The sequence below is a fragment of the Amyelois transitella genome, chromosome 26 (genome assembly GCF_032362555.1).
Source record: "Amyelois transitella isolate CPQ chromosome 26, ilAmyTran1.1, whole genome shotgun sequence".
Taxonomy (NCBI): domain Eukaryota; kingdom Metazoa; phylum Arthropoda; class Insecta; order Lepidoptera; family Pyralidae; genus Amyelois; species Amyelois transitella.
This window is the reverse complement of record NC_083529.1, coordinates 1,119,721-1,191,809: the sequence shown is the minus strand read 5'-3', so window position 1 is coordinate 1,191,809 and position 72,089 is coordinate 1,119,721. Positions and strand designations below refer to the sequence as shown.

At 36.4% G+C, this 72,089-nt stretch overlaps 4 protein-coding genes and 2 non-coding genes across 7 annotated transcripts in view; 3 read left to right on the top strand and 3 right to left on the bottom strand.

Moving 5' to 3' along the window:
* LOC106137047 (facilitated trehalose transporter Tret1-like) overlaps window positions 1–11,170 on the bottom strand; it is an 86,795-nt gene extending 75,625 nt beyond the window's left edge. The window contains exon 1 of the mRNA XM_060951833.1: window positions 10,936–11,170. The gene's annotated coding sequence lies outside the window, so the exon portion shown is untranslated. The remainder of the gene's footprint in view (window positions 1–10,935) is intronic.
* Window positions 11,171–22,414: 11,244 nt separating this feature from the next.
* On the top strand, window positions 22,415–22,486 carry Trnag-ucc (transfer RNA glycine (anticodon UCC)). The gene has a single exon. It is a non-coding gene; the product is annotated as a tRNA-Gly (tRNA).
* A 17,583-nt stretch (window positions 22,487–40,069) lies between these two features.
* LOC132903418 (uncharacterized) lies at window positions 40,070–46,904 on the bottom strand. The gene is made up of 8 exons (XM_060951714.1): window positions 46,808–46,904; window positions 46,264–46,362; window positions 45,186–45,277; window positions 44,044–44,164; window positions 42,966–43,109; window positions 42,510–42,688; window positions 41,001–41,102; window positions 40,070–40,207 (listed from the first exon to the last, which is right to left on the bottom strand). The coding sequence occupies exons 1-8, from the start codon at window positions 46,902–46,904 to the stop codon at window positions 40,070–40,072; spliced, it is 972 nt and encodes a 323-aa protein (XP_060807697.1).
* A 7,964-nt stretch (window positions 46,905–54,868) lies between these two features.
* Window positions 54,869–54,952, top strand: Trnal-cag (transfer RNA leucine (anticodon CAG)). Its single transcript has one exon. It is a non-coding gene; the product is annotated as a tRNA-Leu (tRNA).
* Window positions 54,875–59,702, top strand: LOC106137048 (chymotrypsin-1-like). Its single transcript, XM_060951713.1, has 6 exons — window positions 54,875–54,905; window positions 55,387–55,573; window positions 56,235–56,481; window positions 57,474–57,620; window positions 59,023–59,121; window positions 59,536–59,702. The coding sequence occupies exons 1-6, from the start codon at window positions 54,875–54,877 to the stop codon at window positions 59,650–59,652; spliced, it is 828 nt and encodes a 275-aa protein (XP_060807696.1). The 3' UTR covers window positions 59,653–59,702.
* Window positions 59,703–60,409: 707 nt separating this feature from the next.
* LOC106137055 (vanin-like protein 3) lies at window positions 60,410–71,056 on the bottom strand. Of its 2 annotated transcripts, none has more exons than XM_013337804.2 (9): window positions 70,901–71,056; window positions 68,936–69,022; window positions 67,987–68,046; window positions 67,463–67,605; window positions 66,083–66,276; window positions 64,457–64,585; window positions 62,626–62,790; window positions 62,051–62,189; window positions 60,410–61,360 (listed from the first exon to the last, which is right to left on the bottom strand). In XM_013337804.2, the coding sequence occupies exons 1-9, from the start codon at window positions 70,958–70,960 to the stop codon at window positions 60,988–60,990; spliced, it is 1,350 nt and encodes a 449-aa protein (XP_013193258.1). In that variant the 5' UTR covers window positions 70,961–71,056; the 3' UTR covers window positions 60,410–60,987. The 2 variants fall into 2 exon arrangements, with proteins under 2 accessions (XP_013193258.1, XP_060807886.1); XM_060951903.1 differs by lacking the exon at window positions 60,410–61,360 and adding an exon at window positions 61,502–61,664.
* Between the last annotated feature and the right edge of the window lie 1,033 nt (window positions 71,057–72,089).

Below are 72,089 nucleotides of genomic sequence, written 5' to 3'. Positions count from 1 at the left end.
CAGGGTCAGATCAGCCCAGTTAATTTCTGCCTACCACTCCGGGAAAGAGGCATGATTTTAGAAACGTATGTATTTCTCCTAACAAAATAATAACACTTCCTTAACACATAATTTAAACATAGACCATTTTTCGAGGAAGGCTTTAGGCTATATAACATCACGCTGCAACTATAAGGAGCGAAGAAATAATGGAAAATGTGGAAAAAAACGGGGAAAATTATTAATGCTTGAGGGCTTCAATGATGCCCAAAATAACTATTCCACGCGGACGAAGTTGCGGGCACAGCTAGTTTTAAACAAATCGATTGTGATCGATTGCTAAATCGATAAGATCGAGTATGGAATGTATAATTCTGGAATACAATAGTCTGGTATGTTGTGCTTACTTCGTAATCGACTACAGGTCCGAATACTTCGAAAGTCTTAAGCCACAATTCCATAGCTAAAGTTTATTGTAGCATTCATAAAAAAAAGGCGATTAGAATTTACGTCCGTCTGTATGTTTGTACTCACATCACGAATTAATTGACAGGTTTTTTGTGAAATTTGAATTGAATTTGAAGAAATTTGAAAACTATTACTCTGATTTGAATATGTTTTTCTCAGATATGTTAGACTTGATTTGAAAACTGGGTATATCCCTTGCAGGGTTGATAGAGCCAACAGTCTTGAAAAGACTGAAAAGCCACGTTCAAGCTCAGTATGGCTTTCGAGTCACAGGTTTAGTGACAGGTTGCCCATCGCCTACAAGAGGAATTCCAAGTTATACGCTTATCTTTTAGTCGCCTTTTACGACATCATTGCGTAAGATATGGAGTGGTCATATTATAAAGAACCACACGGCACACAAGAGGGACGTAGAGAAGAAGAATAATACACCTTTCACCCCGTAAAGTCCACATAATTGCGTGTACAGTAATGGATTTGCCCCTTGTTTGGTTAGAAAGAGAGTGTTAAATGCATTGACAGTCTTTCAAACTGGTTTCCACTGTAAATATATCAAAAGTTGGTTCTTGGTTAAACTAGGGCTGTCAAAATAGAGCTAACAATATGTAGGTATATACAAAATGTATGCACACTTTTAGTTTAGTTGCTTATTTCTTGAAGAAAAGTCTTTTCGAAAGCTATGAAATGAAGCGTTGCTTCCCCGTTTACATACAGTACCTGGGTGACCGAGCGGTGCTCGGTGTGTGTGTATAATCTTTAAATTAAATATAACATTGCTTGTTTAATAGCATAGGATTACTTTCTATAGAAAATTAATGGTAACTAGACTTACATACATAACCAATCTTCTTACAGTCATCGTTTCCACATTAACTAAACAGTAATATCCTTTTATGAATCGAGAAATGATTATGTATTGATGGTTTTGCAAATTAATTAGAAATTACAAATTATAATCTCAATCACGTGTTTTTGATATTTTACGATTTAATTAATATTTTTTCGATAAAATTCCTTTGTGATTGATTACTTTGTATTTCTATTGAAAGACTTGACATGTACCCGAGTTTCGCTTGCGTGGGCATTAAAAAAAATGCCTATTTTATTGCTATAAACAATTTCTAATAATATAATTTCTTTGTGCCGTGTGGTTCCCGGCACCAATACAAAAAAGAATAGAACCACTCCATCTCTTTCCCATGGATGTCGTAAAAGGCAACTAAGGGATAGGCTTAAAAACTTGGCATTCTTTTTTAGGCGATGGATTAGCAACCTGTCACAATAGGATTGTCAATTCTATCACTAAGCCAAATAGCTGAACGTGGCCATTTAGTCTTTTCAAGACTGTTGGCTCTGTCTACCCCGCAAGGGATATAGACGTGACCAAATGTATGTATGTAATTTGTTTTTATTTTTAATAATCTGTTTAATATTCAAATACATTTTTATTTAATATTTTGGGACTTTAATGGACATTATTACTAGGTTGCTATTTTTGACAACCCTGTGACTATTGGTCACTTGTTAAACTAGTCTAACTGTACTTAAGTAACGAACAGACACACATACTAATATATTTTAATAGTAAAAACCAACTTAGTTCTGTGTAGAACACATTTTTAAACTTATTTATGGTTACCATAAATAGTAGAGGAGAAAGTATCCTTAGTACATGGAAATATGGAACTAACACAGCTTTATCCCTTACGGGGTAGACAGAGTCAATTTTTATGTTTAGCTTAATTATGGAATTGAAATGTAGATAATCTGTTATAGGTTGCTAGCCCATAGCCTGATAGAATAATACATATATATATATATACATACAATAAATCACGCCTTTTACCCGGAGGGGTAGGTAGAGACCACATCTTTTCACTTGCCACGATCTCTGCATACTTCCTTCGCTTCATACTCAATTATAACTATCTATTGACAGACAGACTAACATTGAACATTCATACGACGGTCAAATATTTATTTGACCTGAACAACAATTTATAAAAAGGTCAGCGGAACCTCTTACATCTAAACTTCAGCAGAATTCACATTCGCACATATTATGTGTAATTAGTGTTAAACCTTCGGAATACTTGTGTTACTTGGAGGTCAATTTAATTACAAAACATCGCCATTTTGGGTCACCTATATGATTACAATACTTTGAAATAGGATCAGACCTTCAAATTCAAAATCGCATTCACAATTTTTATCTATACTAATATTATAAAGCTAAAGAGTTTCGTTTGTTTGAACGCGCTAATCTCAGGAACTACTGGTTCGAATTGAAAAAATCTTTTTCTGTTGAATTTCAATTTGAATTTTGACGGCCTCTGTGGCTCAGCGGTAGAACGCTTGTCTGTGACACCGGAGTCCGGAGGTCCCGGGTTCGAATCTCGGCCAGAGCAAGTTGAGAAACGAACTTCCTCCGATTGGCCTGGGTTTTGGATGTTTATCTATATAAGTATTAGTAGTATAAATATAGTATCGTTGAGTTAGTATCTCGTAACACAAGTTTCGAACTTACTTCGAGGCTAACTCAATCAGTGTAATTTGTCCCGTATATATATTTATATTTAATTTCATTTATCGAGGAAGGCTTTAGGCTACAATTTTTAGGAGCGAATAAATAATGGAAAATGTGAAAAAAAAACGGGGAAAATTATTTATAATTGAGGGCTTCAATGATGCCCAAAATAAATATTCCACGCGGACGAAGTCGCGGGAACAGCTAGTTAATCTATATGGGACATTACGAATATTATCTACTTAATAATTGTCATTCATTCATTCAATCACGTCTATATAGGTAGACAGAGCCAGCAGTCTTGAAAGACTGACAGGCCACGTTCAGCTGTTAGGCTTAATGATAGAATTGAGATTCAAATAGTGACAGGTTGCTAGCCTTTGAGATTATTTTTTCTTATTAAGAAGAATACAAAGATGTGGAAATTATTGTACCCGCCTTCGAAAAAAGGTGGTTCTCAGTTTGAACTGTTATTTATGTATGTTTATCCGCGATTATATCGCGTTTCGCTGAGCCGGTTTAGATGCGGTTTTCAGAAAAGTATTCGTTACATTAAAGACAAGGTTTTGGAAAATTTTAACCGACTTCAAAAATGGACGATATCGATTGGAAGCGGTTCTTTTTATACAATAATTGTATGTATGTATGCCTCCTCTCGATTTCTAACATTCATACACACATAATTGGAGTTGTTTATATTTTCTTTTCCTTTTCTCAAATATTTCTGTTGTTAGCCGTGCGGCCGCGTGATTTCGAAAACAGTTACTACACAGTTTACAAACCGCATTTTTATGTGTTTGCATTAATGCTGCGCCGTGTGGTTCCGGACACTAATAGAAAAAAAATAAAATAAGATCAGTAAGTACATTTCTTTTCCATGGATTTCGTAAAAGGCGACTAAGGGATAATTAACTGGGGATTCTTTTTTAGGCGATGGGCTAGCAACCAGTCACTATTTGAATCTCAATTCTGATTTTATGTATGTAAGTATGTATTCTATCGTTAAGCCAAACAGATGAATGTGGCCAATCAGTCTTTTCAAACTGTTGGCTCTGTCTACCCCGCAAGGGATATAGACGTGATTATATGTACCTATGTATGCATTAATGTTGTCGCAGTCTCAAATCTTGCGGAGTTACTGCTTTTGTTCCCTACGAGTATTATTTTAAAATTGCGATGCCCAACATGGTTCTTATTGTACCTATTCATAAGCAATAACTGTTATTCAACTAATGTACTTTATGATAATGCAATAAGGATTTTGAATTTGGGTCTTAGTCGCACCCTACGAATCTACGTCATCATCATCTACAGAACGTTTGCGGACCTTATAATGTATTCTATCAGTTTTCAGAACATAAACCTTCTTTCTTCGGAGAGAAGTTTGGGACTCCCTTTTCAAATGGAATCCTGTATTGGATTAGTCAGATTTTTACACCAAGATACACACATCTGACCTCGTGCTTTTTTTTGACCTTTGCAGGGGAACCTAACCCGTATTGAATAATAGTAAATACCGCACCGACATGCTAAACCGATAACAAAGTATACTCCATCAATTCTCGCCTTAGAATTACTAAACAAATTGCGATAAGAAACCAGCTCATAAATAAAGATATTGAATCGACAGCGTCGGAAGTCGTTACGGTTGTTTATCTTGATACCTCGCGGCCGTGTGGTTCCCGGCACTTATATAAAACTAGCGACCCGCCCCGGCTTCGCACGGGTGCAAAATTCGGAAAAAATTATACATAAAAACCTTCCTCTTGAATCACTCTACCTGTTACAAAAAACCGCATAAAAATCCGTTGCGTAATTTTAAAGATTTAAGCATACAGACAAACAGACTCAAATAGCGACTTTGGTTTATACTATGTAGTGAAGTATAGGACCTCTCCAACTCTTTCCAATGTATATCGCGAAAGAATAATTCTGACCTACCATTTCTTTATTTTTATTCCTATGGTTTTAATAAGGAGGTCCTAGGTTCGAATCCCGGCCAGGGCATGATGAGGAAAAGAACTTTTTCTGATTAGCCTGGGTCTTGTGTGTTTATTTATATAAATATTTATTATAAAATATAGTATAGTTTAGTTAGTATCTCGTAACACAAGTCTTCGAACTTACTTCGAGGCTAACACAATCTGTGTAATTTGTCCCGTATATATTTATTTATTTATTAAAATATTTTTAAACGATTTTGCATTATCTTATAATTTTCCTAAGACACCCATTCATTTAATTTCTTCCGTATCACTTAACATCCATTGTCCAAGGCTCGAACCCGGGGCATCGAAGTCAACTTTGCCACTACGCCAATGCGGTCTGAGTCAACGTTCAAAATCAGGAGGAAATGACCCACTGAAATGCGCCCCGAATTTCGGCTCAATCAAATTCAATCACCGTTTCGTCATCATTACTTCATTTCAATTCAATCATACGGTGAATTATACAATCATTACTACATACCGTCATACTACATGCCGTGTGGTTCCCGGCACCAATACAAAAAAGAATAGGACCACTCCATCTCTTTCCCATGGATGTCGTAAAGGGCGACTAAGGGATAGGCTTATAAAATTGCGATCCTTTTTTTTAGGCGATGGGCGAGCAACCTTTCACTATTTGGATCTCAATTCAATCATTAAGCCGAGCAGCTGAACGTGGCCATTTAATCTTTTCGGGACTATTGGCTCTGTCTACTCCATAAGGGATATGGACGTGACTATATGTATGTATGTATTTATTACTACATACATGCACGTCTTTATCCGTTACGGTGTAGACAAAGCCAATAAACATGAGATTCCAACGCTACGTTTTACTTAGCTTAGTTATGATGGCTTAATGATAGAATTAAGATTCAAATAGCGACAGGTTGGTCTAGGTTTTTGCCTGAAATAAAAATCTCGAGTCTACAATGCCTTTTTCTTGATTAACTATTTCAACCAGCGCAGATAGAGAACCCGCGGTCAAACACTAAGTTTATTTTCACTATAAGACAGAAAGTATATTTAGGCGATGGGCTAGCAACCTGTCACTATTTGAATCTCAATTCTATCATTAAGCTAAACAGCTGAACGTGGCCTATCAGTCTTTTCAAGACTGTTGGCTCTGTCTACCCCGCAAGGGATATAAACGTGATTACATGTATGTATCTACTAATATTATAAAAGTAAAGAGTTTGTTTGTTTGTTGTCTTGCGTTGAATAGACCATTTATCGAGGAAGGCTTTAGGCTTTATAACATCACGCTGCAACTATTAGGAGCGAAGAAATAATGGAAAATGTGATAAAACGGTTATTCATTCTTGAGGGCTTCAATGATGTCCAAAATAACTATTCCACGCGGACGAAGTCAGTTAGTGGGCACAGCTCGTTTACTAAATAAAAAACCAACCTTGCTATTTGCACTAAACAAAACGAATTAGTTTATTGGACTGGTTTGAGATATTCCTTTGAAATAAAAATGTTTCTATTTTTAAGCATAGAAGTCTGAATATATTAACTGGACATTGACTGACTAACTAACATATTAACGCACAGGTTAAGATTTGAAAGGCATGTATGATCCTTATGCGGTTTAGTGTGCATCAAGACATGCCGTGTGGTTCCCGGCACCAACATAAAAAAGAATAAGACCACTCCATCTCATTTCCCATCGATGTCGTAAAAGCGACTAAGGGATGGGCTTATAAACTTGGGATTCTTGTTTTAGGCGAAGGGCTAGCAACCTGTCACTATTTGAATCTCAATTCTATCATAAAGCCAAACAGCTGAACGTGGCCATTCAGTCTTTTCAAGACTGTTGGCTCTGTCTACCCCGCAAGGGATATAGACGTGACCATATGTATGTATGTATGTATGGTCCTTACGTGGTATAGTGTGCACTAAGATATGATCTCCCGTAATTCCCGTGGGAAGAGAAAAACAACGAAATTTCCCGCTTCACGTAGGCGTATCAAAATAAGCAGACCAACTGTCTGCTTAAGGAAGTCTAGTCGGAATATTTTGAAAGTATGTATTGACATAAGATCTTGCGCAGGTTACATCATTCAAGGCTATAAATATATTTCAAGGTTTGATTCTAGGAATCTTTATATATACATGACGTAATACATAGACATAGATAGGGTAGACAGAGCCAACAATCTGGAAGAGACTGATAGGCCACGATCAGCTGTTTGTCTTAATGATATAATTAAGATTTAAATAGTGACAGGTGGCGCCTATAGGAAGAATCTAAAGTTTATAAGCCTATCCCTTAGTCGTCTTTTACAACATCCATGGGAAAGAGATGGAGTGGTCCCATATTTTTTTGTATTGGTGCCGGGAACCACAAGTAATGATATACAACTCTATTTATTAGCCAGAGCGGTTTCCCCGCAGTTCTTATCAACGGCGACACGTTCTTAGAATCACAGTTATCTTTAAATGACCTCGGTAATATTTGTGAACAAATATTGGCAGGAATAAATATAGGTACATACTCGTATGTGAAGATCGTGAGAAACTGCGAATTGAACGTTGGATGTTGTATGAAAATTATAGAAATAATAAATTCGAAATCAAATATCGTACCTAACCTATTCTGCGAATGGGTAAAAAACCAGCCAGGCGCGAGTCGGCCTCGCGCACGAAGGGTTCTGTACCATTATTTAAAAAAAAAAAGGTTTTGCAAACAAAGTTTGTAGCGTCTACCTGTTACCGTCATTAATTTGAGCAAAAATAAATACACATTTATTGTATCGGGACGACCCTAAATATTTTTTTTTTTATTATTTTTATTATTCGTTTTTAAAGCGGCAACGGATACATAATTTGTGAAACGTTCAGCTTTATAGCTATCACGGTTTATGAGATACAGCCAGGTGACAGATAGACAGACAGCGGAGGCTCAGTAATAGGGTCCCATTTTACCTGTTAGGTACGGAACCCTTAAAAGTGGCTCGACTCACTCTACAGCTTTATAAGACTCGACAAAGCGCATAATTACGACAGATTAAAAAAAATGTCTGAGAATCATGTCGAGTATAAACTGCATGAAGAAAGAGTCAGTGACAGTAGTAAGTAAGTATATTATTCGTAATTATCTTATAAATAAAATTCTCGTGTCACAATGTTCGTTCCCGTACTCCTCCGGAACGGCTTGACCGATTCTCATGAAGTTTTGTGAGCATATTGAGTAAGTCTGAGAATCGGCCAACATCGTATGATGAAAACTTTAAGGTTGGACAACCCTACTCACTAAGGGGTATCCCTTAGTGAGTAGGGCTGTCCCACATTAAATATATTTTTTTAACTCGAAATTACTTAAAAAATATTTATATGGCCAAACAACGTTTGCCGGGACAGCTAGTTAATAATTTTAAAGTAAAGAATCACAAATAATGATTAATGATGAAATTGTAATTACAATTATCAAGTCCTACTTATCGGCTTTTTCTTGGCTCTGTCTACCCCGCAAGGTATATAGACGTGACTATATGATTGAATGAATGAATAGTCCTACTTAGTAGATCATTGGCTTCGGCAAATTCTCAAATAGTTGGCAGTATAACCATCAATTAAGAACAATTTTGTAGACGTCACTAATCAACTAATCTTTACAGTTGACGCTTGGACGCTCCACATTGTTACTAGGTTAGCTTCTGTATTGTACTTATCATAAAGATATTGTTAACCAAATATTTGCAAAAAGTAATTCAAATTAAAAAAAAAAGTTATTCATAATTAAGTGACATTTTAAACAACACACAATAATTGTCAAATCTTTTGGTGTCACAACATTGGTTGACGTCAAATAAATTACTTAAATCAAAGTTTACTGCCGCTTCCAAAGCTTCTTGTGCACTGACGTGCAGTAAGCGGTAACATACTGCACTGCAGCATTTTCCTCAATAACGACAACTTCAATCAACTAATCTTTACAGTTGATGCTTGGATGCTCCATATTATTTTTTTTAAGTCAGCTTCTGTATTGTATATGTACATACCATAAAAGATATTGTTAACAAAATATTTGCAAAAATTATGTACAAGAAAAAGGATATTCATATAGTTGTAAAAGATCTTTCATCGCAGGTACCTAATTGTAAGAAAGTTTCAGTCAAATAGTGAGGTCTTAAAACAGGTAGAAATAATTAGATCGTTAAACAGGTAGCCGTGTGGTTCCCGCAACCAATACAAAAAAGAATACGACCCCTCCATCTCTTTCCCATGGATGTCGTAAAAGGCAACTAAGGGATAGGCTTACAAACTTGGGATTCTTTTTTAGGCGATGGCCTAGCAACCTATCACTATTTGAATCTCAATTCTATCATTAAGCTAAATAGCTGAACGTGGCCCTTCAGTCTTTTCAAGACTGTCTCAGGCTCTGTCTACCCCGCAAAGAATATAGACGTGAACTGAACTGAACTTCTAAACATATACTTACTTTCCTACTTTAGATAAACAAATATTAATATTCACAGGGTACCTAAAGAAGATAAATATTTATCTAAATAAGCTTACAGAATTTTGATAAAAAGTAAATTAATTTAAAATCAATAAACTATAGAGCAATTAATTCTTATTGATACCTATATATATCAAATAATACGGTATAAAATTAAGATAAATAACTGATAAATTTTAAGTTTGTTGATATCGAAGTAATAAACATGATGTGTCAAAGCGTTTATAATACAATTTATCATAATCAAAGTATAATGGAAGATTATATTGATTAGACAAAAGTACTTAGTTCTTCATATCTAAAAACTATAGAAAAACAGCGAAATTGGCAATTCAAACTTTGAATTCCTTCCATGGCAGTGATACTTTGAATTTCAAAGTATCATTAGCATGGAAGATTATATTGATTAGACAATAAGTACTTAGTTCTTCGTATCTTAAAAAAAACAGCGATGTTGGCAATTTTCTTGAAGAAACAAACAATGGTAAGATAGTTGTTATGTCACAACTTAAAAATCTTTTAAAAGAAATTTCTTGTAAGCAATAATAAACCGAAAACGCGGAGCTTGCATGAAGAGAGTTACGAATGTGGATGAAGCGAAGGAAGTATGCAGAGATCGTGGCAAGTGTAAAGATGTAGTCTCTGTCTACCCCTCCGGGATAAGGGCGTAACTTGATGTATGTATGTTGTGCAATAATCTTCCCCTTTGAATTACTATTTTTTTTTTATTTTATAACAAATTTCTATCCGCAATTCCGACAGCTTAATACGTAAAATTTTATGAAAACAAATTTAATGTAAAATCACTTTTAAGTTATAGCAAAGTCCAGTAATACATGTGTGGCTATCAACTCATGTCAATTAATTAAGAGACAAAAATAATTACAAGTAAGATTTTATCAAACTTTCTTTTCGTTATCCAAATTGAACACATTTTTCTTACGAGATTCTTGGGCATGGTAAATTAAACAAATTTACTTTGTTATATCAGATATAAACCACAGAACGGTAAATATTAATGAAGGTATTTTATATAAATCAAGTTGAATTTCCAAACTTTCAAATATACTTATTATATCACCAAGGTGTTTTGATACGCTAATTACGGTCACCGTTAGTTATCTCAACGTTATCTTAAATTATAACAACAACGTAAGCATCAACATATTTAGGCGTAGAAATCTCCCAAAACTCATTAATCTTTTATAGTTTTAGGAAATTGTTAAACTAATCATGAATCCGATTATTTCGCTATCGCAAAAATCCGTTGCGATAACCGATGTAAACAGTTTTGAAGTTCAAGTACTTATGTTTTACTATCCTGCGCTATAAACTGAACATTTCAAGCTAACTCGTAAAATATTTAATGCTGTTTCTTGTTACTCCTTTAATTATAACATACACTAGACGCATAAAACGAAAGATGAAAGTGTTGATACAAGATGTTTAAAAAAAAGACGAACAGAACACAACAATGGTGCCATTCAAGTGTTTCAAACACTCACCATGCAACACAGCATCACAAATGGACCACACAATTCACTTATCACGTATCACTATTTTGTAAAAAAAAATAAAATATTCACACTGGTCCTAGAACACACCCTTGCGTAACCCCGGGGTTTATTTTTTATTTTCGTATTTCGTTCGGCGCGTGCGTCGAGATCGGCGTGCGCGTGGCTCTCAATAGCAACCGCTTTCAAGTCTGAATGCCGACTGAATGCGCCCGCGCCGGTGTTTGAATTGAACCGACTGTTCTGCCCTCTCTGTTTACTATACGCCATGTGCAGCATTATCAAAGGCTTCCGTCAAGTCTGTACCTTATCACAACGGATTAAAGTTCAGTTTAGATCAGCACAATAATTTAATGAACCCTTATCTGTGTAAGTCGGACACATGTATTTGTCATTCATATGAATGGAGTATAAACTGTACGCATAGAGCTTTCGTTGGACTCCTCTTTATTATAGCTTTAATTAATGTTTTCAACTGCACGATATGTTAGCGTAAGTCCTTGTGGGTTTATGTTCCTTTATGATTCATGGTCTGTATGAGACCACATGTTATTTTTTTCCGTCATATCTCCTACATCTTACGTCGCCTTCTTAGAACTGTGTAAGATTAGTCGTCCATTTGTTTTTAGGCGCATTATTTTTACTTGGAAGTTCAATTCCGGTGGCATTGTTCCAGCTAATATTACAACGAACTCCCGATACAAATGACTCTATATTTTATTTTTGTCTTGTTAGATTGTAAAATGGATCGATATATCATATGGTCTCGTTGTTATATTTATTCACATAATGCAGTTGCAGTTTATTTATTTATTATCCAAAAAATAAATTAGAATACCAATAAACACTAATTTATACAATGAAAATGCATAATGGTCAGAGCATAAAGCTCACTGATATTTTTAATAGGTAACGTTAATTTTGTCTGTTAATATTAGGATCATAACAAAAAACTATTACTTACATTTCTATTAATAATGTTACGATTCCCTAATTCTCAATAATACTATGAACAAAATAGATCATGACTAAACAAATCACAAGCAAAGCCATTTTGAATTCTGCCTCACAAAATTAGAGTCCAAACTCTAAAAGGGCAAATTACAAATAGTAAAGAATGCACTTTAATTCAATACTTATTATGCTTACTGCATTTCAAACATCATTATGAACATTGTAAAAACCATCTAATTTACATCATGTCAAAACAGATTTTGCTGTAACATTAACAGAAACGTTACCCTCTTTTTAAAGTTTGATTTGATCATACTTGTCATTCATTGTTGGGTCATGAATAGAAAAAAATCGGTACTGAATAATAGCATGTAATTGGTATAATTCTACTGTGAGCCGCTCTTAACACAATTGCTTTTAAAACACTTTTGTTATATGCCAAGCCGCAGACTTAATTTTCATATGAACTGTTTTTTTAATCAAGTTTAATTAATCAAGGATTATTAAATATTTTTTGTTATTTTTATACTTATTGTTTATCTATAATATATTATAAAGAGTAATATATATTATAAAGCTGAAGAGTTTGTTTGTTTGTTTGAACGCGCTAATCTCAGGAACTACTGGTTTGAATTGAACAATTCTTTTTATGTTGAATAGACCATTTATCGAGGAAGGCTTTAGGCTATATAAAATCACGCTGCAACTATTAGGAGCGAAGAAATCGCCATCGCCTACAAGTGGAATCCCAAATTTATAAGCCTATCCGTTAGTCGCCTTTTACGACATAATATATAAATCGACGCTCGAAAATATTATCAAACCAATTTGGCATACAAAATATTAATATGAGGTCGGCATCCAATGTAAGAGAAGAGTTTTGGCAATCGCTTTCAAAGCGACACGCAGACAGACAAACCCAGACAAAGTTAATAAACCTAAAAGGGATCTAGGACGATGGGATTGAACCAGGAAGTCTATATTCTCCTGTTTGGTCTCCTTCCACCCAAAGGTTGACTGGAAGAGATTGCATTAGCTATAAGTGCGCCTTTGTTTACCATCTCTATCTGTTTTGTGCTGCTTTATATGTTTTACTCTTATGGTGCAATAAAGAGTTTTATCTATCTATCTATCTTTTTATATATAAAATAGAACACAGACTGACTCACTGATTGAATGACAATTCAACGCACTTGCCAAACCGCTGGGTTTAGAGGCATATGGTCTTACTCTATCGCCTACATACATACTATAGGTAGAAACTATGTCTTTCCACTTGCTAAAATCCTTACAGACCTCACCTGCTTCCTCCACACTCATTACTCTTTTCATGCATATTCGACGATTACAGTACTCTCAACATCTCGCTTTTTGAAGACATTCAATCGGTCCTATTTTAGTCCATCGTCTAGAGGCACACTAAGTGGGAATTACCTCGGATATAGAAATTAACGGAAGCTATGAACAAAACCCAGTTAAACATAAATCTACTGGGAATCTAGAACGTTAGGATAGGATCAGGAATAAACTATTAATGGACGGCTACTACCGTCATATGACGCAGCGTGGGTGTAGTGAGAAATTCATTGGTATTGGATTCTATAAATTAGTATCAAGTTCCTTGGCATAGAATGTTTCAAAGGGTTTCTTGTACATACATTCATATTTTCACGTCTATATCCCTTGCGGGGTAGACAGAGCCAGTCTTGAAAAGATAGGCCACGTTCAGCTGTTTGGTTTAATGATAGAATTGAGATTCAAATAGTGACAGGTTGCTAGCCCATCGCTTAAAAGAAGAATCCCAAGTTATTAAGTCTATCCCTTAGTCGCCTTTTTGACATCCATGGGAAACATATGCAGTAGCAGTGATACTATAAAGACATGTAACAGATCTGTACTACTTACCTATGTTTTACAATAAAGTTTTAAATTTTAATTTGGCCCTATTCTTTTTCCTATTAGTGCTAGGAACTATAGTAAACATCATTAGAAAATTACCTGATTTGTTTACCACAGCTGTTTACTAAGTGTTTGTTTTTCCTATATAAACATGTTATTTTGTTATTTCTTTTTTTATAATTATCTCATTAACCTAATCACTAATGATTTTAGTGACTGTCGAAGTCAATTTGGTATAACAATCGTCTGTCATTATCCTCCTGGTAATTTAATAATTACCATAGAGATTTGTATAAACAAGACTGTTTAAAAAAATAAAAACCTGACTCACCCAATCCAGGATCCATGGTCAAAGGCATACCCCGGGCTCCTTTTCAGAGTGGTGAGGATGCAACCGGGACTAAAGCCAGGGGGAAGAAGTAATCAGAAGAACAAGACTTGGTCTTATTTAACAGTATTTTAGGCTATCGACGCCCTTAAGTAGCCCAACTTCAAAGGGATTATAATTGATACTTTTAACCGCCTTAAAAAAGATGGTTCTCAATTTGACCTGTAAGTAAAATGTTTGTTACACTTAGAAGAAATGAGTCTGTTTATTTCATAAAAATACAACTAATATTAATTAGTAAATAATAAAAAAAAAACTATTCAAAATTACAGAGTTAAAAATATTGTTATTTAAATTTTGGCCCCTAGGTAGGAATCTTAGGAGATGGTTTTAGAATTTAAACAGACTTCAAAAAGGAGGACAACCTTTGAAGGCGGTTCTCTTTTTACAAAATTCAATGCAATAATAGATTACACTACCTGTACTTACCTGACGTAAACAAAAAAACCAGCAATTGTTTTGTCAAAACTCATCTGTTTCAAATAAAAATGCAATTGGCAATATACCAACTTTATTTGCTATCCTTTTAACTTGCCGCCGACTTAGTCGGTTGTTACCTAGCTTTTGCACGTGGCTCCGCGTCCGTGGGAATTCCCAAAAAGAAGTTGAATGAATGAATGAATGATTGACCATGTGACTAGTAATTATATCATTCGTGAAGATATATTCTTAATTATTTATTTACGCCAATAAAACAAATGTTGTAGTACAGCTCTTAAAATACATACATACACGTCTATATCCCTTGCGGGGTAGCCAGAGCCAACAGTAGGGGAGAGCGGGGCTGGTACTAACAAATTTTGCATTATGGTTTATATTTTCAATAGTAATTAACATTTTTGTTTTGTTTTTTGTTTATAACATGCTTTGATTATCTGGCTATGATATTAGTAACAAAAACTATCAGCTAGGTAAGTACTTTTAGAAACAGACTAATCAAAACCAAAAAAGTCGTTTGTTAAGACATACCCCGTATCTGGGGCAAATATTAACAGAGCTGGGGTAAGTATTAACGCAAGGGGCAATAATTAACACAGACTATAATTCTATTAAAATACATAAATAAAATGTATTTTATATTAATAAAAATGTTTTATTGTACTTAAGATTAAATAAATCAGTTCTTTTTATAATAGAAACTGAAAGAATATAGTATATTGTTTTAAATCTACACTAATTAACAATCATTCTCACAGTCAAATGATTTTTAAGCCTATATAATATTGACACACATAACAATTTAAACTTAATGTATAAAAATTAAATAAACTTTTTACTGTTAACAGTCTTATAGAGTCCTAATAAGGTATATAAAATAATATCTTCTTCAACAGCAACAACATAATCTTTTCAATTAACTATAAGTACTCAACAATCATTAGTCTATATACTTTCTATTTTTTTCCAGAACTTCTTTAGCTGCTAACTCAAATACTTCTTGAAATGTAGACCCCCTTGTGCTCTTCCTTGTTTCTCATTCTACAAAAAAAAATACTATTGTAAAAAAACACTTAGTTAATACTATATGTATACCTACATACGGGGTAAGTATTAACATGTTAATACTCAATACTTAACATGTTAATACTTACCCCACTCAATTTGTTAATTTTAGCCCCAAGGCTACTTTTTTTACTTAACCAATTACAGCAAATAATCTAGTCAAAATAATTACAAACAAATAATATAGTTTCACTGTCAATAAATTACAGTTTGATTTAGTATAAACTTTAAATCAATTTAGGGAATAAATAAGTCTTAAATCAATTTATTGCAACACAAGAAAAGTTCTCTTACCTGTCAATCCGAGGTCACTACTCACAACTATTACATGCGATGGCTGGCCGGCAACTGACAAGCCTGGACACGTTCGGCTGCGTATATAGTATTTCTAAACCGAGTCTCATATTTTTAACACTTTACGTTTGGCAGGAATAAGCTTGTTAATTCTTACCCCTGTTAACACCAGCCCCGCTCTCCCCTACTGAAAAGACTGATAGGCCACGTTCAGCTGTTTGGCTTAATGATAGAATTGAAACTCAAATAGCGACAGGTAGCTAGCCAATCGCCTAAAATAAGAATCGCAAGTATATAAGCTTATCCCTTAGTCGCCTTTTACGGCATCCATGAGAAAGAGATAAAGTGGTCCTATTCTTTTTTGTATTGGTGCAGAGAACCACACGGCACTATCTGTACTAAAGATTAACAAATCTAAGGCACATACAAAAACTATTTAGTTCGTCACTCTTCACCTTTTCATATTGAAATAGTGCCCTACATCACTGCCACAGAGCAAATAGAGGGCAACAGTTCAGTGTTCTGTGTTCGTGACAGTCTCATCACTACTGTTTGTCCCCGGCTTCGCTCGTCGTTAACGTGATTACTCCTAATTAGTACTCGCACATACAATACTGTCATGAATAGTCTAAGAGCACGAGTTAAAAATAATAGTTTGAATTGAATCAGTTCATTAGAATAATTTTATAGCAACTACATATATATATATATAAAGTCACGTCTATATCCCTCGCGAGGTAGACAGAGCCAACAATCTTCAAAAGACTGAAAGGCCACGTTCGGAATTCAGAATAGGTACATATGCAGTGTGGTTGGAACGTGGCATATCAGTATTTTCAAGACTAGTGGCTGTATATACCCCGCAAGCGATATAGACGTATGATATGTATGTATACATACATACATACATATAATCACGTATACGTATGTGTGTATGTATATTAAGTAAATCTTTATGAGAACTAGCCCCTATACTGCGCCCTCGCTAGCCTTATCAACCGTTATCTGACACTATCCTTCATTTCAAGAGTCCCTTTTAACATTCCTCATCCCGTGATGTCCTTTGAAGTAACGTCGGGATTATCTGAATTATTTATTTTGTGACTGACGTATTTATCTTAGACTAGTTTTGGAGTTAAATCTCGCTTTTAAACTAACGCAGACGGTGATAACGTAGCGTCTCATTTTAAAAATACGCAATTTATGTGATAAACATATATGTATACGTAAAATCACGCCTCTTTCCCGAAGGTGTAGGCAGTGACTGCGTCTTTCCACTTACCACGATCCCTGTAGAATTCTTTCGCTTCATCTACATTATGCAAGCTCTCCGGTTTAGGAAAAAAAGAAAGAAAAATAATTTAACTAGCGACCCGCCCTGGCTCCGCACGTATATACATTTAAGCCTTCCTCTTGAATCACCTATTAAAAATACTACGTTGTGAAGTTTTAAAGATATAAGCATACAAACAGATAAAGGGACAGAAGCGGGAAGCAACTTGGGCTAATACTAGTGATAAGGCTTATCAATCTGTCAAATACATAAAAAAGATAATGTGTGACAGGATACTTGGATCTCACCTTATTTCTGTCTGTGAAGAAAAGTGATCTAAACTTATAGAATAAATTAATTCTATAACATACATACATATACATATCGTCACGTCTATATCCCTCGTGGGGAAGACATAGCCAACAGTCTTGAAAAGACTGATCCTCCGCGTTCAGCTATTTGGCTTAATGATAGAATTGAGAGTCAAACAGTGACAGGTTGCTAGCCCATCGTCTATGGCATGTAAAAATACAGAAAATTCAAATTAATATAATTAACATAATTAGGCGATGGGTTTGCAACCTGTTACTATTTGAATCTCAATTCTATCATTAAGCCAAATAGCTGAACTCACTGTTGGCTCTGTCCACCCCGCAAGGGATATAGACGTGACCATATGTATGTATTATAGATACTTATACGTAGGGTCCTATTACACAGATATTGATAGCCTTAAATTAAGTTCGAGTCTAGTTTAAAACTCCCAACATAAATTGCGAACCTTTCTTTTTTCGAGGGAGTTCAAAATATGCAAGACAATACAAGCAGGTGTACCGTATGCTTCGCTGCTTCTAATGTTCTTGATATAAAAATATAAGCACTCACTTCCTGAGAATTCTCTGAGGAACCCTTCTTCACACAGGAGTCAGTGGTACGGAACCAAGATACTTTAAAAGGGTTTAAGATTTCGAAAAACTAACTTTGTATCGTAAAACATTAAGATTAGTTTTGCATGTTAGAATTTGGTAGAGTATTTTTTTTTATAAGTTTTGTAATCGTGTCAACACAAGTTTAACATAAACTTTAATTTTTGTTAAAATAATAAGGTTATTGACTAGATTTTATATACATACAGTAACGTCTATCTCTGCGGGGTAGACAGAGTCAACTGCCAACAGCCCTGAAAATACCGTAAGGCCACGTTCCGCTATTTTTAGCTTGACTAGATTGCGATTAACAATATAAATGTTTCTCAGACAGTAATTTCATTATGTTTATAATACAATTAATGCCGTGTTTTTTAAAAATACCATTTGGTTCCCGGCACCAATACAAAAAACAATAGGACCACTCCATCTCTTTCCCATGGATGTCGTAAAAGGCGACTAAGGGATAGGCTTACAAACTTGGGATTCTTATTGTTCTTTCTTATTCTTTTAGGCGACTGGCAAGCAACCTGTCACTTTATATAAATCTCAATACTGTATAAGCCAAACAGCTGAACGTGACCTATCAGTATTATCAAGATGTTCGCTCTGTCTACCCGGCAAGGGATATAGACGTGATTAGGTATATGTATGTATGACATTCTAGACACGTGACTTAAAGAAATCCGTATCACTAAACAATGTCAACAATCAATCATAACACAGGAACCCTTGAGAGAACATGCTGGATCATCTTACGACCATGTAGGCCGAATTATTTCATAGTTTTTATGTCAAGTGCAATTTCACTTTTCATACGAACGTGTGTTATAATGGCCAAGTCAAGTATATTTTTATATATATATATATATGTGGGAGAAGTTTTGTTTTTTGTTTTTATTTAAATCCTTTTTGTTAGCTGACCTCTTACTTATTTTTACGTTGGTAACATTAAGAGATAGAATAGTGAGTATGTGGTACGATGTAAGACGTTATAAGATGTGTTTTTAAGAAGTCCAATAAAATAAGAAGATTTACAATATAATTCCGCACTGTTTTACTTTCATTCCCACATATATATATCTTATATATAAATCTTGATTAAATTAAGGACGTCCTGGTAAAGGGTCAGGTCAAGAGTAGGTACCCGAAACCGCCGAGTTATGAATGTGGATGAAGCGAAGGAAGTATGCAGAGATCGTGGCAAGTGGAAAGACGTACTCTCTGCCTACTCCTCCGGGAAAGAGGCGTGATTTTATGTTATGTTATGTTATGTTAAATAAGTATATTTTTTTATTAAAATTTTTACCAAGATTTCTAACCGATGGTCTTGTTTGCACTGCACATTCAGACTACTGAATGTGCAACCATGATTCAATATGGGTTACCTTCCCCTGTAAAGGTTGCGGAGATCAGATGGCATTCGTGTAAAAATGTGACTCGCTCAATCAAGGCTCAATTTCTAGAAAGATGGGGATGTAACCTCGACTTAAGCCAGGAGGAAAATGACAATTAAGGGTCTGGAGAAGGGCATAGGCTACCTTCATCCCCGTAAAAAAATCAAGCTACCGCGGGATTTGCGAAAAACCTTCATTTTTTGAAGAAAAAAAATACCTCAATATATCCACACTAATAATAAAGAGGAAAGATTTGTATTTTTGTATGTTTGTGTGGAATAAACTCAAAAACTACTGGTCCGATTTTGATAAAATTTGGCACAGATATAGAATAGACCTTCAAAAGTGACATAGGCATAAATTTTGTTTTGAAATAAATTTATTTCAAAATATAAAACACAAAAATATATCCACCCGTGCGAAGCCGGGGCGGGCCGCTATCTGTAATACTTTTTAAAAATTTTGTAAATTAAATTCGTGAGTTGCGTCAAATCTCCTTAACTTGGCTATCTACTTACATTTATATTTTTTTAAATGCGTGTGGTGGACTGTTATCCAATTGTCTCGCCCGACGCAAAATTCGCGATACGAGGTCGAGTGCCGTCACTTATGATACTCGTATTGATGCACGTTTGTTGAGAAGTTGACCCTGCACAACTTGGTGTTTCTTTTACATACATACATACAATCACGTCTATATCCCTTGCGGGATTGACAGAGCCAACAGTCTTGAAAAGACTGATAGGCCACGTTCAGCTGTTTGGCTTAATGATAGAATTGAGATTGAAATAGTGAAAGCCCATCGCCTAAAAGATGAATCCCAAGTTTATAAGCCTATCCCTTAGTCGCCTTTTACGACATCCATGGGAGCGAGATGGAGTGGTCCTATTCTTTTTTTATATGTACCGGGAACCACACGGCACTGCCGGGAACCACACGGCACTACCGGGAACCACACGGCACTGCCGGGAACCACACGGCACTGCCGGGAACCACACGGCACTGCCGGGAACCACACGGCACTGCCGGGAACCACACGGCACTGCCGGGAACCACACGGCACTGCCGGGAACCACACGGCACTGCCGGGAACCACACGGCACTGCCGGAAACCACACGGCACTTGTTTCTTTTTGTGGCAAACGGTCCATGGTACAAGTCGGCCGATGAACTCGATGATCGAACGGTTAACTAGGGTTACGGTGACACAGGTTCAAATCGTACCGCAGCCGGACCAATGACTGTGTGCTGAGTTACGTATATTAGTATGAGTGATAACCGACTTTTCTGATTTAGATATAAGTGTTATTGCTAGCTTTTTTCTATTAGTGCCGTGTGGTTTGCACCAATAAAAAATATAATAGGACCACTCCATTTCTTTCCCATGGATGTCAATAAAGGCGACTAAGGGATAGGCTTATATCCCTTGGAATATCTGCACATGATCGCTTTAATCAACATGCTGATTATTTTATTCAAATTTCTATAAGGAAGTCTCAATATAATCTTATAATATTTGTACAAGTGGTCCGAACAAAGTTATGTGGTAACCTTGTTACTGAGAAACGCTCACTTGTTTACACACACACACACACACTTACATCGTCGGAAAACCCATGCATCTTTGTACAACATTTGCAAATCTTACATACAAACATACATCAGTTTGTCTCACAAATAAAAAATCCCTCGATTTTCATTAAGTAGTGATGTAATGAATAACCTTTTACGAATTTTCGCGAAATTTAATTTTTATTTAATTTAATAAAAAATAATTATATTAAAAATTATAAAAATTGTTTTAAAAAATTATTAAGAACTAGTTGTAGTTGTCCGCGACGTCGTCCGCGTAAATTTCGAGTTGAATCTAAAATAATGTGAAATAATCAATATACTAATCATATGAAATATTAATTGAAATATGTGACCTTAGTATCTAAATTATTTTTGACCAACAAAGTAGACTAACAAACCAAAAATCTTTTTACGTGCGAATTACGCATGTTATGTGCGGCAAAATTAGGATATTATCAAACTGATTTTCACTTATATTTATACGAGTATGTTATAGGTATAATCCTGTCGTACAATAATAAACGACTTTGAATTTTAAATTTCTAACTTATTTGCAGGCAAACTCATGCTTTGAGTTCATTCAAATGTCGATAACTTTTTTTATTGAACCGATTTTGATGAAACAAACTTTAAATGTTTTTCTGAGTTAAAACAAAACAATTGGTGAAAGCTTTATGTAAATCGGTTCAGTACTTTCAGAGATAAGCGTGATCATACATACAGACAAAAAATACAAACTTTTTTTTTTTCTTTTATTCATTCTACGTGTCCCTCTATCCATTTCAGTCAAAAATACTAAATGTATATTTTACAATACTTTTACTGTTTTATTATATGTATAGATTATATTTATAGATTATTAAAAATGTATTTATTTGTATCAAACCATTTTGTTTCGGACATACAAAGACACTTTGACATTTATTTTTCATTCATTCATATAATCACATCTATATCCCTTGCTGGGTAGGCAGAGCCAGATCATGGAATACGTACAAAAGTATTTCACATTTATAATATTGGTATGGAGTAACTTTGATAAAACCAAAATTCATATATTATGTGACAATACACATGAAAATACACATTTTTATACAAAAATACAATTATGATAACACCTTATGTAGCATATAACGTAGAAGAACAATGATAGACTCTTCCACGCGTTCGAAGTCGCGGGCAAAAGTGTATAAAAGTTGATATATGTAGGTAAGTACATACGTTTAAAAACCAATTCCAAAGTTAGCACTATATAACACATGCGTTGGTGGTGTAATGGTGAGCATAGTTGCCTTCCAAACAGTTGATCCGGGTTCGATTCCCGGCCAACGCACGTTTTTTTTACTTCTCTTTTTTACTTATGAGATAGGCAAGGCAGAGTCACGAGGCCTCTCAGTCTTTTCGAGACTTTTGCTCTGACCCCGTAAAAGGTTGATATAATGATAGAAACATCTGGCTTGAGCTTGGCACAGAAACCTCTTCAAGAATTGTAATTAGATTTGAACCTTAATCAAAACTTAGTACACTCTGTCTCATAAACCTATTTAAAATTGCCAATCCATAAAAAAAATATTATAAAAATTTCATATAAGTCAATTAATCTGAACAATGTATTTTCTCGTTCACATTTCTATTCTATGTTTGGATAGTTGTGAAGTTGACGTTGTTGAAAAAATGCTGCAGTGCAATTTGTTACCGCTTCTTCTGCACTGACGCTTTTGAAACGGAAGTAAACTTAGTTATTATTTTAAGTATGTAATTTATTTGACGTCAACCAATGTTGTGAAACCAAAAGATATGGCGATTACTAAGTGATATGAAGTGTCACAATGGGGTAAACAAAGCCATTGTCTACCCCGCACACATATAGACGTGACTATATATATATTCATTATTAACTACCTGCTGGTACCAATAATAAGTTAAATGGCAGTTACTTATGGTCATATATATGGCAACATTTAACTTGGAATAAAGACCAGATTTATACTGCACTTACTAAGGATAATCTTCGTTTCTTGTTTAAAAATCCATCTTAAAGTTTACAGCTTTTTAATTTTTACATAAATTAGGTACCTACTTGGTTGACTGGTTTGCTTAACTGCATAATCTCGAGTCACTTATTACAAGCGCAAAATTTACTGGATGTGTTGCAAAAAATACAAAGTATTTTAAAAATACTTAGTACTCGTAGTTATTTGTTAATTACTTAGTACTAATACTTACTTACTTACTTACTAATACAAGATTACTGCAATGAAGAATATTTTATTTTTATTTATTTTTACCTAATAATTATTTACTATTTTAAAACAAAGAGTAAAAAATGACGTGTGATTCCCGGCACTCTCAATGTCTTTCCGGTGAATGTAGTAAAAGGCGACTAAGGGAAAAGGCTAATAAACTTGTGCTAGATTTTTCTTGTAGGCGATGGTTTAGCAACCTGTCTCTATTTGAATCTCAATTGCATCATTAAGCCATATAGCTGAACGTGGCCCTTCAGTGTTTTCAAGACTGTTGGCTCTGTCTATCCCGCAAGGGATATAAACGTGACAATACACACATGTGTATGTATGTAATGAAAAATGTGTTTTATTTCGACTTTAAATATCATTCAATCAATATATTTTTATATATCGTCCCAAATTCAACTATTCATGACTTACTACAAAGTACTTGCGCATTTAACATTGCTTTGAAATTTTCATCAGGCGTTTCTTTATATTTAACTTAGATTTTTTTCTCCGCATAGTCCTACTTGGATAACTGAACAATAAAATTATATGGACCATTGACAATTTCACAAATCAAAAAAAATATATCTATGCATTGCCCCTTTAGAGGGATGGGGCAAACTTAAACAAAGAAAACCAATTTTTAAGTTGGACTAACATGCCGTGTGGTTCCCGGCACCAGTACAAAAAAGAATTAGATCACTCCATCTATTTCCCACGGAAGTCGTAAAAGAGTAACAAACATCCATATTGACATACATACTCACAAACTTTCGCATTTCGCAATATTATTAGGATAAATACATACTTATTAAATGCGAAATCAGCATTCCACCCTATCTATATCCGTGTGACAGAATCTAGTTACCGAGTCACGACTGTACACACTTGAAAGGAGTATGTGGTAAGTACTTGTAAAGTATTATGAATACTTAGTGAGAAAAATGTCCGAGTATTGTATTACAAGGCTAAATATAGACATTACTTCTATTTCTGACACAGCACGTAAATATATGTATGTAGGTAACAGTATTTTTAACGACGTATAAAAAATTACGGGGTATTAAAAGATTAGCGTGTCCGTCTGTCACAAACGGATAGACCGATTTTAATATAGTTTTGTTTTTTGTTATAGTTACCGAAATGGAAAAGGGATTACTTAGATGGTTTGATCATGTCATGATCATGATCAAATGATCATGTCGAGAGGATGAATGAAAGTAGGTACGTTGACTAACAAATATACATAGGAAGTGTAAATGGGACTGTTGGAGTGGGAAGGCCTAGACGAACGTATCTTGATCAAATTGGAAACTTTCTGACAACTTTTAGCTGTTTATTTATGTGAGGGACAGACTATGTCGGCAGCGACGCTGGTAAGGACATGTCTTGCGCAAAACAGCAGACTAATTGGGAAACAGATTCAAATTCAAAATGTTTATACATTACTAGCTGTCCCGGCAAACGTTGTTTTGCCATATAAATATTTTTTAAGTAATTTCTAATTAAAAAATGTATGTATGTATGTATGTTAAGGGTGGACAACCCTTAACACTTAGGGGTATGAAAAATAGATGTTAGCCGATTCTCAGACCTACTGAATATGCATGCAAAATTTGGTTAAAATCGGTAAAGCCGTTTCGGAGGAGTACGGCGACAAACATTGTGACACGAGAATTTTATATATTAGAGATTATAGGATACTTCATATCGCTTAATAATTGTCAAAACTTTTGGTTTCACAACATTGGTTGACGTCAAATAAATTACTTAAAACTTAGTTTACTGCCGCTTCCAACGCGTCAGTGCAGAAGAAGCGGTAACAAACTGCACTGCAGCATTTGCTTCAACAACGTCAACTTCACAACTATCCAGACTTAGAATGGAAATGTGGACGAGTGCATACATTGTTCTTCAGACGTCTGGCCATGACGCTATGAGCCCAGGTGAAAGAGGCAGGTCGAAAAGATCACGGCTGGACGTCGTAAAAGATGACATGCAAGCCAATGGACTGAAATCCGAGGATGCCGAAAACCTGGTCAAGTGGAGAGAGAAGAGTCGGAAGGCGGACCCCGGGTCCCGAAAAACTTCATGATGATTTAGATTTAAGAGATCTATATTTGTACATTGACGTCCGATGAAAATGCTGCAGTGTAGTTTGTTCCGCCGCTTCTTCTACACATGCGCTTTGGAAGCGGTAGTAGTTATAATTAGATTTAAGTGATGTGACGTCAATAAGTGATACCTTGTATCCAATTTTGAAAATTATTCTATTCTATTCTATTCTTCTGTGGAGGGTGCAATTTCCCACACGCAGAAATGAGAGAGAGAGACAGACTATGTACGGCTCTGTCTACCCCGTGAGGGACAAAGATGTGATAATATGTGTGTATGTAAATTCAGAGGAGCAGAACATAATCATTCCAGGATTGCGTCACCCATATCCCGAGAAACAATGGGTTTTCCCGCCTATCTTACGTATCTTTACTCGGAACTAATTGTGAGATAAATTAGCAAATATACAAGACTAGCTGTGCCCGCGTTATTGTCCGCGTGGAATAGATAGATATTGAGTGGTTCTATTCTAATGTGTCGGAAACCACACGGCAAGTGGATTAAGTTAAATATTTCCCATAGGTTTAAGTAGCCATTTCTTTACTTAAATGGATAACGGAATAATATCTTTATCTAATATCATAAAAGTCTATATGTCTGTGGCTTAACCGCTGGACCGATTTTGATAAAAAAACCTGTTAAAATAGACAACGCTCAAGGTTAAGTAGGACTTTAATTTGTCACTTTTATTTGGGAAACCACGGGAACGGTAATAAAACCGGGAATTTTAGTTTAACGCAGGCAGAACTGCGGGCGATATTTCGCAAAATACTTATATGTTACTAATACTCTTTTTTATATTCCTAAGTAATATTTGGCAATTCCTAGAAATTTTGACAAACAAACTAACCGCTACATTTGCGTCATATTTTAAACAATGGCGAATAAATAATTAGCCAAAAGCAAATAGGTGAATCACTTAAAAAAAATATATATAAAATTATGAATATTCATTACTAGCTGTGCCCGCGACTTTGTCCGCGTGGAATATTTATTTTGGGCATCATTGAAGCGACCTCTAAGTAAGTTGTGTTACGAAATACTAACTCATCGTATATACTCATACTGTATTTTATAATAAATACTTATATGTATAGAAAAACATCCAAGACCCACTTTTAAACTTGGAATTCAGTTTGCAGGCGATGGGCTATCAACCTGTCACTATTCGAATCTCAATCCTTATTATTATGTCATACCTATAGTTTAACATCATCTATACTTATATTATAAAGCTGAAGAGTGTCTTTGTTTGTTTGTTTGAACGCGGATAATCTCGGGAACAACTGGTTCGAAATGATAAATTCTTTTTGTGTTGAATAGACCATTTATCGAGGAAGGCTTTAGGCCATATAAAATCACGCTGCAACTATTAGGAGCAAGCAAATAATGGAATAAGTGAAAAAAAAACGGGGAAAATTATTCATCCTTGAGGGCTTCAATGATGCCCAAAATAACTATTCCACGCGGACGAAGTCGCGGGCTCAGCTAGAAGCGTATATGAATGAAATCGCCATTACTATTCACCGCTTGGCGTATAAATCTGATTCATCTATTACCATACAGGTCAAGATAGCTTCCAAATAACTAATACAATGAACTAAATTGTCACACGTACGTTGGCGGAATACAAATCAAGTTTAATTTTCAAGTTTTTAACACGTCCCACATAATATATGGTCCAAATTCCGTTTTTTTTTGTACTATTGTGTAAAGGGTCAGGTCAAGAGTACCCGAAACCGCAGGAAGTATGCAGAGATCGTGGCAAGTGGAAAGAGGTAATCTCTACCTGCCCCTCCGGGAAAGAGGTGTAATTTTTTGTATGTATGTATGTTTGTGTAATAAAAATCAATTGTAATAGCTATAAATGATAACGTCGATTTTTGCATCGTGGCTTGTAAGTTTTTTAACATGCCCCATATTTATGTCCCATTTTTGTTGTGCCATTAAAGTAAACATAAGCGATTATTAATATTGTAGGTACAGATAAAAAAAACCAAAAATTTTGAGGTATCAATTGAATCTCAATTCCATTATAAGCCAGCTGAACATGCCATTTTATTATTTGACTAGGCTCTGTTTAACCTGTACGAGATAAATTAATATGTTTTAACTAAATTCACGCTGAAACGCTGATCAAATTTTTTAACACATTTCATAAGAAACTTATTCACAACGAGTTAATATAAAAGTATTGTTTTTTTTTTTTTAAATTTTACTATCGTATTTCGTATCAGTAACAATCAAATGGGCCAGGTTATAAACGAACATAAATGCAGCCGGGGAACTCCATTCATTCATTCATTAAACTACGTCTTCTGTGAATTGTTTTGATTGTCATAAAGATATTGCCCTTGTCATTTCAATTCATCAGCTTATTCCTGGCAATTGTTTCAGATCTTTCTTCGTGAGTAGAAACCCAGTTTCCATGAAAAGGTATGGGTAAAGTTAGGGTATTTTCTAGATAATTAGCCGGGATGTAAAATAAAACACTGTGTGTTGGTAAAAATAAAGAAAAACTATAATAAAAAACTTCAAACATAAAAATAATCCTAACTTCAATTCGTCTTAAATCATTGTTGTTAAAAAATTAATAAAAAACGATCGTACTTTTTTCTATACGTAAAATAATAACATTTCTGTAAGCGGCCAGTGTGTGAATTAACAATACATTTTGAAACAGGTATACCAAAATAAAACTTCTATCTTACTCCTCCTGGTTTTAGCCCTGGTTATATCCTCATCCGAAGAGGAGCACGAGGTATGCCTTTGACCATGGATCCTGGATTGGGTGAGTCAGGTAACACGAAGCGATTCCTATCTGACATCCGCAACCTTTGCAGGGGAACCTAACCCGTAACATACAAAAACACAAATCTATTCTCTTTATTAATAACTAGCGGCCCGCCCCGGCTTCGCACGGGTGGACATATTTTTGTGTTTTATATTTTGAAATAAACAAAGAGTAAAAACAAATTTATGCCTTAGTCACTTTTGAAGGTCTATTCTATATCTGTGCCAAATTTTATCAAAATCGGACCAGTAGTTTTTGAATTTATTCCACACAAACATACAAAAATACAAATCTTTCCTCTTTATTATTAGTGTGGATGTGGACTAGCTTTTCCCCGCGGCTTCGTTTGAGCTATGTCGTTTACCAGGAATTCCACGGGAACAGCACATTTTCTCGAAACAAAAGGATCTCCTACCAGGGGTAGTACCCAGAACCGTATAGTTCCTTTGTATCTGTATCAAATAGCAGATACCCATCAACGCTACATTTTGTTCACAATGCAAAGTATAACTAAAATTGGAAAATTCATGCCAACAGTAAAATCGTAGTGGAGAAAAAAAAAAAACCGTATAGTTCCCAGCACTTAAGAATAGGAACACTCCATCTCTTTTCCATAGATATCGTAAAAGGCGAACTAAGATAGGCTATTAAACTTGGGATTCTTCTTTCAGGCGATGGGCTAGCAACCTGTCACTATCTGAATCTCAATTCCATCATTAAGCCATACAGGTGTTCAGTCTTGTCAAGACTGTTGGCTCTGTCTACCCCACGAGGGATATAGACGTGATAATATGTATTTTTCGAACCTGTAGAAATCTTTTCACGATCTCACGCGTACGTGCTTCTAAACACTCACGTACTCAACGATGTCTTAATAGTTTTTTAATACTTCCTTAGAACTAATGAGTTCAACTTACGTTCGATACGCATGAGCCATCCAGCTCTGTCTACACCGTTAGCGATAAAGACGTGCGTGATATATACGTGCGTAATAATAGTGAATACTTTTGTTACCATAAATTAGGTAGATTTATTTTTATTTTAACTTTATTGTACCTTAAATTGTATACAATAGGTGGACAATGATATAAAACATATGTTTAGGTTACCGGCTTTTTAGAAAAGCAACGAATTTAGCGCCGCCTACAAAATAATACAGGTTTTTCGCAAATCTCACTGGGATGAAAAGTGCCGTGTAGTTCCCAGCACCAGTACAAAAAAGAATAGGACCACTCCATCTCTTTCCGATGGATTTCGTAAAAGGCGACTAAGGGATAGGCTTACAAACTTGGGATTCTTTTTTTAGGCGATGGGCTAGCAACCTGTCACTAATTAAGCCAAATAGCTGAGTGTGGCTTATCAGTCTTTTCAAGACTGTTGGCTCTGTCTACCCCACAAGGGATATAGACGTGACGATATGTATGTATGTATGTATGAAAAGTACTCTATGTACTTCCCCGGACTTTTAATTATTTATACGCAAATTTTCAAGAAGATTGAAGAAGATTCAGTAGATAACGCGTTGAGGAACAACAAACAAATGAACTTACTTTCGCATATACATATAATATTAGTGGAACTCATTTTTTCGGTCAGTCAGTCGAATTAAGACCACACCGATCGCGTGTCAGTTTAACTGACAGCTTTCTTCGGAGCGTTTCACGCGCGCCCTAATTTAAATAATTGATTTGTAAAAAATACCTTTAACCCGCTTCATAAAAAAGGGTTACTTAAAAATGTTAACTGTACCTTTACTCATTTTGGATAAAGCTAGCCCATCGCCTTAAAAAGAATCCCAAGTTTGTAGGCCTATCCCTTACTCACCTTTTACGACATCCTTGGGAAAGAAATGGCGTGGTAATAAAACAAAAGTAAAACATAAAAAGAATAAAGAATAAAACACACGGCACTAAAAAATTCAACTTTACCTTTAATCATTTTGGATAATTTGTCGAGTCTTATGACTATTAGCTATGTCTTTTCCGTAAGGAACTAAGACGTGATATGTTAGCACAGATTAAGTAACCAAATTTTAAAAGTCAGTATTTACGTTTTTAACTTTGATTAAATGATTAATTTAATATCTTGATTGAACTACACGGGCTTTTCGGTACCAATAGAAAAAAGAATAGAACCACTCCATCTCTTTCCCATGGATGTCGTATAAGGCGACTAAGGAATAGGCTTATAAATTTGGGATTCTTCTTTTAGGCGACGGGCTAGCAACCCATCACTATTTGAATCCTAATTCTATAATTAAGCCAAACAGCTGAACGTGGCTTATCAGTCTTTCAAGACTGCTGTCTTTGTCTACCTCGCAAAGGATAAAGACACGTGATTATATGTATATATATATATAGAAATATGGACTTACCTTTTTTTCCTGACCGTACTTAAACCGAAATGAAGACCACCCAACGATGTTTCGTTGAAATTCAGCCTTAAGGCGTTATTTCACACCCCTAATTTAATGTAATGACTCCATTTCACGTCAAATTGCGGGTTACTGTGTAATTGTATGTCAATTTTTATAATGAGACCACCATAGGCGTTTTACAAACATATGTCACGTCTTTTTCCCTTACGGGTTAGACAGAGTTAGTAGGCGCAAGACTCGAAACTAGTGTAGTTTAGTTTTCAGTTTTGACATCCAATTTGTATAGATTTTCTAAACGTTCAGCTGTTTGGCTTAATGATAGAATTTAGATTCAAATAGTGACAGGTTTGTTAGCCCATCGCCTATAAGAAGAATCTCAAGTTAATAAGCCTTTCCCTTAGTTGCCTTTTGCTACATCCAAAGGAAAGAGTGGCCATATTCTTTTTTTTAAGGATGTAATTAATCTGTTCTGTCTACCCCCCAAGGGATAAAACGTCATTATATGTAGGAAAGACGGGCCGTGGCCGTGTGGTTCCCGGCACCAATACAAAAAAGAAAAGGACCACTCCATCTCTTTCCCATGGATGTCGTAAAAGGCAACTAAGGGATAAGCTTATTAACTTGGGATTCTTCTTTAAGGCGATAGGCTAACAAACCTTTCACTATTTGAATATCAATTCTATCATTGCCAAACAGCTGAACGTTCAGTATCAGTCTTCTCAAGACTGTTAGCCTTGTCTACCCCGCAAGGGATAAAACATCATTATATGTATGAAGGATAGGAAGGATAGTAGGATGTATATTTTCTTTTTGTTAAAGGCATAAGTCATTCCATGACAAGTGACAAGTCATCGTAACTTTCCAAGTTAAAACAAAACCTCACCGCTTCGAAGAAATACAAATATCGTATGTCATACAAGTCATACAAAGACGCCGACATACAATAGCTCACCCGCTTCGCATACTAAACTATGATATTTAGAATTTTAGAACAAGGCTATAGGATTTCTTGATAATAGTGATTCGCTTGTAACTATAACCTACTAGAGGCCGCCCGCGACTTCGTCCGCGTGGAAACCCTATCAATCCCGCAGGAACTCCGGGATAAAAAGTAGCCTACATGTTATTCTGGGTCTTCAGCTAGCTACATACCAAATTTCATCGTAATCGGTTCAGTAGTTTTTGCGTGCAAGAGTAACAAACATCCATACTGACATACAAACTTTCGCATTTATAATATTAGTAGGATAGTTTTTGACGGCCTCAGTGGCGCAGCGGTAGTGCGCTTGTCTGTGACATCGGAGGTCTCGGGTTCGAATCCCGGCCAGGGCATGATGATAAACGAACTTTGTCCGATTGGCCCGGGTCTTGGATGTTTATCTATATGAGTATTTATAATAAAATATAGTATCGTTGAGTTAGTATCTTGTTACACAAGTTTCGAACTTACAATGGTAGTTACCTTATTTATACCCTTATCCTTATAGGCACATACTACTCTGTCAAGAAAGTAGCGGGAAAAGATCAATAATACACAAACTGTTTGTTATTCATCCAAATTTATTTTATCACCTTCAAAATATGCTCCTTTAGAAACGATACACTTACGCCAACGAATAATCCAATCATCAAAACATTTTTTAAACGCTGTTTCCGGAATTGAGGTCAGTGCTCGCCGCGAATTCTCTTTTATGTCTTCTACCGATTGAAAACGGGTGCCACGAAGTGGTAATTTGAGTTTAGGAAAAAGAAAAAAGTCGGCTGGAGCCATATCTGGTGAATATGGTGGTTGCTCGATGGTATTTGTTGAGTGTTTGGTTAAAAATTCGTTCACAATGATGGCCTTGTGCGAAGGTGCATTATCATGGTGCAAAATCCAAGAATTTTCTTTCTACAAATCTGGCCTTTTTCGTCGGATTTGCTCTCTTAAACGCCGCATAACACTCAAATAATATTCCTTATTTACCGTTTGACCTTCCGGCAAGAATTCCGAGTGCACAACACCGCGATAGTCAAAGAAAACAGTCAACATGACTTTGACTTTTGAACGACTTTGGCGTGGTTTTTTCGGTTTCGGTTCAGTTGGAAGGCGCCACTCCGAAGCTTGTTGACTAGTTTGCATGTCAAACTCGTAAACCCACGTCTCGTCACCAGTAACAATGCGTTTCATGAATGTTGGGTCGGAATTGACTCGTTCTAGCATGTCCTCAGCGACTCTCATGCGATTGAGTTTTTGAAAAAAATTCAGTTCTTTTGGGACTAGCCGAGCGGCAACATGTTTCATACCCAAATTATTAGTTAAAATGGTACGGATCGACTCGTGAGATACAGAAAGTTCGGTGGCTATCTCTCTCAAAGTTGAATGAGGATTTTCAGTCACTATTTCCTTCACTTTTGCGATGTTAACTTCAGTTGCAGACGTTGATGGCCTACCAGAGCGAGGCAAATCTTCCATCACATCTCGACCGCTTTTGAACGCTTTGTACCACTCATAAGCACGAGTTTTTGATAAAGTCGATTCACCGTAAGCCTTCTGTAACATTTTCAGTGACTCCGAACACGATATTCCATTGGCAATGCAAAATTTAAGACAAACTCTTTGTTCGATGTTTTTATCCATTATGAAATTAGCAATACACACTAGATATGATATAACTAAAAATAACACTGTATTTAATGTAAACAACAGATGCAACTCAAACTCCGCGCCAAAATGGAAAACAGTTGTGCCAATCTAACAACAACAAAAAAAACAAAAATTTGAATTTGGAACCATAAATAAATAATCCATTCCCGATACTTTTCTGACTGAATGTACATATATTTGGTGAAGTTTATGTATCATGTATGGATTCTCCTTTTAAGCGATTGACTAGCAACCTGTCACTATTTGAATGTCAAATCTATCTCGAGCCTAACAGCTAAACTTGGCCTATCAGTCTTTCAAGGCTTTATATACCCCGCAAGTGATATAGACGTGATTATATGAATGAATGAGTATTACTCCTATTACTTTTGCCTATCTCTGTGCCAAATATCAATGCAATCAGCAAGTAGTTTTTGAGTTTACAAACAGAAATGTATACATAAAAATCTTTCAATTTTATAAATGATGTGTAAGTTCAATTTAGGAAAAAAAAAACAAAAATGTGGCCTGCCAATATCCAAGATTTGTACCCAAAATCACGTTCTGTTTAAAAAAAAACAATTTGATCTATGGGCCATGCAATATACTCTATTTGTCAATTTCGAATTCAGAACGTCACGTGTGGAGACGACGAAAGCTTTTTTCTAGTTAGTAAGTAATAATAACTTTTAAAAGTTTGGTGCAAGTCATAAACTTTCGCCCAGAGGAATAAAATTAAATTGAATAGGTATTTTATTGAGCTAGTTTGTACAAGTATAATGACTGAGCAGAAGTTATTATCGACAAAAGGCGCAAAATATGTAAGTATGTATGTAATAGCACGAATTTATAACACTTACTTGATTTCGTAAAAGGCAACTAAGGGATAGGCTTAGGTATACACTTGAGATTCTTCTCTTAAGCGATGTGCTAGCTACCTATTACTACTCGTATATGAATGTCAATTCCATCAAAAAGTCATACAGCTGAGGTTGCCTTTCAGTCTTTTCAAGACTGTTAGCTCTGTCTACTCCGCAAGTGACATAGACTTGTCTATATGTATGTTAATATTAACATACCATAAAAATGGAAATTGGAATCAATACATTGATGCCATTTTCCATTTTTATGAGTAGGTAAACGCTTCCGCTTGTAAGCCAGACCAACGCTCATACGTATTTGTTTAGGACCTCAAACGCATGACATATTGCTCCCCCACTGCGGTTCACGATGTTTGTTCCAACAGATAGTTTAACAGTAAATTAAACTTTTATTTTTATTTATCTTTACTTAGAAATAAAAGTAAATGCTTCCGTGAATTATTTCACATTTTTTTTAAATATTCTAAAACCCGGGATTTTGGGCAATTTGTTTGCCATTTGGAATAATGAGGGTTTAGTTTACGAGTTAGATCAGTCATAAAAAGTCATACTAAGTTATTACATTATTAGTAATCTATATACCTACTAATATTATAAAGCTGAAGAGTTTGTTTGTTTGTTTGAACGCGCTAATCTCAGGAACTACTGGTTCGAATTGAAAAATTATTTTTGTGTTGAATACACCATTTATCGAGGAAGGCTTTAGGCTATATAACATCACGCTGCAACTATAAGGAGCAAAGAAATAAAGGAAAATGTGAAAAAAACTGGGTCATCAACATCCTTAGAGCTTCAATTATGCCCAAAATAACTATTCCACGCGAAGTCGCGGGCACAGCTAGTTATACATATATATTGAGTAGTTCTATTCGTAAGTGCTGGGAAAAGCCGGGTACAACTAAGAGTGTCAACAATGGAATCAATGAAAGCAAAAGTGAGAGTTTACAATGATAGGTCATCCAGCAACCTCACCCAGAATCATCAGATTATGTTTTTCCAGACCAGAACAACATGTGGGTGACTGAATGCACATCCCTCCTAACATCCGAGTGCCCCATATATGCGACATTGCGACCTCTGATTGTGTGTTATACGCGGGATAATGTACCGGAGATTCATCTTAAGATAACACAATATAACGTAACGTTACGTTGTGTTATCTTTCGTTACGTTATATTACATTTAACGTGACGTGGCGACAACTGTCTTGAGTTGACTGAAGGCCACGTTCAGCTGTATGGCTTTATTATGGAATTGAGCTTCGTCAATAAAGAGGAATTCAAAGTTTATAAGCATATCCCTTGCTCGCCTTTTACAACATTCATGGAAAAATTAATTGTAGTTCTTGGATGATGATGTCATATAATGTTTATGTATTTCATAAAATATCCGATTGTTCGCACGTCAGTGACTGCACCATAATAGATTATTTTCATAATCAACATTATCAGTCTCAACATATATTTTAGACTTTTTTTCAACTATATCTGTATTATAACTAAAAATAGTTGTAGCGACATCTTCACGCCACAACTGACAACAGCCATCACGGGACGCTATCAGCCAATAACAGCGAATAGTCTAAATCGCGCAAGCAAAGATTTTACGGATCGGAGCATATACACAACATCGTCTGTCGCGCGGTTCCCCAGGCATAACACCTAGCCTGGCGGAAGATCTTCCCTTTGGTGGCGGTCGAACCCGTACTATCTCTCCCGCTACATAGTAAGTAATTTACTAATTATAAGCTCTTTATCAGTCGAAACCGCCGAGCTTGCATGAAGAGAGTTATGAGTGTGGATGAAGCGAAGGAAGTATGCAGAGATCGTGTCAAGTGGAAAGAGGTAGTCTCTGCCTATCCCTCCGGGAAAGAGGCGTGATTTTATGTAAGTATGTATGTATGTATCAGTCTTTAAAGATAATAATCTCAGTACAATCACATTTATCTTAAGACATATCCTTGCATCTCTTATCCAGTGTATCTATACTACGTCTGAAAATCGTATTAAGCGAATATTAACAAGCGATCGTTCCATTTTCAAACGGAAATTCGGGAAAGTAGGCCGCAAATACGTACCGACATGACAGTCGACCTTATCAAATCAATTTGAACCATCACAACACATGTATAGAGTTTAAAATCGATCGACAGTTTCAATTGCCAAAAATTATAGCCTATATCCGTAGAAGCCCACTAACCTGATATTTTAACCTTAGCATTATAATGTCCTGTGTTTATGATTTGTGTTACAGGATTTGAATTATTGACATCATCATCCATCTGTACCGTGTGGTTGCCGGCACTTCAGAATAGGACCACTCCATATATTTTCCATGGATATCGTAAAAGGCGACTAGGGATTCTTTTTCTGGCAACGGATTAGCAACCTGTGATAATTTGAATCCCAATTCCATCATTAAGCCATAGAGCTTAACTTAGCCTTTTAGGCATTTCGGGACCATTGACTCTGTCTACCCCGTAACGGATAAATCTGTGATTAGGTATGTCTAAACATAATGATTTTTAAATAATGTTGAGGCCGTCAAAATTTTAACCAAGATTAATTTTAACTTCTTTGATATAAAGATACCCTATACATTTTAAACTCAAAAATATTTATTGCTTATCTGTGTTTACATTAAAGTGACAAAAAAAATCATTACCATAAATTCAAAGCAGTAAAAAGGTTAGTTATGCACTTGAAACTAACTAACTAAATTGTAACAATTAGAAGCACCCTTCATATACCACAAGGGCGCATCATGTCGAAAGTATTTAGTTCTGGATGCTCCTACCACCATTATTAGGGTGACCATTATTTTAAAAAACCCTCGACAAAAAAACGACGTTACAAAGTTACAAGTTTGAGTTGTCTGTTTGGATATGTGTATCTGTCTGTTATAGCACCCGACCGGTTTAACCGATTTTGATTTTATTAGAATAGAATAGAATAGTTTATTTTCAAAATTGGATACAAGGTATCACTTATTGACGTCACATAACTTAAATCTAATTATAACTACTACCGCTTCCAAAGCGCATGTGTAGAAGGAGCGGCGTAACAAACTACACTGCAGCTATTTATTTTTAGATGAGCAAATCGGAATTTTACTAAATTTTTTTTTGTGGAAAATCGAATGAAATTTCACATTACATAATTATAACGCGACTTCCTTTGTATAGATGTCAAAAAAAAGCCTTGAGTAGTAGAATAAAACTAACAAAAATATAATACAACTTACATACATATATAATCACGTCTATATCCCTTGTGGGGTAGACAGAGCCAACAGTCTTTTCAAAACTGATGGGCCCCGTTCAGCTATTTGGCTTAATGATAGAATTGAGATACAAATCGTGACAGGTTGCCAGCCCGTCGCCTAAAAAAAGAACCCCGAGTTTGTAAGCCTATCCCTTAGTTGCCTTTTACGACATTCATGGGAAAGAGTGGTCCTATTCTTTTTTGTACTGGTACCGTAAACTACAAAGCACATAATTTCATTACTTAAAATTGTGAACTGTTAAAAAAAAATGATTTTGTATAAGGTTTGGTCACCCTGTATTGCAACCCTACCGCAACAAATAGACCATAAAGCTACGTACACACACCTGCTTAACGCGTGCCATTCAATTTCAACCCCATTGTTACACTTCTTTTTTTTTAAATAGCCAGATTTAAATTTTGAAAAAAAATAGAACGATTTGTTAGTATGTCTATTTATATTATTATTTTTTTAATGAAATATGTATTAAGTTGAGTTGTTTATTGTGTTAAGGATTTAGCTTAATCTCACTTTGTGTGATATTGAATTAACTTTAAAAAAAAATATTTAATGTAATTTTGGTCTTATGTAATGCTGTTTGTTACCCAGCCTTGAAATTTCTCGGATAGCCCTTGCTCTATCTGTGTAAACACCTGCTAATATTAAAAATGCGAAAATAAATCTGTCTGTCTGTTACGCTTTCACTCCTTAACCACTGAACCGATTTTAATGAAATTTTACCTACAGAGATAGTGTACATAATTACCTGTGGCTACATTTTATTAAATTACGGGAAGAAGGGGATGAAAGAGGGGATGAATGTTTATATGAAAAACTCAATCACGACCACCATCACGCGGATGAAGTCGCGGCCAAAAGCTAGTACATATAAACATACATACATATGGTCACGTCTATATCCCTTGCGGGATAGACAGAGCCAATAGTCTTGAAAAGACTGAATGGCCACGTTCAGCTATTTGGCTTAATGATAGAGTCTATTCTATCTACATATAAACCTTTGTAATTTTGTTTATTGTGTTTATCAGTCTCGATGTTTTCTGTGTACATAAATAAATAAATAAATTTATTAGAGTATGTTAATAGTATTTCCCTTATTGATTTTTACATCATGGTTTCTATACTACTCATTATATTTGTGTGTAGGTACAAATACTGTCAATTTACTAAAAAGGCGTTTTGTTATACAGACCTCTTGATTGTTAGACGTTTTGCTATACGAGCGATGACGATTAGCTAGGCAGAATGCTCGTTAGACGTTTCGCTGAGTTTAACATTTTACTACATACATGCATATGGTCACGTCTATATCCCTTGCGGGGTAGACAGAGCCAACAGTCTTGAAAAGACTGATCGGCCACGTTCACGTTGGCTTAATGATAAAATAGTGACAGGTTGCTAAACCTGTCACTATTTGGATCTCAATTCTACGGGATTTCAATTCAATTCTATTGGGATTCTTTTTTTAGCTGTCTTTTACGACATCCATGGGAAAGAGATGAAGTGGTCCAATTCGTTTTTGTACTGGTGCCGGGAACCACGCGGCATCACTTTAATATTTTACTACTTAGACTTATTTTGCGTTGGACATAAAAAAAGAAAGACATATAATATTTTAAAATTATCGAAACCAAACACCCTCGAACAAATGCATTGTTTTATTTTAAGAGAACGTTATCATTGTAACAAAAAACCTTAAAATATGGCCACTCGATAACAAAAATAGGGATTGTGTTTCTGGAGTTACTTTGAAACAAAACACCCGGGGGTAAACAAAGGGAATTTGTTTTGAGAATTCCCGAAAAAAGGCGAATGATTGATTCGGGTTATGATATTAAATTTCTGTTTATTTATACCTATACTAGTAAATCGTCCCGAATTCTCACGGATAATGTCTATATCCCTAACGGGGTAGATAGAGCCAACAGTCTTGAAATGACCGAAATGCCACGCTCAGCTGTTTGGCTCTTTGATAGAAATGAAATTCAAATAGTGACAGGTTGCTAGCCCATCGCCTAAAAAAAGAATCCCAAGTTTATTAACCAATCCCTTGGTCGCCTTTTACGACATCCGTGGGGAAGAGATGGAGTAGTCCTATTTTTTTTTTCTTATGGTGCCGGGAACCACACGAGTAACATTTATGGAATAAATCTTCACATGTCGTTGATGTCGTAAAAGGCGACTAAGGGATAGGCTTACAAACTTGGCATTCTTGTTTTAGGCGATGACCCAACAACCTGTCACTATTTGAATCCAGATTCTATCGTTAAGCCAAATAGCTAAACGTGGCCTATCAGTCTTTTAGGACCGTTGGCCCTGTCTACCCCGCAAGAGATATAGAAGTGATTATATGTATGTATGTGTGTATTACATTACATTAAGACTTAATGTAAACAATGTGCATTCGTCCACAATTTAGATTTAAGAGATCTATATCTGTAAATTGACGTCCGATGAAAATGCTGCACTGTAGTTTGTTCCGCCGCTTCTTCTACACTTGCGCTTTGGAAGCGGTAGTAGTTATAATTCGATTTAAGTGATGTGACGTCAATAAATGATACCTTGTATCCAATTTTGAAAATAAATCTATTCTATTCTATTCTACTATGATATATTATATTCAGAGCTTTCCTCAGTTTCCGAAGTGGAGTCGGAATCCGTTGATGAATCTGATGTGTTGTAAGCCCACATCTCAACAATGAATCGGTACGTGGTTTGAAACGCTATTGTTGGTATCATCACCTGAAATAAATTTATTTTACATACATATCCCTTGCGGGGTAGACAGAGCCAACGGTCTTGAAAAGACTTAATGGCCACGTTCAGCTATTGGCTTAACGATAGAATTGAGATTCAACTATGTATGTCGTAAAAGGCGACTAAGGTATGGGCTTCTCAATTTGAGATTCTCCTTTTAGGCGATGGGCTAGCAACCTGTCACTATTTGAATCTCAGTTCTATCGTCAAACCTAAAAGCTGTACGTGGCCTGTCAGCCTTTCAAGACTGTTGGCTCTGTCTACTCCGCAAGGGATATAACGGTGACCATGTATATGTATGTACTATGTTTAAAAAGAGATTTTTTTTAACAAACTTTAACATTTACAATTTTTTTATTTATTTTTTATTGCTACAGTAGAGGCGGCCCGCGACTTCGTCCGCATTGAAACCCCTATCGATCCCGCGGGATTGATAGTACTTTATATTCTTATATATATGTGGTTCTCGGCAAAATAAAAAAGAATAGGACCACTCCATCTCGTTCTCATGAATCTCGCAAAAGGCGACTAAGAGACAGGATAAAAAGTAGCCTGTATGTTATTCTAGGTCTTCAGCAACCCACATAACAAATTTAATCGAAATCAGTTCAGTAGTTTTTGCGTAAAATAGTAACAAACATCCACACTGACATCCTGACATAGTCACAAACTTTCGCATTGATAATATTAGGAGGACTTACAATATGTTAATTACATTAAGCGGGACTCAATACCTATGTCTAACAAGTTATTTCAATTTCTCAGAAGCTTTTCTTACCCGTATAACTGGTGTGTCTAGATCAGTTACTTTAGGTTTCCCGAGACGATAAGGCATGCCCACCTTAGCGCAGATAATCGTACTGTAGAAGTTTGAAAATACCTGAAAAATTAAAACTTTAGCTTCTATTCTATCATTAAGCCAAATAGCTGAACGTGGTCATTCAGTATTTTCAAGACTGTTGGCTCTGTCTACCCCGCAAGGGATATAAACGTGACCATATGTACGTATGTTAAAACTTTAGGACATACGTCACAAACAGCCAATCACAGAACAACGGTCAATCATCGCGAAGAAATTGACGCGTTCAGCCAATAGCAGCGAAGAATCTAAATCGCGATTACCAAGATTTCGTGGATTGTAGCATAAATACAACCTCCGACACATTATCGTGTGTCGCGCGGTTCCCCAGGCATCACACCAGCCTGGCGGAAGATCTTCCCTTTGGTGGCGGTCGGGCCGAAACATCGCTCCCGCTACAGACTCATATTTTGTTTTAATGTGTTTCTTATTCAGGCGACGTGCTAGCAACCTGTCACTTTATATGAATCTCAATTCTATCAATAAGACAAACAGCTGAACGTGGCCTATCAGTAATATCAAGACAGTTGGCTCTGTCTACCCCGCAAGGGATCTAGACGTGATTATATGCATGTAATACTTATTCAACCGTCCGTAATCTGTTAACGAAGATTATTTCTTAAAAGACAAAATTTTTAAATACTTTTTTCTTAATCTTACAGTGCTTACGTCTTGTAAACTTGGTATTCCTCTTGTAGGTGATAAGCAAGCAACCTGTCACTGTTTGATTCTCAATTCTATCATAAAAACAAACAGCTGAGTGTGGCCTTTCGCTCTTTTCAAGACTTTTGGCTCTGTCTACCCCGCTAGAGATATAGACGTGACCATATGTATGTATGTATCTTACAAAGCAAATGGATGAAGCGAAAGAAGTGAGCCTCACCGTGGTAAGTGGAAAGAAAGTTTCTGCCTACCATTTGGGAAACAAGCGTAATTTAATAATAAAATTTATCATGATCTCACATGGGTAACTTTTCCCTGCAAAGGTTGCGGAGGTCAGACGAGAGGCGATTCATGGAACATCCCAACATACACAATCCATGACCATGAACAAAATTTCTGGAGAAGAGATCGGAGAAAAGTCTGGTGACTTTTCTCCGGAGAGATGAGAATGTAAACGGGTATATCGTAACGTAGACTAACTAACATGCATACATATAATCACGTCTACATCCCTTGCGGGGTAGACAGAGCCAACAGTCTTGTAAAGACTGATAGGCCACGTTCAGCTATTTGGCTTTAAGATAGAATTGAGATTCAAATAGTGAAAGGTTGTTAGCCAATCGCCTAAAAAAGAATCTCAAGTATGTTACCCTAGCCCTTAGTCGCCTTTTACGACATCCATGGGAAAGAGATGGAGTGGTCCCATTCTTTTTTGTATTGGTGCCGGAAACCACACGGCACACTAACTAACCAACTTCAAATTACCTCCAAATGGTACATGAGATACGTAGGCGTGGTGGGTTTGACCTGGAAGATTTCGTGGTAAAACTTGAACAGGTCGTTGGATGCGTCTCCCCGGTCGAAGCAGCGGAGGCCACCCATCCACCAGTGACCCACCCATTCGTGGTGCTTGTCGTGGATGGAGGCTCGAGGCATGACGTACCCTGGAATCAAAGGGCAAGGTGGATCGTGGGGTTCTCAACCATACGTTTTGACAATATGTTTGTATGTATGCTTGTATGTATGCTTGTATGTGTGCTTGTATGTATGCTTGTATGTATGCTTGTATGTATGCTTGTATGTATGCTTGTATGTATGCTTGTATGTATGTTTGTATGTATGCTTGTATGTATGTTTGTATGTATGCTTGTATGTATGCTTGTATGTATGTTTGTATATTTTCTTTTTCGAAACACGATAAACATGAACAAAGAAAATTACCAAAAGGGTCATCCTTAGCAAACGCTCCAACAGCCTTTCCGGTGATAGCCGCTGTAATCCAAGGCACGTACGGGAATAGCAGGATATGGCGAGGGGGGGTTGGCGGCCGGCGGGGGCGGAGGGGGTCAGGGCATGGTGATCCACCTAGAACCAATAACTTTATTTATGCACTGCGGAGGAATCTTCATAAGAGGTCAGGTTCCCCTGTAAAGTCGAGTAGAGTCGCTTCGTGTGAAATCCTGACTTACTGTAACCTGAATTCCATAATACGTACAATCCAGGCTCACGCTGAGCTCATCTCCAGAGGAGTGAGGATGTATTTATTTATTTATTTATTTATTTGGGTACACCAACAGGTTACATGAAATAAATTTAGGAGTAACATTCAATTTATGTGCTAGCATGCAACCCAATTACAGGTGAACACAACTTTCAAGCAAACAGGTGAGTGTTATTTATTATTATTATTAAAATCAGGTAACTATTACTTTACTATGTAACCGTTTACGCCAGGATGAAGAGGAATAATGAATCACCACCTTTCTGAAGACTTATGAGCACCATTCTAGAGTTAAGCCAGATAATATATAGCACAATTATTGCATGGAAACCTTACCAAGCTTGGACCAGAGTAAAACTTACAATAATACATTCATTCATATCATCACGTCTATATCCCTTGCGGGATAGACAGAGCCAACACTCTTTGAAAAGACTGAAAAGCCACGTTCAGGTGATTGGCTTAATGGTGGATTTGAGATTTAAACAGCGATTGCTAGCCTATCGCCTAAAATAAGAATCCCAAGTTTATAAGCCAATCCGTTAGTCGCCTTTTACGACATCCATGGGAAAGAGATGGAGTAGTCCTATTTTTAGAATTGAAAAGATTTATTTTCAAAATAGGATAAATCACTTATTGACGTCACATCACTTAAATCTAATTATAACTACTCCGCTTCCAAAGCGCATGTGTAGAAGAAGCGGCGGAACAAACTACACTGCAGCATTTTCTCTCTCATATTTTTTTTCTATTGGTGCCGGGAACCACACGGCAGTAACAATATAAAGAAGAATATACCTTCTGAAAGAGCCACTAAGGTCCAATGTCCAGTGTGCTCGTGTACCAACGTAGGTGCGCCGGAGTGGAAGTTACAGCCTGTGGTGCATGCCTTGCGCATCTTCATTAAATAGGTTCCGTTCTGGAAAATAGGTTAGTACTCCTTAGAACTTTGAAATCAAAAGTGCTTCTGTTAATTCTGGGTCTTGTATGTTCATCTATATAAGTATTAAATAGGTTCCGTTCTGGAAAAAAAGTAAGTACTCCTTAGAACTTTGAAATCGAAAGTGTTTCTTTTAGTTCTGGGTCTTGGATGTTTATCTATATAAGTATTTATTATAAAATATAGTATCGTTGAGTTAGTATCTCGTGACACAAGTCTCGCACTTACTTCGGGGCTAACTCAATCTGTGTAATTTGTCCTGTATAAATATACCTATATATACGGGACAAATTACACAGATATATATAGTTACCATTTCCATCATTAAGCCAAATAGCTGAACGTGGCCATTCAGTCTTTTGGCTCTGTCTACCCCGCAAGCGATATAGACGTCACCATATATAGGTTTTATTTGACCAACATTAAATACGGTCGGATGACGAACACCAATTCGGAAAGATACTGAACTCATGGAATTAGTGAAAAAAACGGGAACATTTTCAGATGCACTAGTTTTTAGTACGTTAGTCCTTTCACCTCATAAGTCTTCAGCAGGACAGGAGGAAGACACGTAACACTACTCCTAATGTTCTATGGTACATAATAGGTATTTTATTTAAATTTTTTACTAGCGACCACTATACTTGCAAACCTTCCTCTTGAATCACTCTATGTATCAAAGACTGCATCAAAACCCTTTGTGGAGTTTTAGCACTCTATCTCTTTCCCATGGATGTCGTAAAAGGCGACTAAGGGATAGGCTTACAAACTTTGGATTCTTTTTAGGCGTTGGCTTAGCAACCTATCACTATTTGAATCTCAATTCTATCATTAAGCCAAATAGCTGAACGTGGCCATTCGGTTTTCAAGACTGTTGGCTCTGTCTTCCCCGCAAGAGATATAGATGTGACCATATGTATGTATGCATGTAGGAACGGCATAAGCGTTTGTCCCCGACTTGAACAAAAAATACAAGCCTGAGAATAGATAATATTCTTACATCGGGATCGTCATAAAGATAACACAGTTCCCTCGGCAGAAGGTGTAAATGAGTCACTTGCTTCTCTTCATTGATGAAATCCCGTGGAACATCTGGAAATAAATTACCATTATTCTTTTCATGATCTCGGAATTGCCGTGTGGTTCCCGGCACCAATACAAAAAAGAATAGGACCACTCCATCTCTTTCCCATGGATGTCGTTAAAGGCGACTAAGGGATAGGCTTACAAACTTGGGATGGTTTTTTAGGCGTTGGGTTAGCAACCTGTCACTATTTGAAACTCAATTCTATCATTAAGCCAAATAGCTGAACGTGGCCATTCAGTCTTTTCAATACTGTTGGCTCTGTCTACCCTGCAAGGGATATAGACGTGACCATATGTATGTATGTATCTCGGAATTCTCTTAGACCATGGGCCGCTTGCTACATCCACTGAAAAGGGATGGAGGAAAGTAAGGCAAGCCTAAGCCTACAGGAAAAGCTAGAAAAATTATAGGAACATTCTTTTTACTGATGGTGCCGTGTGGTTCCCGTCATCATTAGAAAAAAGGATAGGACCACTCCATCTCTTTCCCATGGATGTCGTTAAAGGCGACTAAGGGATATTCTTTAAACTTGGGATTCTTCTTTTAGGCGACTGGCTAGCAACCTGTCACTATCTGAATCTCAATTCCATCAGTAAGCTTGCATTCCTTTATATCTTTTCAGTGGATGTAGTAAGCGGCTACAAGCCGAGAAACATAAACTTTGAGTAAGTTTACAAATAAAAGAAAGGGGTTAAGTAAGTTTACAAATAGCAACCATCGTCTGACTTCCATAACACTCGTGAGGGCATAAACGTCCCACCTTGGTTCATCGGTATTTCTTTAGGTAGAAACGCTTATCACCTGTCGTAGAATAGTCGTTTCATACGACATCCACGGGTAAGAGATTGTATGTCAGATTCTGTTGAAAAAGACCCTGAAGTGGGTAACTTACGAGTGAGGAATGAAAGGATCCGAATCGTTGACGTAATACCAAGGATTGGACATCAAAAATAAGTACTGATAGAAGAGTTTTAATGAGAAAGCAGCTTACCATTCAGAAAATCAACATGAAACAATTTCTCTGGATGTTGCCTTTTGGTCTTCTCCATAACATAGTTCTTGAACGGTAGACACGCTGGTATGACATAGTCTGAAAGAAAAAAAAAATCCGTATAATATATCTGTCATTTCTCTTTGGAATGATCACGGGGTCTATTAAGATCACCATATTCTTCCATCTCATTCCTTTTTCTCCTCACCATAATGCCACTTACATCCTCAACTATTGCCGAAGAGCTAAGGATGCGCGTTTGATCATAACCCTGGTTTGGAAAACTCAGGTTACATGAAGCGACTCCAATCTGACCTCCGCAACCTTTGCAGAACGTAACCCACACAGAATTATGGTAAAAGCTGCACTAGATTGATTAATACTTTAATTGATTTTTACGACATTCATAAGAAGGAGAGGAAGTGGACCTATGTATTTAAAAGTGCATAGAACTACACTGCACCATGCAAGTTGCTAGCCACTTTCACAGCAAAATTTAAAAAGTACATATCTCAATTTACATGACGGCAAGTTGCGGACTTACGTGACTTGATGGGCATGATCAGCTTCAATATAGCCACACTGTCTGTAGCCTTGAAGTGTTTGTATTCAGGATGCAAAAGAACATCAGCTATAGGCATCAGGACTATAGCTGGATCACATTCAGCGCCACGGGCTAAATCTTCAATACTGACACCACACTCTTTTTCATCCCGTTCGTAGTCTGAGAAGACTACATTACCTCTGAAAATTAAACATACATACATATGGTCACGTCTTTATCCCTTGTGGGGTAGACAGAGCCAACAGTCTTGAAAGATTGATAGGCCACGTTCAGCTATTTGGCTTAATGATATAATTGAGATTAAAATAGTGACAGGTTGCTAGCCCATCGCCTAAAAAAGAATCCCAAGTTTGTAAGCCTATCCCTTAGTCGCCTTTTACAATATCCATGGGAAAGAGATGAAAATTAAAGGTTATGTCAATTTTGTAGGACATTTTTTTATTAAGGTTTGGTCATGTGGAGAGGATGAATGAAAAGCAAGTTGACTAAGCAAATATACGAGGAGAGTGTGGAGGGAAAGGTCGGTGAGGGAAGGCCTAGAACGTATCTTCATCAAATTAAGGACGTCCTAGCAAAAGTCCTTTGGTAGCAGTCGAACCCGTACTATCACTCCCGCTACATAGTAAGTAACTACTAATTATAAGTTCTTTATCAGTCGAAACCGCCGAGCTTGCATAAAGACAGTTATGAATGTGGATGAAGCGAAGGAAGTATGCAGATATCGTAACAAGTGGAAAGATGTAGTCTCTGCCTAACCCTCCAGGAGATGTATATTTGTCTAAGGATGAGGATGAAACCTGAATTGAGACGAGAAGGAAGAACTGTACTTACAAAGCATACCCATCAGGTACTTGAGCCGCGTCCACAGCCGTTGACAAAGCAAACTGTCTGCTGATCAGCACCACTCTTGGAACTCTGAAGTAGTGGGGAGTGGCGTTTTTAACTGCAACAGTTTTGGAAACATACATACATATGGACACGTCTATATCCCTTGCGTGGTAGACAGAACCAACAGTCTTGAAAAGACTGAATGGCCACGTTCAGCTATTTGGTCAGTTTCAGTCTTTACTATAGTCATATTTACTTTATTTGGTAACCCACTGGATTTGAAAATTTCTGAAGAATTTTTCAATTCGAACCAGTAGTTCCTGAGATTAGCACGTTCAAAAAAACAAACAAACTCTTCAGCTTTATAATATAAGTATAGATTAGTAAGCAAAACAATATCATTCGGCTTTAGTCGTATTATTTATCGTTAGAACCCCCTAAAAAGGGGGTTACTCAACCATCAATATATTATCCATAGTGGGTTGGAGAGCATATACCATGTATGTACTGCAAGAGACCTAGCCAGGAGAACTGGAACTCATCCAAATCACCCTCAGCTGGGTCTGTGGTGGGGTCGTCATGACACTCGAAGAATTGGCAGTGAACTGTAGGTAAACCTGAAAATACATACATACATATAGTCAGGTTTACATCCCTTGCGGGGAAGACAGAGCCAAAAGTCCCGAAAAGACTGATGGGCCACGTTCAGCTATTTGGTTTTATGATAGAATTAAGTAAGAATAGGACCACCCCATCTCTTTCCCATGGATGTTGTAAAAACGACTAAGGCTTATAAATTTGGGATTTTATTAAGCGATGGGCTAGCAACCTGTCACATAAATTCATACAGATGAACGTAGCCTTTCAAACTTTTCAAGACTGTCGGCTATGACTACCCCGCAAGTCATGATTATACCTATGTATGTGTAAGAATAAAAAAAAACCACACACAGAGAGATTTTTTTTACCTTAACGATTCTAATTTAAAAAAAATAAAAAATAACTTACAACAAAAAATCATGACAACGTAAAATATATCACTAAAACTCAGTTTCATTTTTCAAAAGTTAGTAATTACTACATAGCTAAGACAACGTTCAGTGTTAGTACTTTTTAGACGAATCTAAGAAGAGGAATGAAGATGTTCGTGGTAAAAAAAAATGTGATATTTACAAATACCCATAAAACAATGATAGCTTGTTATTTGACAAACAAAATGCTTTACACACTTTTTACCCAGATTCCCTTGGACTGCAAAGTTTGCTTGTGTATGTAAGTGAATTGGACAATAATTATATCTAGGGTTGCCAACATTTTTTTACAAAAAAAACGTATAAAATTGTTTGAATGGGAAAGAAATAAAGATTTGGAAGATAAAAAAGTATTTTTAAAAAAGCTTTTAGCTCATGCTAACTATTTCTTGCAACCTTTAAATGTTTCGAAAGTTGTTTGACAATCAAAATTTAAATTTAAATAAATGAATAATTCGTTTTTTATTCAATTTAATGACGCCCTATTTCTCTCTATGATTGATATACTTAACATATGATGTATTTTCGCATACTTTATTTGTATGCAAAACTATAAAGTATTATTACCAAAAATAAAGAAGGATATGTTATTATAAAGTATGGTTGGCAACCCTAATTATATCTTATCCTTATTTTGACGGCCTCTGTGGCGAAGCGGTAGTGCGCTTATCTGTAACACCGGAGGTCCCGGGTTCGAATCCCGGCCAGGGCATGATGAGAAATGAACTTTCTCCGATTGGCCTGGGTCTTGGATGTTTATCTATATAAGTATTTATTATAAAATATAGTATCGTTGAGTTAGTAGGTATCTCGTAACACAAGTCTCAAACTTACTTCGAGGCTAACTTGTCCCGTATATATTTATTTATTTATGTCTTCTTCCTCTTGTCTTTAGGTTGCATGCTCATAAATCTGGAGAGCAGCCTGGGCTATATGCCTTAGACCATGGATCCTGGATTGGCTGAGTCAGGGTTTAACACGAAGCGACCTTCTAACTCTGCAACTTTTGCAGGTTAACCTAAACCGTATGAGATCGATCACGGTTACACATCCAGTTGCTCAAATGTTCAGATTTCCTCACGATTTTTTCCCTCGCCGTAAGAGCATCGGTTAGTATTTAAACTAATGTATATAAATTCGAAAATAGATCATTGGAACATGGCCGCGGTGGGATTTGAACCTGTGCCTTCTGCCTTAACTATACCTTGCCGTGTGGTTCCCGGCTGTGCCGCGTGGTTCCCGGCACCAATAAAGAAAAGAATAGGATCACTCTATCTCTTTCCAATGTATGTCGTAATAGGCAACCAAGGGACGGGCTTGTAAACTTGGGATTCTTCTTTTAGGTGATGGTTTGATTACAAATTAACATTAAAGAAATGAAGAATGCGTACCTCACGATTGTTTCTTAGAGTTATGAATACTCATGTCCACTGTCTCATTGCTACAGATCCTGTTTTACATACATACATGCATAAACTTTTGCGAGGTAGACAGAGCCAACAGTCTTGAAAGGCCTGATAGGCCACGTTCAGTTGTTTGGCTTAATGATAGAATTGAGATTAAAAAATATGGGATGCTCAAGCGGGATTTCGAAAGGGAATGGGATGTACTGATCAGGTCTTTTCCTTGCGGTGCATAGCCGAAAAGTTTTTGGCCAAGAGTCAAAAAGTCTATTGCACATTCGTAGATCTGGAAAAGGCCTATGACAGAGTTGAGAGGAATGAATTGTGGTCAGCACTTTCTATGCATGGGGTGAGCAGTCTCTTAATACGAGCACTGAAATCCTTATATGAGGATTCGAGTGCTTGTGTCAGGATAAACGGAGCGCACACTGAGTGGTTTAAGATTGAGAAAGGCGTTAGGCAAGGATGTGTTGCGTCACCGTGGCTGTTCAACCTATTTATGGATAGCTGTTTGACAGATTTGAAATAGTCTAAAAGTGGATTAAGGATGAATGAGTTACTCGTCAAATGTCTGCTCTATGCCGACGATCAGGTTATACTGGCGTCATCAGCGGAGGAGTTACAGGAGATGGTAAACTGTATGCATGAAGCTTTAAAAGAGAAAGGAATGAAAGTGAACGTAAGTAAAACTAAAACACTGGTTTTTGAAATGGAGAAAGAAATGACAGCATGTAATATTTTGATTGGAGGAGAAAAAGTGGAGCAAGTGAAAGAGTTTGTATATCTAGGATCAAAGTTTACATCAGATGGCAAGTATGATAGTGATATTGAAAGGAGAGTGAACGCGGGGAACATGGTGAATGGAGCTTTGCATGCCTTTATGAGCAGTCAGAAACTATCCAAAAAGGCTCGACTGGCTGTGCACAGGGGCGTGTTGGTCCCGACATTAATGTATGGGAGTGAAAGTTGGGTATGGCAAAAGAAGCATGAAAGCAGAATAAATGCAGTGGAAATGAGAGCGTTAAGGAGTATGATGGGTGTGAAATTGAGTGACAGGATAAGGAACAGCGTGATAAGGGAATGTTGTGATGTGAAAGAAGATGTAGTTACAGGAATAGAAAAGGGTATGTTAAGATGGTTCGGTCATGTGGAGAGGATGAATGAAAGCAGGTTGACTAAGCAGATATACAAGGAGAGTGTGGAGGGAAAGGTCGGAGTGGGAAGACCTAGACGAACGTATCTTGATCAAATTAAGGACGTCCTGGTAAAGGGTCAGGTCAAAAGTACCCGAAACCGCCGAGCTTGTATGAAGAGAATTATGAATGTGGACGAAGCGAAAGAAGTATGCAGAGATCGTGGCAAGTGGAAAGAGGTAGTCTCTGCCTACCCCTCCGGGAAAGAGGCGTGATTTTATGTATGTATGTATGTATGTTGAGATTCAAATAGTGAGAGGTCGCTACGTCGCTAGCCCATCGCCTAAAATAGGAATCCCAAGGCTATCCCTTAGTCGCCTTTTACGACATCCATGGGCAAGAGAAGGAGTGGTTCTATTCTTTTTGTTAACTGGTGCCGGGAACCACACGGCAAATGATGATTATGTATTTGAGCTAAATTTTAGGACTGTTACTTTTAGTGCTCAGAATTAAATCGTTTATCATTTTGGTAAGGCATACAGGGATTTATAATATTTTTTAAGATACATCTATTTATTATTCAAAAATCCATTTCACATTCCGAGACAAAGTGTCCCGCCATTTTACAATGGCGGCCATTATAACGGCGCAAGAGACATCCCAAAACAATAAAACGTATTGACGAATGAAATCTTAATTTGGTCCGGGATTCATATTTAATAAAGTATTGGAGAAGGTATATATGAAGTTAGAAGATGAATGAACAAACATATGTATGTACATCCTATTAACATTATAAAGGCGAAAGTTTGTGAGTATGTCAGGATGTCAGTATGGATGTTTGTTACTCTTTCACGCAAAAACTACTGAACCGATTACGATGAAATTTCGTATGTAGGTAGCTGAAGACCCAGAATAACATATAGGCTACTTTTTATCCCGAAGTTCCCGCGGGATTGATTGTTAAGTTATGATAGGGTTTCCACGCGGACGAAGTCGCGGGCGGCGTCTAGTAATAAATAAACCACGTCTTTAGCTCTTGCGGGGGAGACAGAGGTTGCTACATTCGAATAGCACGTTCAGCCTAGATGGCTTTACGAGTTTTACTCGATAAAGCGCGTCGAGCAAGTAAACCCGATTTGTATCTGTTTGACCAGCGCCACCTAGTGGTAACGCGATGGTACTAATGCAATTCCATACAAATTCGTGATTACTTGCCCGGCGCGTTTGATCGAGTAAAACTCGCACTTACCCCTCAGGTCGCTAGTCCATCGTCTAAAATAAGAATCCTAAGTATTTCAGAAAAATCCATTGTTAACTTTTACAATTTGCACGAAAAGGAAAGCGGTTGACGTAGAGAAAAAGATAGAAGGAGTGTGGTTTAAAAAAAAGTGAACCATCGTAAAAGAGCTTTTGTCCGCATGTGTGAATGACAGAAATCTTGCAATTTCCTGAGATAATCTATGACACATCTATGACGTAATGGCTGCCAACTGTCACACTATTGTTGAGAGTGTGTGCGTGTGTAGTATATTTTTGTGGACTGGACTACTAATGGTGCTTCATTTGGCCATAAAGTAAAACTCCGTCCACCTTTTTGTCTACGTCTATACACTGTTTTGTTTTTTATACTTAAACTCTAGATAACGGAATATAAGATGACTAATTCAGATTTGTACAATTTACACTTAGTAGCCATTCACTGGTTCTTACCAGCTCTTGCTAAAGTGTTTTAAAGTTCCGGGAACCACACGGCTACTCTCACACATCACAAATCCAATTTTCTTACCTTCTTGCCTAATCGGCATGCATGCAACATTCTACGTCATTCATATGCGAGCAACGAAAGGCATTCTAAACACTAGCAAATTACTGCGTCCTGTTTGTAAAAGCGACGGACCTATTTAATTGGGCGCCAAAGAGGTTAAGAAATATAAATTACAAAGTTTTATTTTTTACTAAGGTAAAATCGTGGAGATCAGAACAAAAAATAATTCACATTAAATTATTCTTCTTTTGCTAAAAAAATTTAAAAGAAAGACTTACTTTAATATTGGTTTATTTCAAAGATGCACATTAAAGAGTAGCGAATATTAATATCTTTTATTTGCATGCTAGTGCATGAAGTCTTAACCCGGCAGAAGGGACGAACGCTAGGAGAATGATGATGTGAAGAACAAACTAATGGGCACCATAAAATAACGTACCATGAAAACACCATATTCTAGTGCCGGCACATTTCATAGCATTCTTTGATCGCATGTATTGAGGTCGGATTATCATTATAGTAATCTGTAATTTCGCTTTCGTAATGTATGACACTTGTATGAGATAAATTTGAATAATGATTTCTTTACAGTAAATCAATAGGTAGGTAATAAACAATATCGTAAAGAAATGCCGTACAAATATAGATTGTTATTTCTCAATACGCTGTGTTTGACCGCCTTAAAATTACTAATTACATACATACATATCATCACGTCTATATCCCTTGCGGGTTAGACAGAGCCAACATTCTGGAGGAGACTGATAGGTCTGAAAGGCCACGTTCAGCTGTTTGGCTTAATGATAGAGTTAAGATCCAAATAGTGACAGCTTGCTAGCCCACCGCCTAAAAGTATAATCTCAAGTTTATAAGCTTATTCCTTAGTCGCCTTACACGACATTCAAGGAAAAGAGATAGAGTGTACCTTTTCTTTTTTCATACTTCAGAGACAGTCAGCTCTGTCTACCCCTTAAGGGATAGACGTGATGTGTGTGAGCGTAAAATCGTTTTAAAACATAGAACTTCGGTAGGATCAGATCATCTGTTGCTAACACACGCTTCTAGAGTTTATTTTACGGCCGCTAGATGGCGTAAAAAGTGATTTTCGTATGAACTCCATATGCAATAGTCTTATAGGGGTATCACCATAAGAATTTAGACCACAGTAATTGAGAATAATTTGACGCACGCATAATTTTGTAGATAAAATTTAGGAAAGTATATAAAGTAAAATATTTCTTGTTGCCAGTCAGTTTTCAAAAGCGGTGTCATGGATTTTCGTGTGGTTTATTTGTGTTTGTTTGGGATTTTTATGAGTTTTGGTAAGATTTAAAATATTATTTGATAATTACTTTACATCTTGCCAAACCAACACGTGAAAAGTACCTACTGGAAGAAATTTTTCTAGAAATAAGTGTACTAAATTTCTTCTTAATCAACTTCTAGTTGTATCTTTGTCCTTGATGTACGGTACGTAAATATATAAATAAATGGGGAGGCGTGATTTTCCCTCTCTTCTCCCAATAAATCAATTACCTAATTGTTAAGTTTATTTTGAATCTCATTTATTTTTTCGATAAAGATTTTATTTGAAAAAATAAAAATGCACTTAATTAAGCCAATGAATAAATTATTTCAACGAATATTGGTTTCATTTATCAATACTGATCAAGTGAATACCTAGTTTATGAGATAATTTAGATGACAATATAATGGTACGGAACCCTACGTAAACAAATCCGTCTCGCACTTGGCCGGTTTATACATATGAAGTACGACACAAGTCAAATCATGGTTATGTATGACGTCATAGTTCTATTTTTGTCTCACAGTACAGTAATAGGATATAAATTGTTAATTTCGCCAATGCTTCATAAGTCAGGATGGCCGAGCGGTCTAAGGCGCTGCGTTCAGGTCGCAGTCCACTTCTGTGGGCGTGGGTTCGAATCCCACTTCTGACAGGATATTTTGCTCTCTATCTTTTTATTTTTAAAACTTACTTTTTATTGCAATATAGATATCAAATTTTATTTTAATAATGATATTTAATTTATTTTGAATTAATGTTATTTTTTATGTTAACTTCAGACCTGTTTTTTTCATTTGATATAATTATTTTACGTACTTTCCTTTATAATTAAATTCAACTTATTCACAAAAATATAAAACTTCGTCCTATGATCAATGCAATCTGTGAATCTTAATTGCATCAATAAAGCTAATTTCACGTTAACTTACTCGTAACACGTAAACAATAAACGTGTCTTTCGAGTCTTGTTGCTTCGAGTCGAGTGTGGCTCTGTCTACCCCGAGCCTAAAGGATTCATTCGCAGATATTTTTTATTTATTTTAAGGAATAAAGACGAAATATAAACATAATATAATTTCATTCCAGTCTCATCAGAGTTCTACTCCTCAATCGAGGGCCGGGACGACTGGGAACGAATAGTGGGGGGCACCAAGGCCCCAAACGGATCCATCCCCTACCAGGTGTCTTTACGCTGGTTTGGAGTCTGGCATTTCTGTGGGGCGTCACTAGTGACCCCCAGGGTCATACTGACGGCCGCTCATTGCGTTGACAGGTATATATGAAGGAATCTAGATTGGGTTTTAGGATTTTAAAGTATGCTAAAAAACATACATACATATTGGTCACGTCTGTATACCTTGCGGGGTAGACAGAACCAAAGGTCTTGAAAAAAAAATTGTTCAGTTTTTCTTTTATCATATACTTATTTAATGAATGTTTTCAAGCTAATTATAAAAAGACATGTCTTTTTGTTAAATGCGCACATGAGCCGCTTATAAGCTAAGCAAATACCCCGCTACTCGCATGTACGGTTTGCTTTACAATTTTTTAAGGCGCCTAGATTAATTTTTACATACAACACGTCCCTGACGACAATAAACACGTTGAATTTTAATAAATATATTTTCAAAAAAGTGCCGTTTGGTTCCCGGCACCAATAGAAAAAAAGAATAGGACCACTCCATCTCTTTCATGGATGTCCTAAAAGGCGACTAAGGGATTGGCTTATAAACTTGGGATTATTCTTTTAGGCGATGGGCTAGCACCCTGTCACTATTTGAATCTCAATTCTATCTTAAAGCCAAATAACTGAACTTGGCCTATCAGTCTTTTCAAGACTGTTGGCTTGGCTCTGTCTACACCGCAAGGGATATAGTCGTGATTGTGTGTGTTTACCTTATCTCTTCCACCTTCCATAAAAAACCTGATTCCAGAGCCAGACCAGAATACCTAAGAGCAGTTGTAGGCACCAACCAACTGCGAGCTGGTGGGAAATCCTACAGCATCCGAAAGATCGTCGCTCATGAGGAATATGACGACGACGTGATCAAGAACGACATAGCCATTTTGTTCACTGATGAAGAAGTCGATTTTGGGAGTATAATTGATGCTGTGGAGCTGAACGATGAACCGGTGGAAAGAGGGGAGGATATGATACTCACTGGATGGGGGACTACTTCTGTGAGTATAAACACACATCGACTAAGATCAGTTTTTAGTTAGTTTAGGTGCCGTGTGGTTCCCGGCACCAATAAAAAAAAGAATAGGACCACTCCGTCTCGTTCCCATGGATGTCGTGAAAGGCGACTAAGGGATAGGCTTATAAAATTGCGATCCATTTTTTTAGGCGATGGGCTAGCAACCTTTAAATACTATAGTTCCCGTGGTATTTGCTAAAAACCTGTACCATTATTATTTTGTAGATGCGCCCACCTACAAAAATAAATGTTGGTAACTAGTTCATTACATGATGAATACAATTGAGTATAAAAAAACAAAAGCTAAAATTAAAGCAAGCCAGATTAAATCTAGGTTCAGTAAATTAATAATATCTTATCCATTTCATTTCTTACAAATTTTTTCAAATTCAAATTCAAATTTTTTATTCATTATTATAGGATACTTCATATCGCTTAATAATTGTCAAAACTTTTAGTTTCACAACATTGGTTGACTTCAAATAAATTACTTAAAAACTAAGTTTACTGCCGCTTCCAAGGCGTCAGTGCAAAAGAAGCAGTAACAAACTGCACTGCAGCATTTTCTTCAACAACGTCAACTTCACAAATATCCAAACTTAGAATAGAATGTGGACGAGAGAATACATTGTTCAGATTAATATATTTATATGAGATTTTAATAATAAAAATATATATAATTTTGTGTCGTGTGGTTCCCGGCACCATTACAAAAAAGAATAGGACCACTCCATCTCTTTCCCATGGATGTCGTAAAAGGCGACTAAGTGCTAGGTTTATAAACTTAGGATTCCTCTTTTAGGCGATGGGCTAGCAACCTGTCACTATTTGAATCTCAGTTCTATCATTAAGCCAAATAGCTGAACGTGGCCATTCAGTCTTTTCAAGACTGTTGGCTCTGTCTACCCCGCAAGGTATATAGACGTGACCATATGTATGTATGTATGTATAATATATATTTTTATGGTATTACAGTACCCAGGGCGTCTCCCAAACGACCTGATGCAGCTGGACCTGAAAGCGATAACTTACGAGGACTGCAAGGAAGCCCATAAGAATGTGAACGAGGTCTTCGAAACCCAGATCTGTGCTCTGACCAAAGCTGGTGAAGGGGCTTGTCATGTACGTTGTACATGCCTGCCTGAGACATACATACATACATGAAACTGAGTGACCGGATAAGGAACAGCGTGATAAGGGAATGTTGTGATGTGAAAGAGGGTGTAGTTACAGGAATAGAAAAGGGTATGTTGAGGTGGTTCGGTCATGTGGAGAGGATGAATGAAAACAGGTTGACTAAGCAGATATACATGGAGAGTGTGGAGGGAAAGGTTGGAGTGGGAAGACCTAGACGAACATATCTTGATCAAATTAAGGACGTCCTGGTAAAGGGTCAGGTCAAAAGTACCCGAAACCGCCGAGCTTGCATGAAGAGAGTTATGAATGTGGATGAAGCGAAGGAAATATGCAGAGATCGTGGCAAGTGGAAGGAGGTAGTCTCTGCCTACCCCTCCGGGAAAGAGGCGTGATTTTATGTATATATGTATACATACATAGATACATACGTACATACATATAATCACGTCTATATCCCTAAAAACTGATAGCCCACGTTCAAATAGAGACAGGTTGCTAACCCATTGCCTAAAATAAGAGTCTCAAGTTTATAAGTCTACTCCCGAGTCGCCTTTTACGTAACCCATGAGAAAGAGATGGAGTAGTCTTTTTCTTTTTTCTAATGGTGCCGGGATCCACAGTACATATAGATATAAGTATACGAGTAGGTACAGTGCCGTGTGGTTCCTGGCACCAATACAAAAAATAATAGGACCACTCCATCTCTTTCCCATGGATGTCGTAAAAGGCGACTAAGGATAGGCTTACAAACTTGGGATTCTTTTTTAAGCGATTTGCTAGCAACCTGTCACTATTTGAATCTCAATTCTATCATTAAGCCAAATAGCTGAACGTTGCCATTCACTCTTTTCAAGACTGTTGGCTCTGTCTACCCCGCAAGGGATATAGATGTGACCATATGTATGTATGTATATGAGTATGATAGTATTAAGCGAACTGATATCAAACTTAAGTTGTAATCGCAAATCTTAGGAGAACTTATTCCTTTACTTAAGGTTCTTAAGTCTTTCGCAATATACCATTATGTAAATAAATATATACGGGACAAATTACACAGATTGAGTTAGCCTCGGAAGTAAGTTCGAAACTTGTGTTACGAGATACTAACTCAACGATACTATATTTTATAATAAATACGTAGGTATATAGATCTTTAAACATACTTGTGTTACGAGATACTAACTCAACGATACTATATTTTATAATAAATACGTATATAGATCTTTAAACATCCAAGACCCAGGCCAATCAGAGAAAGTTCGTTTCTCATCATGCCCTGGCCGGGATTCGAACCCGGGACCTCCGGTGACACAGACAAGCGCACTACCGCTGCGCCACAGAGGCCGTCGTATGTGCTTCGAATGTGTATTTTTATTTATTCGTCCAGGGTGATTCAGGAGGTCCTCTTGTGAGGGAGGGTCGCCAGGTTGGCATCGTGTCGTGGGGCATCCCCTGTGCTAGGGGAAAACCAGATGTTTACACGAAGGTAAGGGAATCATAAATACATACATACATACATATGGTCACGTCTATATCCCTTGCGGGGTAGACAGAGCCAACAGTCTTGAAAGACTAAATGGCCACGTTCAGCTGTTTGGCTTAATGATAGAATTGAGATTCATATAGTGACAGGTTGCTGGCCCATCGCCTAGAAAAGAATCCCAAGTTTGTAAGCCTATCCCTTAGTCCCCTTTTACGACATCCATGGGAAAGAGATGGAGTGGTCCTATTATTTTTTGTATTGGTGCCGGGAACCACACGGAATCATAAATAAGATAAGAATAAATGCAATAAAGAGTTTACAAACAAACAAACATATAGTCAGATCTAGTCTATATTCCTTCCGGGGTAGACAGGGTCTTATTTGATTATGTTTTGATATTTGATGTTTAAATTAAAGGTTGAAGCCTACATGCGCTGGATTGAGAAAACTCTTTATGATGATGATGAGGACCACCTGAGGGACCTGCATAAGAGAAGAACCAACAGACACAGAAGACTGAATGTAGTATCGTAGGCACAGATCTTAGGTCTCAAACTGTACTTTAAACGACCGATTTTGAAGAAACGCTGACTTTTGCTAATATTATTTATGTAAAGACTTAGAGCATGGCGGTTTCCGCTTTGTGTTTGAAATAAATTATATGAATTTACGATTATGTTTTTTTTTATTCGAACATAGTGATATTTATATCTGGCCGTGTGGTTCCCGGCACTAATATAAAAAAGCCTCTTGCGACATCCACGGAAAATGAGATGGAGTGGTCCTATTCCTTTTCCTTTTGATGCCGGCACCTTCATAAGGAACCGGGAACTTTATGTAAACGTCCTCACAAAAATTAACAACAAAAAAGAAAGACATTTTCTTTACAGAAAATATTTATTTTTACAAACATCATGCGTAATACTAATATCACAGTATTCAGTCGTATTAAGATATTCAGAGTGCATTAGATTTCTGGATACTTTTACTACTTACAAACAATCAAAAACTATTAAATGCAAAATTAATAAGTTTCCTAATGAAAAAACGGACTTCAGACGCTGTTATTTGCGAATTTTGTTATGTCTAAAAAATCTGCAAATTTTACCCACACAATGATCTACATTAACTTTAGAAAAAGCAATTGTTATTTAAAAAAAGAAAATTAAATCATTTACACTTATATGTAAACGGGTTATTTCCTCTTATTTACTTTCACAAAAGTAGAAAAAGTCACTTTTCATATTAAATAAATATTTAATAAAAGTGCAATGTTTTATTTTTTTTAAAAAAACCTTAATAACACCTGTGAAGTATGATTTCACACTAAACTTAAACCAAACACTTAAATCATAGCATTCAACGAAAAGTAATAATTATATAATTACTTAGACAACAATTATAGATCTAAGTACCTACTCCATTGCAATTTCACAAGATTTTTGGAGGGATTTTTGTTTTTAAACATGACATAAGCGACTATTCACGCACGTTGAAAAGCTATTTGTCTTGTCAATGTCACAACGAACCCAAGAGATAGAACGAGAGAGAAAATCAGACTTTTCATCGTTCGTAAATAGTCCCCACTATTCATAAGACGATTCAAAATAACGCCGAATTCCGCCGCATTCAACGACTTGTGAAAGTTACAATACTTAGTATGAAAAGAAATATCTTTTAACATTCAAGTTAAGTTTTCAAAATATTTCTAGTACGAGGTACAAAAACCCCCGATAGAAATTTATAATCGTACGGCTTAAAATTCCAACTTTCTTGTCGCTACAGATTTCTTTGAAAAGTTGATCAGATTCATGAACTAAAATCCATTCATCTATATCCACTCGAATATACGATGGTTAGCCGACTAAGTTACATCATTTCTAAGACATATATAGACACGACAATAATAAGTATCCTCAACCTAATCCAGACATAATCGAAGAATTCTATCACATCCTCATTGAAAATGTAATCATAGACATTCATATTAATCGTATCTTTGAAATCTACGTGATATTTCTGATTGTCTTTTGAGAAATCTCGACCGTATATTGTTATTCTTAGAAGATTTTCACCGTTTTCTATAGCAAGTGTAGTTTTGTTGGCGGGTTTGGTGTGAAATGCGAATTTTTTGAAGAGTTTCGACTCGTCGCTCGTGAGAATGATAGGGTAGTTGACTGTGGTGGTGAAGTTACTGGAAATGCTGATCTTTTCGAAGGCGACAGTGCTGTTGATTTCGGACCTGGATAAAAAGAAGAATTTGTTAAAGAAATAATTATAAATAAATATAAATATATACGGGACAAATTACACAGATTGAGTTAGCCTAGAAGTAAGTTCGAGACTTGTGTTACGAGATACTAACTCAACGATACTATATTTTATATTAAATAAGTACTTATATAGATAAACATCCAAGACCCAGGCCAATCAGAAAAAACATATATATGTATCTCAATAAACTCCTGGCACATGTAAGTTTCATTACAGGAATTTCCAGACGGTTTCCAAGGTCCATTTTCTTGAATGTCCCATTCCCCGAATGTCTGCCCCCCAGAAAGCACACGTATAAAGATTAAAGTACATTTGGAGAGTGTTTATATTCTTTATTATAATAAAATACTTTTAGTCTAAAAAATCTAAATATATATCTCACTTTTTATTTTCAGGCTGCATCTCATAAACCGTGATAGGTATATCTACATACATACATATGGTCAGGTCTATATCCCTTGTGGGGTAGACAGATGCAACAGTCTTTTCAAGACTGGCATACCTTGTCCTAACATTTATTTTGAATGCGGCGAGATAATTGTTTCGTTTAACTAAGATCTTTAGAACCACGCAACGAATTTTAATACTACCTACTATATTTACTACTAATTTTACTACTACTGTTATCAATCACCGACAATAGAAAATAGGTGCTCACCCCAGGGAACAAGATCTCTTTTCCAATTGATGACAAGCGAACACAGAACAAATTTGTGTTCCTATATCGTGGCTTTTGTCAAAACTGCGAATTCCACTGAATGTAGACAGGTAGTAATTCATTTTGGGTTGTTTCAAGCCTGGAAAATAGAAGTCGATAAGTCGTGTAGAAATGCTTTAAAAGAGAGAGGGTAGTTAGTTAAAATGCAGTTAGTAGTACCCTTAAAATACTAGTAACAGGTAGCTGGTCCATCGCCTAAAAGAAGAATTCCAAGTTTATAAGCCTAACTCTTAGTCGCCTTTTACGACATCCATGGGAAAGAGATGGAGTGGACATATATACATACATATAATACATACATACATACATAAAATCACGCCTCTTTCCCGGAGGGGTAGGCAGAGACTACCTCTTTCCACTTGGCACGATCTCTACGTATTTCCTTCGCTTCATTCACATTCATAACTCTCTTCATGCAGGCTCGGCGGTTTCGGGTACTTTTGACCTGACCCTTTACCTATAATATATTTTATTATTATTTATATATACATATAATAACATACTATTTATTATACCTGCTTTAGTCTTCACGTAAAATTGGCAGCAAAATGATTCATGGCAGACAGTCTCTTCGTAGCCACCCGGACTGAGGTTCAAATCTACTGGTCTGATGATGAAACCGGTGATGTCATCGCTGGTAAATGATGATGAAAGACTTGACAGTGGAGCTTCGTTCGACTCTGGAAATGTAAAAGAAATCATCATCATCAAATGTACGTATGTTATACTAGAGGCCGCCCGCGACTTCGTCCGCATGGAAACCCTATCAATCCCGCAAGAACTCCGGGATAAAAAGTAGCCTATATATTATTCTGGGGCTTCAACTACCTACATACCAAATTTCATCGTAATCGGTTTAGTAGTTTTTGCGTGAAAGAGTATCAAACATCCATACTGACATACTCACAAACTTTCGCATTTATAATATTAATAGGATGACCGTTTGCCGTGTGGTTCTCGGCACCAATACAAAAAAGAATAGGACCACTCCATCTCTTTCCCATGGATGTCGTAAAAGGCGACTAAGGGATAGGCTTACAAACTTGGAATTCTTTTTGTAGGCGATGGGCAAGCGACCTGTCACTATTCGAATCTCAATTCTATCATAGAGTAAACGTGGATTTTTAGTCTTTTCGAGACTTTTGGCGCTGTCTGCCCACGTAAGGGAAAAATATATAAATAAATAAATATATAGATACGGGACAAATTACACAGATTGAGTTAGCCTCGAAGTAAGTTCGAAACTTGTGTTACGAGATACTAACTCAACGATACTATATTTTATAATAAATACGTATATAGATAAACATCCAAGACCCAGGCCAATCAGAGAAAGTTCGTTTCTCATCATGCCCTGGCCGGGATTCGAACCCGGGACCTCCGGTGACACAGACAAGCGCACTACCGCTGCGCCACAGAGGCCGTCAAAAACGTCAATTATACATGTGTATGTACTTGTCTACTTATGGTTTTCTTAACAAAAAGACAACCTTATCTCAAATTTACTTTATCACCACGTGTGACATAGGTACCAAAATCGGACCATATTTTATCAATTCCAATGATATTCACGTCACTTGTCAAGTCACTAATCAATTGTTTTCGTTTTGTGTACATTATTGACACAAATGATTTATTGACTGAGTCAGTCAATGATTCGATGCTGAATAAAACGATTTTGATCGATAATCGTACAAAATAATCGGTTTTCCCAACAACCTACCTATGTCGCGAAAATATTAGCAAATAAGATAAAGTTTATTTTTAATTATCAATGATTTATTTTTTAATTATTGAAAAGTAAGCATTGATGATTAATTGACTAACAGTTCACGAGATCATGTTACCGGCGACTTTGTTCGCCGTAAAAAAATAACTGACAATCTTTCATCCCCACTTCTAACCTTTTCTCCCTCTTTTTTCGCAATAAAAAGTCTATGTTCTTCCATAGGATCAACATTTATCTATATGTACCACGTTTCATCAAAATCGGTTCATCTGTTAGTTACTTTCGCATTTATAATATAACATACATACATACATATCTATATTACGTCTATATCCCTTGCGGGGTAGACAGTGCCAACATGCAGTTTTGAAAAGACTGATAGACTTCAATGATCAATTTTCTTTGACTTAATGATAGAATTGAGATTCAAATTGTGACAGGTTGCTAGCCCATCGCCTAATAGAAGAATCCCAAGTTCACAAGCCTGTCCCTTATTCGCCTTTTAACACATGGGAAAGAGTTGGAGTAGTCCTATTCCTTTCCTCCTCCTCTATTGGCGCCGGGAACCACACGACATTTATAACATTAATAGGGATTAGAAAATATCAGAAAATCACCTTTTTCAATGAATTTCATCAGATCAACATATTGTCCTTCCACCTTTCCTGATCTGCCCGCGTACACGGCACTGCTGGTGATGAGATTCACATTGTTGATGAAGGCCCAGGACGGTGCAAATTGGTTTGCTGCTTGACAAAACATAAATCAGTAAACATACTTTTGTTAAAATTCGGAATAATAAATTAACTAATCGTGAAATGGACTAGGTAATCGCATGCAAAAGTATCGTGAATTGGACCAATCGTAAAATGGACCAATCGTAAAATGGACCAATCGTAATATGGACTAATCGTAACATGGACTAATCGTAAAATGGACTAATCGTAACATGGATTAATCGTAAAATGGGCTAATCGTAAAATGGACTAATCGTAAAATGGACTAATCGTAAAAAAAGACTAATCGTAAAAAGAACTAATCGTAAAATGGAATATTCGTAAAATGGGCTATCGCCATCGAAGCCATCTGTCAATCATAGCGAAAAATGTGACGCGCTAAGCCAATAGCAACGAAGAGCCTAAATCGCGCAAGCAAAGATTTCACGGATTGGATCATAAATACAACCTCTGACTCAACATCGTCTGAGCTATGATTCCCCAGGCATTACACCTAACCTGGCGGAAGTCGAAATCTTCCCTTTGTGACTGCCGAGCTCCAACTATCACTCCCGCTACATAGATATTGCCAAGTTAAGTGTGGCGACATCTCTACGCCACAAGTGACAACAGCCAATGACGCGACGCTGTCAGCCAATAAAAGCGAAGAGTCTAAATCGCGCAAACAAAGATTTCACGGGCATATGTAGGTATATTTTTGTATAACCTCCGACAGAACATCGTCGGAGCCGCGGTTCCCAAGGCAATAAACTCGTAGCCTCGCAGAAGATGGAAGATCTTCTAGAAGATCTTTGGTGGCGGTCGAGCACGAACTATCGCTCTCACTACAGTGACTCCGACGTACGTATTGTACGTATATCTTTTATATATTGTATATTGCTGCAGTGTAGTTTGTTCCGCCGCTTCTTCTACAGATGCGCTTTGGAAGCGGTAGTAGTTATAATTAGATTTAAGTTATGTGACGTCAATAAGTGATACCTTGTATCCAATTTTGAAAATAAATTTATTCTATTCTATTCTATATCCGTGATGCCTACCCAGGCACCAGGCGCTGATCTTCCGGATTGTTGTTCCGGAATGTTTACAGCCAGCATTATGCTGAAGGGGTACCCTTTCGGGAGCACCATACTACATATTTTATGTAAGTTTATTATTTTGTATATTTTATATATGTATTTTATTATATTTTATATATGTACTTATTTGTTTATGTATGTCTATTATTAGTTGTGTGAGTAGAGTACACGCCTGTCACCCTTTCCATCATGTCTCCTATCTCGGGTCTGCTGGAAGAGATTTCTTTTGAAATAAGCAGAACCTTTGTAATTTTGTTTCCTGTGTTTATCAGTCTCGATGTTTTCTGTGTACATAAATTAGTAAATAAATACATGTCTATTTTTATACATATTTTTGTTTCCTTTTTTGTCTTTTTGTTATGGTGTTCTTTGAATAAATTCTTTTTACTTTTACTTTTTACTATATATGGACTTTTCCAAAATTACTTACCATTCAAAAACGATATATCAGCTTGCGAAGGGCCAGTTACCACGAAGTTCTTCAGCCCCTTCAACCCTGGAGGTCTTAACACCAGGTCTTCCTCCATGAGGAGTCCGAAGGTCACGCCGAAGTCAGAGGTGAAGGTTGTGACGTCTTTGCTCGTGAAGGTGCAATTGGCTATGTTGTTCATAGGTTTTCTGTAACTGTTTGGAAAGAAATGATATTTAAAGTAAAATTTTAGCCGCTTAAATGATAAGTAGGTAGTTCAGAATTCGTACGTGAACATTGATTTCGATTTATATTTGTTACTCACAGATCTCGAATCTTTTCGAAATTACAACTAGATACTAAAGCAAATTAAAATTTGTTCAATTTTAAAAATCAATTTTATGTAAATTTGATATTACATTTAGAAATATCATAACTATAATAATAATGTATGTATCGTCCACGTTTTCTTTTTTCTGCGAAACTATATAAGTTTTAAGTCTTAGTTTTATTCGATGTCTACAAATTTTGTGAAAACAAAATAATATTTAAATGTTTTTTAAAATGTCTTATAATACATACATACATATGGTCACGTCTATATCCCTTACGGGGTAGACAGAGCCAACAGTCTTGAAAAGACTGATAAGTAGGCCACGTTTAGCTATTTGGCTTTAAGATAGAATTGAGATTCAAATAGTGACAGGTTGCTAGCCCATCGCCTAAAAGAAGAATCCCAAGTTTATAAACCAATCCCTTAGCCGCCTTTTACGACATCCGTGGGGAAGAGATGGAGTAGTCCGATTATTTTTTTCTATTGGTGCCGGGAACCAAAACACATAAAGCGTTTAAATAGCTAAATTCGTAGTAGGCCAATCATTGACCTGATTGAAAATTGCTTCTAACAAATTGATAGCAGTACTACAATATAATTAACATATCTTCAAGGTGAAATCAATGGTCGACTAAACATACAGAAATAAAAGGCTATTGTAATGTGAATTGATTTGTTTATTAAACGTTTGTTTACTATGAAAAAATAGGATCACTCCATCTCTTTCCCATGGATATCGTAAAAGGCATCTCAGGTACCTATAGGCTTTCAAACCTGGGAATCTTCTTTAAGACGATGGGCTAGCAACCTGTCACTTTATATGAATCTCAATTCTATCAGTAAGCCAAAAAGCTGATCGTGGCCTATCAGTATTTTCAGCACTGTTGGCTCTGCCTACCTCGCAAGGGAAAAAGACGTGATTATATGTATGTATGTTTTTTATTATTTAAACTTCGTATTAGTCAATTAATCTGTACAATGTATTCTCCCGACCACATTTCTTAATAAAAAGATTGAGAGACATGTATATGCGTATGTAATAAGAGTGAGAGAGAGAGATGACTTACACAGCAATAATGGACCCCTCTTTGTCGAAGACCAGGTTACTCCTTACCACTTCTTCACCATTCGGACACTGGGTTTTCTCCAGCAAGTGAGCTACTATATATAAGTTCGTCTGCTGGGCTAAGTCTGACAAGGTCTTGACGTCCTGAAAATAGGAACAATATTACAAACGCGTCATTGTAAGCTCAAGCTAGCCACCTTAAAAAAAAAGTTAAGTAGATTCGCTGAACCGATTTTGATGCGGTTTCAAACTTTTTTTAGTTTTTCTCGGCTTTTCGCAGATCGTCCAACCATCACGTTCTTAGACGACCTCTTTTTAACCTCTACCAATATTATAAATGCGAAAGTAAGCCTGTATGTCTGTAGGCTTTCACGCTTGAACCACTGAATCGATTTTGATGAAATCGGTACCTAAATATGTTGTTACATAGGCTGCGTTTTTTTTTGCGAAAAAAGAAACAACGCCGTCAAAGTATTGGGCATAAGCTAGTTAATAATAATTTTTAATTTTAATTTTTTTACTCACCTCATCATAATTCTCAGCCGTATATATATCTCCTGAAGGCAAAACGACTATATTTACATCCTGAGGACAAAATATATATCATTAAATGATACTAAATACAAACTAAACTATACATAGATCTCTATTCGTGCCGTGTGGTTCCCGGCTTAAATAGAAAAAAGAATGGGACCACCCAACCCTTACCCATGGATGTCGTAAAAGGTGACTAAGGGATATTAAGCTTATAAACTTAGAATTCTTCTTTTAGGCGATGGGCTAGCAACCTGTGACTATTTGAATCTCAATTTTATCATTAAGCCGAACAGCTGAATGTGGCCTATCAGTCTTTTCGAAATTTCTCTGTCTACTCCGCATAGATATCTATAGACGTGATTATATGTCTAGTATGTGAACTTTTGATATTTTAACTATCATCCCAGGGAACGGTCAGAGCATTCAAGCATCTGGATGTGTAACCATGATCCAATGCTAGTTAGGTTCCCCTGCAAAGGTTGCGGAGGTCATCAGACGGGAGTCGGTTCGTGTAAAAACCTGACTCACTAAATCCAGGATCATGTTCAAAGGCATACCACGGTCTCCTCTCCACAGTGTTGAGGATGTAACCGGGACTAAAGATAGATAGATAAACTCTTTTAGATGAGAAACAGAAAAAAAAACCCAGGTTATGAGGTATGAATGTGGATGAAACGAAGGAAGTGTGCAGAGATCGTGGCAAGTGGAAAGAGGTAGTCTCTGCCTACCCCTCCGGGAAAGAGGCGTGATTTTATGTATGTATGTATGTATGTTATGAGGTACAAAGGCGGACTTATCGCTAAAGCCGTCTCTTCCAGTCAACCTTAGGGTGGGAGGAAATTAAAGAATATAAAGGCGATCGTCTCAGTACGTATAAAATAAAGCACAAAGCAGCCAAAGTTAAAGCCGAAGAAGTAAAGAGAATGAGGAATCTTACATGTTTAGAAGCATCTTTCAAGGCTGGTAAATATCTCCGTAGATCAGAGAAGACGCTGGACCCAAATGTTGCAGCCCTATATGTGTCCTGAAACAAAATATATATATACATTATATGTACTTCCATTCAAATATAAAGGTAAAAATTAAAATATCATAAAAAAATATATAAAGATGCCGTGTGGTTCCCGGCACCAATACAAAAAAGATTAGGACCACTCCATCTCTTTCCCATGGATGTCGTAAAAGGCGACTGAGGGAAAGGCTAACAAACTTGGGATTCTTTTTAGGCGATGGTTTAGCAACCTCTCACGTGGCTATTCAGTCTTTTCAAGACTGCTGGCTCTGTCTACCCCGCGAGGGATACAGACGTGACAATATGTATGTATGTATGTAAATATATAAAGGTCCATTACGGGATAAACAGAGCCAACAGTCTAGAAAAGACTTGCCTTACTTAATCTGGATGGCTTTATGATGGAATTCAGCTTAGTTAGCAACCTGCCAGTATGCTATCTCTATTCCATCATAAAACCATACAGCTGAACGTGGCGTTTCAGTTTTTTCAAGAGTGTGTGAGATGACATTCAAGAGACAGATTCAAGAAAGGAATCTGTACATCCTGCATGGGATATAGATGTGATTATATTATTTATATCAGCCTATTTTTTTTATCAGCCTATAATTACAACATATATTTGGTTGACTGGTAGAAATCTCGATTGAGATAAGTCCGCCATTGTACATATTCTTCTAAATCCAATGACTGTTCTATTTTTGTTACATTTCCTTTTATATGCAGTAAAGAGTTTACAAACAAACTTACTAGAGGGCGCTAACATATAGTTGCCCACAAATATTTCTAGCTAGCGCCGTCTCAATACGAATCTGTCTACGTGACTCCCCTCTGACGAGATTAATGACAACCCAAGGGATAGGGAATTAGGGCAGTATTCCTGTCTCTTTTTTAGAAAGAGAAGGAACAACAACACGGCATCATCGCGTGATCGGGTGTTGAACCATTGTTGCTACGTCGCACGTGCTTTTTTTTTAAAGGACTTAGAAGTTTTTATAAAGGTCATATACTTAATTCGAAAATATTAAATTTAATAAAGTTAATATAAGGAGAAAAACATTCAGGAAAATTAAATAAACAAGAAAGAAAATTTATAGATTAAAAAACAAATAAATCGTAGTCACGTCATGTTTTTTTTTCACAATTTATTTTTCTGAAAATCTTTTCAAAGTTGTGATTCTTCTTTATGGCGATGTGATCTCATCTAGCCATTATAATGCCATTTAGCAAAACACGGCCTTTCCAAGATTGGTGGCTTTGCCTACCACGCAAGGGATAAAGACGTGATTGATATCTTTAATTATTAATCTTTGGTACCTAACACATATTTTTTTTATATCACGATCTTAAACTAATAAACTAATTACATTATTTTTATTGGCTATGTACCTACTAGTATCGACCACGAAAACGAGAACTCAATTATGTTCATTTTGTAACTAGCTTTTGCGCTGGACTTCGCACACGTGAGAAATTCCAGAAAAAATTAGCCTTTGTCACTCCCAAAGCTCTATTTTAGGTAAATCTGTGGCTTTCTGGAAAATCATAAGTAGTAGGTACTTAATTTTTGAGTTTATTCGTTACAAACATACAAAAATACAAATCTTTTCTCTTTATTAAGAGTGCATATTTGTAAAATAAATATGTAGGTATATAAGATAAGTGAATGAATGACTATTTTTTTCTTTTTTTTTATACGTGTAACACGCCTTTAGATTGCTTAAATAAATTATTAATTACACCTACCCACTAGGTGTAATAATATATTTATTTTGATTTTTTTAATTAGTTATCTATCTTATTCAATTTAAATAAAAATATAGCCAAAATACCGGCCATTACAACATCACACGTGCAAATATAAAAAAAAATAGATGAAAAAATACTTACACTGGCTAGTGATAAACTGTAGCACAAAAAACAAAATACTAAACTCGATAGAAACCTCATTTTGTTTTTTTAATTAACACTGGCACACAACAAACTTGAACGACTTCCCCCCACGACCGGCGACGCGTCTATGTTTGTTTCGATATTTGATGTTCGAATGGAATCCTCGCATCTCAGCTGATATGGCCTGTACCATGAGCCCTAGCGATAAAAAGATTATTCTATGAACAGTGCATTGGTACAGGGTCTTTTGTTTTTATGAATGGCAACGAAATGGTTTACGTGACTTAGTGGACGTTGCAATTGCAAATTGCAGTTTCTGTAAAATGCCAAGAATTCAGAATAAATTGTTTACATTACAAAAACCTAACAGATTAAAGCTTTTGTTGATATTATACCGTAAGTATTAGTACCACTTAATTCCTTTTATTTCCATATGGATGTCGTAAAAGGCGACTAAGGGATAGGTTTTTAAACTTAGGATTCCTCTATAAGGTTAGCAACCTGTCAATATTTGAATTTCTGTTATGAACGTGGCCTTCAAACAACGTCTTCTTACGACTGTTGACTCTGTCTTCCCCGCAAGAGATAAAGACATGATCATACATTGATTGATTGATTCATGTATGTACTATGTACATACGAAGTACTTATTGAAAGTAATTATGTACATAGGTAATAAACAATCACATAAAAAATTACCAGTACTTAAAAAAATCATAAATAATTTTATTAAGTAGATAAGTACATTTACAATTTAAGTAAGATTTTACAACTTGTTTATTGTTATACAGTTTTGAAATTAAAACTTTACTATTCTTTTGGTACAGTCAACTGCATATCAAAGTTACCCCGCAGTATCTATGACTCGGTAAAAAAGGCTAATTTGCAATGAATTTGGGTAGGTTAATATATAGTTGACTGTACATGCATAGCTAATGCAAAATATCATTGTGTTTTATTTATAAATAGATACCTTGCTATCGTGATAGGGGTCAACAGACAGACCTCTTTATTTTTAGTTCGAAAATAACATTAAAAAAAATCTTTACTACGTAGGTAACTAAGTAGGGTACTAGCTGTTTCCCGCGAGTTCTTCCGTATCTCTTCTATAACATACATACATACATATGGTCACGTCTATATCCCTTGCGGGGTAGACAGAGCCAAGTCTTGAAGAGACTGAATG

Excerpts from the sequence above, each read along its gene's own strand:
- LOC132903418 (XM_060951714.1), bottom strand. The coding sequence starts at position 46,904 with ATGCCTATAGCTGATGTTCTTTTGCATCCTGAATACAAACACTTCAAG. Across the intron at positions 46,363-46,807 it reads GATCATGCCCATCAAGTCAC|ACTATGTCATACCAGCGTGT; the intron begins GTAAGTCCGCAA and ends TTTTTCTTTCAG. Across the intron at positions 43,110-44,043 it reads CTTAGTGGCTCTTTCAGAAG|GTGGATCACCATGCCCTGAC; the intron begins GTATATTCTTCT and ends TATTGGTTCTAG.
- LOC106137055 (XM_013337804.2), bottom strand. The coding sequence starts at position 70,960 with ATGAGGTTTCTATCGAGTTTAGTATTTTGTTTTTTGTGCTACAGTTTA. Across the intron at positions 66,277-67,462 it reads GAGGGGTCCATTATTGCTGT|TTACAGAAAACCTATGAACA; the intron begins GTAAGTCATCTC and ends CTTTCCAAACAG. Across the intron at positions 64,586-66,082 it reads TGATATATCGTTTTTGAATG|CAAACCAATTTGCACCGTCC; the intron begins GTAAGTAATTTT and ends TTTGTCAAGCAG.
- LOC106137048 (XM_060951713.1), top strand. The coding sequence starts at position 54,875 with ATGGCCGAGCGGTCTAAGGCGCTGCGTTCAG. Across the intron at positions 55,574-56,234 it reads GCCGCTCATTGCGTTGACAG|AGCCAGACCAGAATACCTAA; the intron begins GTATATATGAAG and ends ACCTGATTCCAG. Across the intron at positions 59,122-59,535 it reads AACCAGATGTTTACACGAAG|GTTGAAGCCTACATGCGCTG; the intron begins GTAAGGGAATCA and ends TTTAAATTAAAG.